This window comes from Homarus americanus, unplaced genomic scaffold (assembly GCF_018991925.1).
Source record: "Homarus americanus isolate GMGI-L3 unplaced genomic scaffold, GMGI_Hamer_2.0 scaffold11022, whole genome shotgun sequence".
In the NCBI taxonomy this organism is placed as follows: Eukaryota; Metazoa; Arthropoda; class Malacostraca; order Decapoda; family Nephropidae; genus Homarus; species Homarus americanus.
Window position 1 is genome coordinate 17983597 of NW_024737068.1, and position 72089 is coordinate 18055685.

The 72089-nt window shown below is 39.8% G+C and overlaps 2 protein-coding genes across 4 annotated transcripts; one reads left to right on the forward strand and one right to left on the reverse strand.

Annotated features, from left to right (window-relative positions):
• Positions 1-10217: 10217 nt before the first annotated feature.
• On the reverse strand, positions 10218-37434 carry LOC121873033 (nuclear factor NF-kappa-B p110 subunit-like). 2 transcript variants are annotated; one of them, XM_042376336.1, is made up of 15 exons: positions 37332-37434; positions 22799-23508; positions 22413-22511; positions 21948-22054; positions 21024-21081; positions 20338-20464; positions 19498-19596; positions 18872-18962; positions 16838-16995; positions 15817-16182; positions 15193-15255; positions 14108-14260; positions 12911-13080; positions 12620-12718; positions 10218-12151 (listed from the first exon to the last, which is right to left on the reverse strand). In XM_042376336.1, exons 2-15 carry the CDS (start codon positions 23501-23503, stop codon positions 11552-11554), a joined length of 2895 nt encoding a protein of 964 aa, XP_042232270.1. In that variant the 5' UTR covers positions 23504-23508; positions 37332-37434; the 3' UTR covers positions 10218-11551. The 2 variants fall into 2 exon arrangements, with proteins under 2 accessions (XP_042232270.1, XP_042232271.1); XM_042376337.1 differs by lacking the exon at positions 37332-37434 and adding an exon at positions 29888-30015.
• Positions 37435-41903: 4469 nt separating this feature from the next.
• LOC121873035 (WD repeat domain phosphoinositide-interacting protein 4-like) lies at positions 41904-56422 on the forward strand. 2 transcript variants are annotated; one of them, XM_042376338.1, is made up of 9 exons: positions 41904-42078; positions 44883-44957; positions 46271-46463; positions 46657-46837; positions 47503-47711; positions 49356-49457; positions 49866-49984; positions 54323-54437; positions 55982-56422. In XM_042376338.1, exons 1-8 carry the CDS (start codon positions 42012-42014, stop codon positions 54430-54432), a joined length of 1056 nt encoding a protein of 351 aa, XP_042232272.1. In that variant the 5' UTR covers positions 41904-42011; the 3' UTR covers positions 54433-54437; positions 55982-56422. The 2 variants fall into 2 exon arrangements, with proteins under 2 accessions (XP_042232272.1, XP_042232273.1); XM_042376339.1 differs by lacking the exons at positions 41904-42078; positions 44883-44957 and adding an exon at positions 45459-45572.
• The last annotated feature ends 15667 nt before the right edge of the window (positions 56423-72089 follow it).

A 72089-nucleotide genomic window follows, 5' to 3' on the forward strand; every position in this document is an offset into this window, starting at 1 on the left:
TATACAGTTAATTAAAAATTTCTCAATGTTCTAATTTCCTCAATATAACTGCATTTGGCTTCAAAATTCTCCAAAGAAGTGTTCAAATTTCAAAATTTTCCCGAGGGGCTTACAGCGCCCCCCGGAATTCCCAGATGTTTAGGTTCGCCTCACTCGCCAACCCACCCTCTTGGGTAGTTATAATGAGGGGGGCCTCCACAAAGAGGCTGCCCATGGGCCTCCACAGGTCTAAATCCGGCACTGGTCTTAAAAAAAACTTTACTTTACATAACCTTTGTTCTTTTACCCACTAATCGTCATATAATCACGTTCCATATTCTAGAGTAACTAAACAGCACAGAAGATTGTATTTTATGATAAGGAGGTTAAATATTGCAAGGGTCTGCAACGATTTCAAACATAAATTACAGTAACACTTACATACTGGAGCTCCCATGTGACCACGGTATCTTCTGCTTTCCTCAGAAACTGCTGAATGAAGAATCTGAAACAAGGGGTAAACATAAGTAAATATGTAGGATAAAAAATAAAGAAATTTCACCCAGCGGTCTACACTACAGTAAAATACTTGGAGATATGACCGAGTTTGAGACCACAAAGAAACTATACAGGTCACAAAAACGTGTTTACAAGATTTTGATAAAGTGTTCACAAAATAAATTTTCTTCACCTCTCATTACTTCAGCTCCATAGGGCACTCAATATACTAGACTCCCTTATTTAAGAAAACTAATCGATTGTATTAGAAGTAATTCCGAAATATTGAGGGAATTACTTACACACCATCGGCGCAATTTAAAACTTTTTTAAACACTTGAGTTTTAGTTACTTTTTGATCTGAGATTCTATGTTGTATATTCATACATATACAGTACTTACTGAAGCTACACTGATCGAGTACGTGTGTACCACTTCACGTAACCTTAATTTCTGTATTTTAAAAAATAAGAGTCTTTTCGCATCCTTAGTAGTCCATCTCCGTCGGCAACTGGTGAGCACTTGCCAGCGATGGAGGGCGGAGTAGACGTAAACGCCCCAGAAGAGGTGTCCCCTCTCTCATGGATACAGACATTTCTGATATGGATAGTCATAGTGCATCCCACACCCTGCAAGAGTCAGACCTCAGTGATAGTGACAGTAATGTTTCTATGGGAAACACTTGCTGGAGTGGCAACACCAATGCCAAGGGCAGCGACACCAATGCCAAGGGCAGCGAGCTTCCCCTCGCCACCTGCCCCTCTGCCAACCAACCGAGTTAGCTGAATCTGCACTTCCCTAAGGGCTCACTGAAAACCGTCGAGGAACGGTTTAATTGGATGATGCAGTACTGCAGACAACACGGTCTCAACCTTCAATTCCGAAAAAGTAGGAACCGTAACTTTATCAAGTGTCAGACTCCTGAGGTCTATGAAACACTTAGTACTGTTGGCTTTGACGGGGTTGTCCTCGTGCCGCCACCCGCTGACGCGGCGGAATGTTGCCACATCCTAGTTAAACAATTCCCCCTATACGCTGAAGTCGAAGATGCTCGTGAATTTAATCCACGTATACTCAGTATACGTCGACACTACCGGGGGAAGACCCCACAAGCAGCTGTCATAGTTAAATGGAAGGGGAGGGAGTGCCCAACCACTGTTGAGGCTCACCCAGTCCTCCCCCCACTGTATGCAGAACCCTATCACCTCGGGCCTGTTTTTTGTGTCATCTGCTCCCATTGAGGTCACACCTTCACAGCCTGCTGCCGACGTGATCGTCCCAGATGTCGCTTCTGTTCATGTAACCATCACTCCTCCGTCTGTGCCCAAAAAATCAAAGACCACCTCAATGGGGGTGGTGTGGGCTATGTTGTTGACCCCCGGTGTTGTAATTGTGGTTGCTGGCACAATGCTGACTCACGGCAATCCCCCAAACTCCACCTGTCCCAGGAGAAAAGCCTCCCCGAAAGCTGCGTCAATCTCAACCACCCCCACCCCAGCCTACCGGGCCACCTCCCCCTCCTGTCTCAAGCAACGCCTCCTTCTTCAACAACACCTGCCTGGCGTCACCTGGCTGCAACACAACAGTCCTGGCCGTCTCTTAACTCAACTACTACTGGGCCTCCTCCCCGTCTCTATTCTGACGCTGTCAGGCCTTGTGCTCCCACCGGTGCCCCCCCCCCCACAATCCCCCTCCAGTGACACGACACAGATCATATCCCACTTCCACGAATTTACCAACGGTGTTGAAAGACTCTTTGATACACTCTGTACCGCCATTTCCAACCTACAGAGACTACCCCTGCCTCCAGCTGCTACCCAGTCACCCCCCTCTTCTGGTTTGACACAAGCTGGTAGACCCCCCTGTGTGCTCCTCTTGCTCACGACCTACTCCAACGCCGCCTGGCATCACTGTTGGCGTGGCACCTACCGAGCCTGCCCCGGTGTGCCCTGCTGCCCCCGTGCCACGTCCTGCCCCATCACCACGACACGTGGTGCCTCATTCTGCCCACTCACCGCAAGCCGCGCCTGCTCATGTCTCTGAGCTGTTACCACCAGGGCCCCCTATTGGATCCGAGGACACCACCCCTGGCTCCTCGTCCCCCACCGGCATGCCGGCATCTGGGGCCCATCCACTCCAGTTCTCCGCATCGATGGACCACCATGACGACATGCACGTTGACTACGTGTCTACGCCAAGAAGGACGTCCCCTACCAACCTCTTGATGTCCCCTTGAAGCCGACATTGCCGACGTACACGCCATCACAATCACACTAAAAGGTATGACCCTCAATATTGTCAATGCCTATGTGCCTCCCTCCACCTCTACTGTACCTGTCCTACCACACCATATCACCTCCACCCCCACCCTCTTTGTGGGGAACCTCAATGCCCGACACCCCAGTCTCTGCTCCCAGGGGCCTTACCCAAACTCCCGGAGTAACTCCTGACTTTCTAACCTACAAACCACTGATGACCCTGTTACCAACACCTCTCCCCTCTCTGACCAGATATCCCTCCTCCTAGAGACAGGCCTGGCACTTGACATTATTAGGGACCTGCCACGCTTTGCCATAAACGGATAAATTGTACCGGGAATTTTACCCCCACGCTCTCATCATTCTGTCACTTTATGTAACTTGCTGACAAAACCCATGACCCTTCAGGCTTTTATGCCCTTAATGCACGAGTCATAAAGGCAAGCATGCTTCTCAGATGGGAGCTGTAAACGCTTTCGCGCTTCACCTTGCACAGGATGTAAGGGGGTGTCCCCTCAGGGGCAAATAAAAAAATATATATATCAAAAGGGGGGAGGGGGGGGTCCAAGAAGTTGTGGGTTATAGAACATGGCGAGCATAGCGAGCCCACTCAGCTGGGGGCCCATGTGCACTTGATATTAGGAAATATTCTGAGGTCAATTGAAATTACATTTTACTATACAAAAACGCCTGAGTACAATACAGCATTAAAGAAAAAGTATTGGAACTTTCTGATGAAAAGAGGTGGTCTGGACCCCTTGGACCCCCTCCCCCACTCGATCCGCCCTATTGTGGGTGGGGAAACATGGCGAGCAGTTAGACCACCCACCTGGGGGGTAGGGGGAGCTGTAACCCCCAGATTTTTTTTTTAAATCTAACCAATATCATGAGCATTTTTAGGCCATTTTAAAGCCATGGGCACTTGATATTAGGAGATATTATAATGTCAATAGTAATTACTTTTTCCTATACAAAAAACGTGTAAGTACAATACTGCAGTTAAGAAAAAATATCGTAATTTTCTGTTGAAAAGGGGGCCCGAACCCCCCTGGATCCGTCCTTGCAAGAGCACTGTGCTGTTTATCTGACAGCGGTTATCCATATTTCCTGGGCCTTTCCGCTCCGTGTTGTGAAGGTGAGCTCGTGGCACACCAACCACCAGCCAGCCCAGTGTGGCCAACACGCAGCGATTATAGCCTTCAAAACAAACCCCATAAACATCTGAGAATAATCATTTATATATCCCATTGATATTAACTTTACACTTTTATGTTCGTTTAGTCATATGTGAATTCTTTTAGTGTTGGTTAAAATTTTTTGTGCTTGAGGGAATTATTGGGGGTACTCAACATCTGGGTTGTGGCAACAGTGGGGCCATCCAGCCGATTTGGAAATGTTGGTAGCCCTGCCCGGTTGATCGGGATCCCAATCCAACATACGTTTTTGAATGACCTTTCCCTACGCGAGTATCGGGTTCCCAATAGTCGGGCTCACCATCGGGCAAGATGACTGTGAATACGACCCAATATCATGTAAGGTGCATATACATAGGCCAAAGTTTGGATGTAGATGTACACTTTACTTTCTCAAAATCATGCATTAATATTTCAGTTCCTGCAATGGATCTTTCGTTCTTTGGAAAAATGACTGCATATTTCCTACATCTTTTTCTATGGATTCATGTAAGCTTGTTAGTTCATTTGAAAGCAAAGACAAAAACTCAAACTCTCTTGGTTCATATTTATTTTTATGATATTGTATTTCTCAGCTGAGATCACAGCACACCCCTATAGTTTACTCAGGTAGTGAAATGAATTCTGTATTAAACATTCCTTCTGGAGAATATATTTTTCAACACATTTATTAAACCCATTACCACCCAACATCATGAACATAATAAATACATTTGCAAATATGCTATAAAATAAGAACCTAGAAACAAGATTATACATAAAGCACTTTTTTTCTTTTTAGTTATGTTCCACCATCTCATTCGGGGATTTGGGCATTTGCAAACTATAGATCTGATAATTCTATGACTCTTGTCTTCTATGACACTTACCTCGTAAATGTCAAATAACGGATATATTGGATGTTTTATTCTCTTGTTATTATCATATACGGGAGCACCTATCATCACACTTTCGCAAGATTTGTCGGTTCGTCTACACCTCGCATGCGCCGTGTAGGGGCTAGGGGAGGGGGTGGGGCGGTGTAGCAGTTAAAAGTGAAGTCTAGGTAAAAATGAAGTATTTGTCCAACATATCGTACGGCACTTCCGTCTCCCGGCAGAACGCTCTGAGATTCCGTGGTGAGCATAGCTGGTGAGTGGCGACTGATAGTAGCATTATATTCGACTTCCATGCGTTTGGATGTATAATAATTCAATTAATTAATTGAGTTGTTGGAAGTGAAAATGCAGTGAAGCCAGAAATATTATAAAATATAGATAATAAAGGGAAATAAATACCAGTCCTGTGCATAAGTGGTATAATAGGCTAGTAAACTCTGATAATACAATTGATTAATTTAGTTTTTAAAATTTAATTTAATGGTAAACATAAAAGTCCACCAGTTTTGTTTAGTGAAAGTTAAATCGTAAATTCGACGGTGTGCAGAATGAACCTGGTAGAGGTGTGGTTATATTAGTGAGGAATTCTCTTATTTCTCTTGTAGACAATATAAATTTCTTGAATGCTCATTTGTATGATAAAGCGGTATGGTGCGAGATCATCATGAAAAGGAAAAATTGACTAATTGGTGTTGTGTAATAGGGCTCCTATTACAAGTCTCGAAAAAATCTTTTAGTGAATTACCTAACCAAGTTGTTTCCTTTCCTCGTGGATGTAATGTTAAATCTCCTTGTATTGCTTTACTAAGATACTATTCCTATTGTAAATGTGTCTTCTCGTGGACATTTGAACAATCCAAACGTATTCTGCTACATTTTGCTTTGTTGTGCAAAAGCAACGGCAAGAAATAATCGCATCCATGAAAAAAGCATATTTTGCCTATTTTGGAGTAAAAATAGGTGATTTGGATAAACCATGGGCGCCACATAAAGTATGTCGCACTTGTGTTGAAGGTTTAAGACTATGGAAATGTGGTAAGAAAAAAGTTATGCCTTTTGGAGTCCCTATGGTATGGCGGAACCTAAAATCACGATGACTGCTTTTTTGCTCGGTGATGATAGAGGGATATAATGCAAAAAAATAAACACGGAATCATTTATCCTAATATTCCAACTGCCATGAGACCAGTGCCACGTGGTCCTGAGGTTCCAGTCCTCATTCCGCCAGATGTGTTGCAGTCCGTGTCATCAGATTCTGACCGTGATTTATCGTCAGGTAATGGAAGTGATGTTTATCAACCTGAAGATATTAGTGATGTATCGGAGGTGTTTACCCAGAGTGAACTTATCGCTCTGGTTAGGGATTTTAATTTACCAAAGGAGTCTGCTGAACTTTTAGGATCTAGGTTGAAATCAAAGAAAATATTGACCAAAGGGACATATTTTTCATGGTATAGGCAACGTGAACAAGAACAATTTAGTTCGATTTTTTCAGAGGAAGGCTCCTTGGTTTATTGTAATAATGTGTCCGTTTTAATTAACTATTTTGGCATTACCTATACAGCTACTGAATGGAGGTTGTTCATTGATTTTTAAAAAACAAGTCTCAAAGGAGTTTTCTTCATAATGGAAATTTATTTTCAACAATTCATGTGGCTCGCTCTGTTCACCTTAATGAAACGTATGAAAATTTGCAGATACTTCTAGAGAAAGTTCATTATAAAGATCATGGTTGGTTGGTTTGTGGAGATTTCAAAGTCAATGCTTTGTTGCTTGGTCAACAGAGTGGATTCACGAAAATGTCACGTTTTTTGTGAGAGTAGGGCAGCAGAGCAAGACGTGAACATTGGGACAAAAAACACTGGCCACCTGGACAAGCTCTTGTGCCAGGTTCAAAAAATATTCTACATGCACTATTGATTGACCCTAAGAAAGTGCTGTTGCCTCCTCTGCATCTTAAATTAAGTTCATGAAACAATTTGTAAAAGCCCTAGAAAAGGAGAGTGATTGTTTCAGGTACATATGCAGGGAATTTCCATCAGTCACCTATGAAAATACTCAAAGCTGGCATTTTCGTGGGCTCTCAAATCTGAAAGTTAAAGTTGAACCACCAATTTGAAGAATAGATGAACCAGTGTGAGAAAGAAGCATGAAATAGTTTCAAGAATGCTGTGTATAGTTTTTTAGGCAATAGAAAAGATCTTAACTATCAAAACATTGTTGAAGGTATGATGGATAACTTTAAAAACATGGGTTGCAATATGAGTGTAAAAGTGCGTTTCTTACATTCTCATCTTGAGTATTTTCCTGAAAATTTAGGTAGTTTAGGTGAAGCGCAAGGTGAAAGATTTCACCAGGACATTAAGGAAATGGAAGAGGTATCAAGGAAGGTGGAATGTGAACATGATGGCAGCAGACTACTGCTGGATGCTGAAGAGAGATTGTGACAGTGAAAAGATTGCAGGAAAATCGAAAAAAAAAGTTTCACCCATCCTAGAAGCCTAATATTATGTTCATACATATTCATATACTGTACATCATTTATTTCTGTATTTCCAGACAAATAGCCTTAATCACAATAATCTTTCGGTTTAGTTAACTTTAAAGCCTACTGAATTGTCATATTTGGATTATCTTGTCATATTTGTATCTTGTATTTGTATATGCACAGTATAAGTTATATTATCTTGTCTTATTGGCAATAACGTGTGACGTGCTAGAGCAAAACAAAGTGTATTTTTTTTTAAATCCTTGATAAAAAACGAATCAGAATCACGTCTCAGTTTTAAGACATCCAACTTTTCTTAAAATGCAGACCGGTGGAAAATCAATCATACACTTGGCCCATACATTATAAATAAACACACCCACACCTTCCTTCCAGCCTGGTATATATGGGGTTCAAAATGCTCAGCATAGGGAGATTTAAATGTTTCACTGAGTCCCAAGGGGTTGTTTACCACTGATAACATCTCAGACGAAGACTTAAAACTACGTAAAATCAATTAAATTCAATTGTTTCGCTATTTTCCATTTCCGCCTATTATATATATAGGGGATCAAAATGCTCAGAATAAGGAGATCTAAATGTTTATAACTTTTGGGCGCGCTATGTCCTAAAGTAATATATATATATATATATATATATATATATATATATATATATATATATATATATATATATATATATATATATATATACTGTATGTGTGTGTGTGTGTGTGCAAGTAAATCACTATAGGTACGCGTGATCCAGGTATATGCTGATAACCACGAGGAAAAAGAAAACACGAAGTTATTTTTCCTTGTGGTGGTTATCAGCATATACAGATATATACAGGTACTGTATATATATATATATATATATATATATATATATATATATATATATATATATATATATATATATATATATATATATATATATATATATATATATATATATATATATATATATATATATATATATATATATATATATATATATATATATATATATATATATATATATATAAGGGTAACACTCACTAAATTGTATTAATATCATCCACACAACATCCTGACCTTAGGGTAAGGCTGACTACGGAGCAACGCCAACCGACCGATGTTCGCCGCTGTCCCAATGAGTCGTACGTCTGGCACTTCATTTTTACCTAACGCTTCACTTTTAACTGCTACAGCGGCGTGACGTGACAGTGGCATATTAGCCCCTGCCCCTGCCAAATTCCATGGTTGTACGAAACTAATATTTTACCGATTATTTTCACCTTTCAATTGATGTCTTCATAATTAACATACATTAAATATTAAGGAAGTTATAACATTTTATGTAACCCCTTCCCATATATCGGCGTAAACAGAACGGTCGCAAAGACATTCAGAGTTTTTAACTAAAACATTTAGGTTAGATTAAGCTAGGCCTACCGGGGGTCCGGGGGCTGAGCCCCCGACTAGGGGTTCGGTTAGATGACTCGTTTTCGTTTTCTTCCCCACCCAAAAACCCCGAATTCCCAGGCTCCCCCCCATTATTATTGTTGGGGTGGGGAGGGGGGGGGGGCAAAAACGAGCAATTTCCGCCAAAGGTTTAGGTCAGATTCGCTTAAAACACACCAAAATAAACTGGAAAAACAATATTGGTCAATCCCTAGGGACTCGTGTCCTAAAGTAAAAATTTACCCAATTCCGAAACTGGCTTGTGCTCGTTATGAGAATCTTTGTCATTAAATTAATCCTGTACTAAATTATTTCCACCGCTAGTTTATTCTCTTGTCATTAAATTAATCCTGTACCAAATTATTTCCACCGCGTTTATTCTCTGCTTAATTCCAAATATGAATTCGTATAGTCTGCCCACCACGTATGCGTATTAGGCTGCCTTATCAATAGTCATTGACGTTTCGCATACGGCTGCCCTACTTTTTTTTTTATGAGGATTAGCCCACCCGGGCACAGCTCACTGACCCACATCGGGGCCCGGGGGGCAAAAATGTAATGATAATAATAATTCATAGTAAATAAAATTTATAATAAAAAGTAAAATATAATATTAATGGTAATAATAATAATGACAACACTATGATGATAATAATAATAATATAATAATAATAATAATAATAATAATAATAATAATAATAATAATAATAATAATAATAACACTATGATAATAATAATATTAAATACAAAGAAATACAAAAATGAAAAAAATTAACAGTGAGAAACGCTATATGTATGTTGTGTTGTCATGCAAGATAAACAATTGAAACCCTGCAATTGTGTGTAAATGAGGCAGAAAGACAGATCAGCAATCTGGGACTTGGTCACAATTTTCGTGATGCCATATGGCAGCAGGGTCTACCATCAGACAACACATTATGCTTCCAATATCTTCCCAGGCGGTAGTACCTCCCTGTTTGGTAGCTGCCTACTACCTACTGTATTATCCAGTGCCTTAAAATTAACAATGATTACTCACGTAATTTGCTCTGGAATCTTCTTGATAGTAATATTGTAAGTGTATCTCACGAACTCAGTAATTGTCTATTGATGTAATTCACTGTAACATAGCACTAACAGTCACTGGGTTGGGAGTATGTTCTAGCGAAGAGATTTAACCCAGAGCTTTAAACCAGGAGTAAACAAACCCATTTTCATTGACTGTACAGTAGTTTGCTCTTCCCCTAGTATCTTTGAAGAACAAAACTTATTCGGCGCACCTTTATAGAGCAATCTATGGTTACGACAATTGATCACAGTTAAACAGAAAATTTCACAAATGTTAGACTGGTCGCGGCCACAAGAGCGTCCTCACGAGTAGACTTCAACAGTTCAACTGATGGACACAAGAACCATAGTACCAGTTTATACAAAAATATATATATATATTTTCTACTTTTTAGTAAGAAAATACAAAATGTGCATATTTTCTTTATTAACACGAGAATAATTTCAGTTCACGGATTAATATATAATTAAGTAATAAAATGCATAAATATTCGACACCAAAGTCAACATCTACAAAAACAAGAGTAATGATTATTGTGAAATGCGTTTTTCTCGCAAAAAAAAATATTAACACGTCCTAAATGCAATTAAGGAGCAGCAAAGTTCGATGATAATTATTAGACCTATTATAATATATTTTAGTCTCTGTAACTTGTCACCAAAAAAAATACAATTAATGGCATCGAATTAAAATATTAACCTCGGGATTAATACTAAATCAAAGGCCCAGAAATGTAGTAAATTAATGAGTGGAAAAACTTACGGTTAATTAAAAAGATTTGCCGAAGTGTATAAAAGACTACTAAAAAAAAAAAAAAAGTAAATTAAGGTTTAATATTGTACGATTACTGTGCTATCGAAAACGGTGCATCAATTTACTATACACATTGGATATTACTCTTATTAAATTTTCTTCAAATTGCTATTAATGTTTTCTAAAATTAAATTAATTACTCTATTATTTCGGACTGTTATCATATATGTCTGTTGCAGTGGCACCATCCTTGTCAGCATTGGGAGGTTGCATTACTGTTTAAACTTGACTCATTGTCACATAATTCGACAACAGTTATTTATTCAGGGAATGACATTGTCTGATTCGCTGATAAGTGGCTAACGAGTCTAGTCAGATTAAAATATGTATATATATATATATATATATATATATATATATATATATATATATATATATATATATATATATATATTCTACCCAACATGAGTCTTGTAGGTGTGGGGTGGCCTTGGCAGTATCATAACCTCAATCCGCCATATTTCAGTGTGTGTGATAATCGTCCGATTAAGCTTTAAAACGAAATTAATTTTTTTTATTGCTACAAATAAAGATAAATTACCCCATATATGGTAAAATGTTTTATGGTTAGATTACATCGTCGCTCACTATTATAGCATAACCAAACTACACCTACAGTATATTAGATTAGGTTATCAGAATAGCAATGGCGTTATTTACAGTTTGTATTATGATCATCTGTATAATCATCCTAACAGACAAGTAGAAAAACACAGAAACTCTCTCTATTATGCAGTTATCCCGATCTAGCCAGATATAATTACATGTACGTGTATATGAATATACATAAGCGAACCAATGCACAGATTGAGAGAGATTTTGGTATGTACAATTCTCACCTCCCATCTCTCTTCTCCCTTGTTTCTTACAGTACATTCGTGATTTAAAACACCAATAAAGTCACTAAATCACGTTGTCACGATGAAACAGTTACCAGACATACTGTAGAGACGAAAGAAACAGGAGATAAGTGCACATTATCAACACTGGGACGACAGCTATGGCCCACAAGTTTACGTTAGGAGACAAGTGTTGGGCTCCGTCGTCAGAACGTGCGTCAAGGGTACTACCTGTAGTGCGTGAGGACCTTTCTACCTGCTGGTATAAAGAGGAGGCTCGTTCTTGAAGTTTATTATCACCGTCTGCTGGAGATGTAGAAACATGTGTGTCCTCATCCTTCTCCTCTGGGTGGATTGAATGTGGCATGTGGGGATAGTGGTCATTTGTTGGAGCTGTCTGACCCCGTGTGTCGTCACTCATCTCAGGTCCCGGGTAATGGTGGTTGCCACCCGTAGGTGCAGTCTCCTTCTGGGCAGTTGTCTTTCCCTCACAGAGAGGGTGAAGCAGGTGGGAATAAGGGCAGCCTGCAAGTGTATCTTCTTTCTCCCCATCTTGAGTGTCATCTAGAGGGACAGTAGATGGCACCCTCGGGTGACCAATACACGGAATGGAATCATCCTCATCGTCGTCATCGTCATCGCTGCTCCCTAACTCCTCATCGTATGCCGGTACCTCCACCTCCCTCGTCCTCTGCAACAAACGAATTATGGTTCCGACACAGCTCGAAAATACACTTGGAGGGTGATCATAATAGATAATTTTTGTTTACGTGAGACTTAAAATATTACAACTCACGAATGAGCAACTTATTTTATTTTAAGACTTTGTATAACTGTCCCACCTCACTTAGTTGGTTACCGTGGAAGAATAATATATTTATCTATAAATAAATGAATCACGAAACAAAGCACTGACAATTATCCTTGGGTCACTGTCTGCAATTATTTATATTTTGACTACCATACTGGATTGTGCAGATGACTCTCTGAACTCAAGTTAATCTCAGTACAAAGATAAAAACCAGAAACGAAATATGGACCATATAACTAAATTTCCATGAGTATTGTCAACTAGTGAAGAAATGTTGAATCGTTTCTATCTTTCTCCCTCCTTGCAGATAACTAGTGAACTTGACCTTACAAAGTACAGGTGACCTACCGGATGGAATCGGATGACTTCTGAAGCAGAAGAACCAGGTTGTATCACATGAAGGAAGGTGTGGCAATCGTCATTGCAGATGAAGAGATCAATGTCATCCTGGCAAAACAAGATCAAGTGAGTCAGTTTCTGGGTCAGACAAGATCACCTGAGTTGATGTAAAAATGATGGTGACCTACGGAAGACTTTGGTGTTCTAACTGTGACTATACTAAGATCATTAGTGTATCCGAGCACCTTATACTTCCAGGATCACAGTTACACAGAACTTCCTACACCTCCTACCACTCACCTCATCCAGCAGAAGGCGCAGAAGGTGTGTGAAGTTGTGCCTGGCGGTTATGTGGAGAGCCGTATCACCTCGCTTCTTGCACTGCAGGTTTACCTGGGCTCCAGCAGCCAACAATTCCCTCACTGCCTCCTCGTCCCCCTCTCTCACTGCCTGGTGGAGGGCTGTGTAGCCTGAAAGAATCCAATGCGAGATTGAGTTCAAGGTGTGTGTGTGTGTGTGTTAGTTTTCATCAGAGTTAGATAATTTCAAAACCATTTTTTTCTCTTCGCAAGTGAGTTTACTTTTAAACATCAGTAGACCTGGCGGCCAGGCTATCACTACACGTGACCACCTGATGGCCAGGCTATCACTACACGGGGCCACCTGGCAGTCAGGTTACCACCACACGAGGCCACCTGACGGCCAGGCTACCATCACACGGGGCCGCGTGACGACCAGGTTACCACCACACAGGGCCACCTGACGACCAGGTTACCACCACACGAGGCCACCTGACGACCAGGTTACCACCACACGGGGCCACCTGACGACCAGGTTACCACCACACGGGGCCACCTGACGACCAGGTTACCACCACACAGGGCCACCTGACGACCAGGTTACCACCACACGGGGCCACCTGACGACCAGGTTACTATCACACTGGGCCACCTGACAGCCAGGTTACCACCACACGGGGCCACCTGACGGCCAGGTTACCACACTGGGCCACCTGACAGCCAGGTTACCACCACACACGGGGCCACCTGACCAGGTTACCACCACACTGGGCCACCTGACAGCCAGGTTACCACCACACTGGGCCACCTGACAGCCAGGTTACCACCACACGGGGCCACCTGACGACCAGGTTACCACCACACTGGGCCACCTGACAGCCAGGTTACCACCACACTGGGCCACCTGACAGCCAGGTTACCACCACACTGGGCCACCTGACAGCCAGGTTACCACCACACTGGGCCACCTGACAGCCAGGTTACCACCACACGGGGCCACCTCCAACAAGTCGTAGTTATGGAGAGCAACAATGTCAGCTTATCCTGATCCCTAAACTCGTCTGAGATCTTGTGACATATCTACACACTAACTCTTAGTTTAAATCCACTGATGTGTGTTGGAGTTATTGCAGGACACGAGGGGGGTGAACGGGAGACAATTTTGGAGTATTTTACTAAGAGAGTGTCAGGTACTTACCATCATTATCATAATCATTCATTCCCAGTTCTCCAACAACTTCACTATCTTTATCCTCATTTTCCACTTCCTCTTCCTCCATCATCCCCTGAAAGCGCTCGATCGTCCCGGCATACTTATAGTAGTTACTAGAGTTTTCATCAACAAAACCCACTGGAATGAAAACACAATATCATTTTCAATATTCATGTCGGTGGAGCCACAGGACATCAAGATATATATGTTCTAGGAAATCTGTGTAACTCAGGATGTCACGTCATTTGTAAAATGTTTTAAGGATTTAGTGTAATCGCTGCAATCGTTACCTTTTGCATGAAATCCCTGAAATTTCAGGAATTTTGTGATATCTTCGATTTTTAGGGTATCTTGGCAACGGAATTTCCTAACTGCTTATTACCGAAAAGGTGACAATGGTGAAGAACTGTAACTAAATTATCAAAGAAAATGGTTAATGACTAGGTTAGGTTTGATTAGCTGACAGCCACAGCGATTACATGAAACCGTTTGCTACAAAGATTCCTTGTATTCACTTACTAAAAATAGGAGAAAAAAAGCAAATCACAGTAAGATATGAGAATGTGTTTGTGGATGTATATCAGAGACAGACAATTTGATGGGGGGAAAGGATCCTGAACGTTCCTGTCTTAAGCAAAACATAGCTGAAGGGGCAGAGAACAGGTGAGCTGGGGTCACGTGAAGGGCGTATAGTGAGGAGTGTGTGAGGGAATAGGAGGGGACAGTGGTGTTGACTGATGTATGTACTGTAGGAGCTGTGTGACAGATTATGAGGGTCTGTTCTAATATATTATGAATCATATTAAAAGCGGAAGAGAGATAGAGAGAAATGTTGGTTAGTAGTGACAACATAAGTCCCAGGAAATACGAAGATAAAGAACAAAAATAAAAGTACTGGGAAGAGAAAATACTACGTGTTCCATGATAAGCGTCGCCACGGATGTTTAATATTTTCACTGGTTGGGAAGTAAATAAGATAACAGTAACAACAAGAGTGATGGAGAGAGGTGAAGGGAGATGCATAATAATCTAGTACACCGGAGAAATAATGACAGGTGTAGATCACTCACCGGGAGAGTCGTATGTGAGGATACTGTCGAGGTCCAGGGGGTAGTGGAGGAACTGGCTGTAATCTGAGGGAGAGAAGTGGAGTATGTAGGTTAGGGGGATGAAGAGGCTGCTGAGGGTGTGGCTAGTGGAAAAAACCACTAGCCACATCCTCACTAGCCACATCCTCAGCAGCCTCTTCATCCCCCTAACCTACATACTCCACTTCGTCTCTCCCTCAGTTAGTAAGGAAGGGTGTAACTCCGGACACCTTGCACAAAAGGCTTGAAAGAATAAAATATAAGTAATAATAATAAATATATTCACTGGTCCTGTCATTACTTCTACAAGATTCAAGCGAGAATATAGAGATAATTTGAACAGTAAAGTAATATGGATCAAATTAGGCCACCTTTATCAACACAATACTGTACATACAATATTTTTTGATGACCTGAATAAAATATTCTCCAAGTCTTATGGCGGCCATGACCAATTCTTGGTCATCCGTTTTTTTTTTAATTAGTTAAGCATTTGGTCTTAATAAAAATTGTCTGGTACAAAACAATCACCGCTGCACCAGCTGTGAAGATCAGTAAAGGCATTTCACTGACATTAGAATTTACGATAATAAGAATGATACATACCAAAGTTGTCAACTTCAGACGTTGTGTCGCTCCCTGATGGTTGTAATTGAACAAAGGTCATGTCGGGTGTATATTCGACGATATGTGATGGTAGTGAGGAAGTAGAGGGACAACTAACTGGTGCTGGTGTTTGTGATGTCGTAGGGTTGTGATTATGCTGGACATATGGCGTGGAACTGAGTACGTTGGTGTGGTTGTGCGGTTGTTGCAGTTGAGAAGAGGAGACATTGGTGTGGCTGTGTGGTTGTTGCAGTGGATAAGAGGAGACGTTGGTGTGGTTGTGTGGTTGATATTGGGGTAAAGATAGACAGTTCTGGTCGTCCTCGGTCACTGACATGGACGAGATATATTTTCTTTTCTTGGACTCTGGAAGGAGAGGGTATTCGATTAACTAGTTTAACATTAAGAATAAACTGGCACCTTCTCGACTGCTAAGACTTTACCACGTGGTGCAAAGGCCATGATTTTCACCTGCTCACTTGTGTTGATCTTTATCATGCCCACATGTATACTTTAGGGAACTACAAGGTCACCCTTTTTTAAACTCACACTCACTATTCACATGCTGGGTTTGAGGTTCAAGTTTCCTTAGTCTCCCTCACCAATACACAGACATACATATACAGTACATTTGCTCTATCTTCTCCATCAGCTCCGATCTACAGTGATGACTCTGGCTCCGTTACTGGCCCCAACCCTTCCACCCTCAAGTTTCGGATCCAAGACTAATTGGGATCTCTCTCTCTCTCTCTCTCTCTCTCTCTCTCTCTCTCTCTCTCTCTCTCTCTCTCTCTCTCTCTCTCTCTCTCTCTCTCTCTCTCTCTCCATGGCCACAATCAGGTACCATCTGCCAGTGTCATGTCGGCTTGTAAACTAAAAATAAGTCCAATGAAGAGGGCACGAGGTAATGAGAATATGACGTAGATCTGAAAACACATGAAAATTAAAAATAAAATAAAATAGATTTCACGTTATATGTTAAGGCTTGTGTTCACTAAAACAGTCCCAGCGACAAACTCACGGGGAGAGGCAGCAGTACACTGAGGGGCGGTAGTGATACATGGGTCGGGGAGGTACTTGAACTCATAAGGCTGGCTGCACTGGCTGTCTGACCGCCGGAACAGATACACCTTTACCAACTTCGGCTTCGCGAGGTTAAGTGTCCGGTAAGGCGGTATCCTAAGGAAGGAAAAAGTCGAGGTATTTTATCTAACATTGCCGGACACACACACACACACACACACATACACACGCACACACACACACACACACATCCCTCAGTGACCTCCACCACCAAGGGCTGGAAAGGTTTGGCAGTGGACTACTGCACCACCCTTGCCATCGCCACCTCCTGCAGCCCCCCACCCAACTCGTGCAGTCCGCCACTACAACAAAATACAGCCCACAAGAGCCCGCACCGATAGATATAAGAACAGCACCATCCCATCTATTGTTAAAATAATAAACAACTCCTGATTTATGTACTGTACAGCCCTGTAAATGTATTCAATGCATATTATATCATTATGTCTAAATCAAACGTAAGTCTGTATATTTTCAGCCACCGGCTGCAATTCTATGAATAAACCGTTTATTATTATTATTATTACACACACACACAATATACCAATGAGCATCATTAAGAAAGTAGCCCACTTATTACTACAAGTACCTGTTCTCCTACACATTTGTAACTCCTCCTTCACTAGTGGTGTCTTTCCGGATAAGCTGAAAATTGCTGAAGTTCACCCAGCATATAAAAAATCTTGGGATAAAGATCTTTTCAAGAATTACCGCCCCATATCAGTCCTCCCAGCCTTAAGTACGATATTGGAGAAGTTAGCTTGTAGTAGACTAAATTCCTTCTGCAGTGTCAATAACATCTTTACACGCTCTCGGTTTGGATTTAGAGCTAAAAGGTCAACGAGAGTGCTCTGCTATCCTTTGCTAATGACATCTTAAACTCCTTTGATGACAGTCAGTTCACAGTCGGTATATTCATGGACCTCTCTAAGGCCTTTGATACTGTCGACCATACCATCCTCCTTTCAAAGCTTGAACATTATCCCACGAATGGTTTACCTCATATCTGTCTAACAGGAAGCAGTATGTCTGCTATAATAATCATCAATCTGACTCCTTACCAATTTTGTATGGCGTTCCTCACAGCTCCATTCTCGGTCCAATACTGTTTTTGTTGTACATTAACGATATAGTCCATTCCAGCACCCTCATAAAATACAACTTATTTGCAGACGATAGAAATCACTATGCCATCAACTCAGACCTCCATTCCTTGCTAAGAACTATGAACACTGAATTGACTAAAGTCAGGACCTGGGTAATACGTAATAAACTGACCTTAAACCTCAAGAAAAAAAAACACTACACGATCTTTCACAAAAGGAAAACCCCCAGATTTGGACCCCCTGTACCTTGTTAAAACCGTTTATTATTATTATTATTATTACACAAATATTCAGTAAAATTGTCATGCAAATTCACAGTGCTTCAGCTTGAGTAAGTACAGTGAAGAGAGAGTACTAGTAGTGACTCACCAACAGACGACTGTGTGCTGGTAGTGACTCACCAACAGACGACTGTGTGCTGGTAGTGACTCACCTACAGACGACTGTGTGCTGGTAGTGACTCACCAACAGACGACTGTGTGCTGGTAGTGACTCACCAACAGACGACTGTGTGCTGGTAGTGACTCACCTACAGACGACTGTGTGCTGGTAGTGACTCACCAACAGACGACTGTGTGCTGGTAGACTGACCACCAACAGACGACTGTGTGCTGGTAGTGACTCACCTACAGACGACTGTGTGCTGGTAGTGACTCACCTACAGACGACTGTGTGCTGGTAGTGACTCACAGACGACTGTGTGCTGACTCAGACGACTGTGTGCTGGTAGTGACTCACCTACAGACGACTGTGTGCTGGTAGTGACTCACCTACAGACGACTGTGTGCTGGTAGTGACTCACCTACAGACGACTGTGTGCTGGTAGTGACTCACCTACAGACGACTGTGTGCTGGTAGTGACTCACCTACAGACGACTGTGTGCTGGTAGTGGACCTCCAGTTGAGAGCAGTTAACACTCCAGCCATCGTCGTCCTCCACCTTCACGTCGATGTCATCTATAACCAGAGTTGTTAAAATGTCAACACCTTTATGATAAACCGGAATTCACGAAATACATCAGTTAAATTACTCAAACTCTTATCCCAGCGTAAAAAGTGCATCACCCAGTCTACTTCCCCTTTTGTTTAACCACCCTAACGCTAACCTAACCTAACCTAACGCTAACCTAACCAAGAACACCTAGCCTAACAAAACCTAATCTAACAAATCCTTACCTAACAGATTCTTCTCTAACATAACAAAACCTAATCTAATCGAACCTAACCTAACCTAACCAAGAACACCTAACCTTACCTAACAAACCACAACCAAATCTGTTCTAACCTAACAAAACAAATCCTAACATAATCTAACGCTAACATAACCAAGAACACTTAATCTAACAAAACAAATCCTAACCTAACCTAACCCCCCCCCCCAGGTAGCGTTAGGCTGATTCATCATCAGGTGAAATAAACGAGAGAGTCTAATCATCAGGTGATCTGTTCCTCTCAATGACCACTATCTTATATTAACCAACTGGTCACTGACCTTGCTTAACCTCGCTTGTGATGAGCCACATTTCCTGACCTCCGCTGACAGAAGAAGTGAAGTCTGAGCGTCGATGGATGCGTAGACGTTCCGCTCTTCCTGGTAGGTGAGTGTTAGGTTAGGTTAGGTTATGTTAGGGTATTGAAGGGTAGGTTGGGTTAGGTTACGTTACGTTACGTCGAACTTTGTTTGAGTCACAATACAAGAGAAACGTCCAGTGTAGAAAGAAGGAAAATGTCACAGGATGAAGAGACGACGTATAAAAGGTCAGATGACTTCCGGAAACTCTCCCTACGCTGCCAAATACTGTTGGAACTCAAGACAAAGCAGCTGGGTGCAGTATTAACACGTTAAACACTGAAGCATTACGCGATAAATGTATTTATACATAAAACAAAAAACAAAACAAAAAAGTTTTCTAATATTATGATCCTCCTCCGTTTGTTTGTTTGTTTGTCTGTGAGATCTATAAAGCGTCGTAGACATAATGAACTACAGTATATCATTATCTTTTCTGCGCACACCCCACCCCCCCTGTTTCTCGTTCATTGTCTTCTTTTTCTCTTTCTTTCATTATGTCTTCTATTTTCTCTCTTTCATTGTCTTTTTTCACACTCTCATTCTTTTTTCTCTTTCATTCTACCTTTTTCTCTCTCTCTTTCATTGTCTTGTTCTCTTATATTGTCTTCTTTTTTTCTCTCTCTCTCTCTCTCTCTCTCTCTCTCTCTCTCTCTCTCAAAAGAAAATACCTGAGGTTGGGTTCCCACTGCCTACAATACCACCATAACAGCTGTCTCTAACATAACACACAACACCAACACAATAGGTACAGTAACTCACTAAGGTTGGTGATCTCGCTGGAGAAAATGGGACCCGCTACTAGGCTGTTATCTTGGTAGGCCGTCACCCGCAGGCACACACTCAGCTTGTTGTATTCCCTGCACAATATATCTGCTTCCTCCGAGGTCTTTGGGCACCGACGTCAACACCGCAGGTTATTTCGGGAGAGAGAGAGAGAGAGAGAGAGTAAATTATGGGACTCGGTAGTTTCGGCCGAACTTAATTTAACCTGATCTAACATGACAATAATCTAACAGTTCTATTCTAGCATAACGTAACCTAACCAAAACTAACATGACTATAGTCTAACCCAGGGGTGGGCAATTATTTTTGATGGAGGGCCACTTCATGAATGGTGGCACACTTCGCGGGCCACCCACTTAATGTAGATGCAAATGTGTTATATTAACACAAAGTAAAGCCTTGTATTTGTAAATACAAATGCAGTGGCGGGCCACAAAAATAATTTGGCGGGCCAAATGTGGCCCGCGGGCCGTACTTTGCCCACCCTCTAACCTAACCTAATCATAAACTTATTGAATCTAACCTAACCTATCCTGACTATAATCTGACAGTTCTAACCGAACCTAACCTAACTTAACCTAATAATAATCTAACCTTACTTAAACCATTACTCTCACCATCAACCATTACTCTCACTATCAAAAGAGGCACCAGTAACTCACCTTGCCCAAAGACCTAAGGTTATCTTTAGTAAGCTTGAAGATGCTGAAATCACGCAACCTGGAAGAGAGCAAATAAATGAAAACTTGAGGTCGTTTACACTTCTCTCGAGAGACTGTATACAGAAAAATATAACAGGAATTAGTATAGTATCACATGAAGATTAGCCTTCCTCCTTCCCGCCACCTGATGATATGAACACCCTAATGCTGCCTGGGGATTGTGTTAAGTTATATTAGGTTAATGTTAGGGCGTTTAATCAGACAAAATAGGTTAGGTTAGGTTAGATAAACTAAGCTGGGGGTGCCTATCTTTATATGATCTTAAGTACAGGATACATATTGGTCATTTCTATTAGTAATGAGTTGCAGATGTTAAGTTCATATAAGCGCTTTCTATAAGGCGCGGCAGGCCAACGCAGTACGAGTGCATGGGAAAACCTAGAAAATTATGCTTACTCACTCGAACATGAAGTCATCTGAGTGGCTAGCACTGACACATTGCGCAAGCAGTGCCTTCGACACGCAGGACGACTCACAGTGCGAGCCATACAAAATGGCATGTTTCTCCCTGTAAGAAGCGCTGGTAGTACACTGGTACTGTACATCCGAGTGTTATGTGACCAACGCAAGTAACACGTGTTGTGGAAAGGGGAGGAGACTAACTATTGAATGTTTATGAAGGCGGAGGAAAACCAGGAATCACAAGGAGGGGAGGAAGGTAATACTTAATAAGGAGAATATCAATAATGTGCTTGTTACAACCAAGGGCACCTGATCGTCCGATCAACGAAGTTAAGTAACAATAATCGGGTTAGTAACTGAAATGATTATCTAATGGCTTCGTCAGCTGTCCCAAGTCAAATCTACTAATTACCAGTTGTTAATATTATTATCCGAGAGAGAAAGAGAGAGGAGGGGACCTACTCGCAGTTGTGGTGGATATTCTCAGGGACGTGCAACACCCACTCCTCTGCCAGGTCATTCAGCTGGTCCTTCTCCTCATAGCCACTCCTGCCGCGGCCCTTCGTCCTCTGGGTTAAGAGATGCAGGAGGGTTTAAAATTTAGATGGTGGTAAATCTTAATCTGAGGTAAAGAGAGAATGGAAGATGTAGGAGAGAAGAGGAATGAGGGTGAACCGGAGGCTGGTTGTGAGGGGGAAGGAAGGTGTGGCTGGGAGATTATTAGCAGCGATAGAGGTGGGAAGGGGGGAGGGGGTGAGGTATGGCAGGGAGAGAAGAAAGAAGGTGAGGGGATGTAACTGGGAATAAAATGAATTTAGAAGTGTGTGTGTGTATGCGTTGGGTGTGATACAAGACGTGAGCGGTTTCTATGGTACGTGTGGGTTAGGCGTGGGTGTTGCTGAGTGAGATATGGGGGTGTGGGCGTACCTGGAGACGGACAACACTGTTTGGGCGTCGTTGGGCGGGGTCGGGGTCCCAGGCGTAGAGCTGCACACGCACCTCAACATTCCCGGAGAAGTTCTTGAGCTGCAGAAAGACGCAAGAATTAGCACGTCATAAAACCCACGTCACACGTGACGAATCACTAGAGCTATACGGACTCTATGTCCCTCTGTTTGTTCTCACACGTACCGCACTGTACATGCTTACCTAATGTAGTTATCTATCTATCTCTGGTTTCTATAAGTGGATGCGCGTGTATATGGATATAAATGCGTGTTGGCGCCACTTATGGATTAAATGGGTATTTAATAATGCTCTTTTCACACGCAGAATATGGTGAAGCGAAAGAGAGAGAGGAAAGGGGTGCCCACCTGGATGGCTGGGTAGCGGAAGGCACTGGTGGCAGCCTTTACATGTCCATGAGAACCTTGGTCTTTCAGGTAGCGGAAGTGGAATTTGGCCGCCGGCTGAGACACGAAACACACCTCTGGTCTCCGAGAAAGATGTTCTTGTTCCAAAGAAATTAAGTCCTCAAACAGCATCGATTCCATTCCAAACATGTTTGAAGATTGACTCGATGTTTGGGCAAATTCCCCATATATATTTGGAGACAGACTTCGTGTTTGATCAAGGCCTCTGTTTGTGTTTGGAGACAAACTCGGTGTTTGACCAAGGCCTCCGCTTGTGTTTGGAGACAGACTCGGTGTTTGATCAAGGCCTCTGTTTGTGTTTGGATGCAAACTCGGTGTTTGACCAAGGCCTCCGCTTGTGTTTGGAGACAGACTCGGTGTTTGACCAAGGCCTGCATCTGTACTTGGTTGGAGGCCCCAGATTTCACCAGAGCCATCAATAGCGTTTGAAGTGTACTGGCAGTTCTGACTCGTGTTTGGAGAAAAATTACACACCGACGTCTGTAGGTGTTCCCCCGGGCTGGGGTCGAGGGTCTTGACCTGGTGGAAGCTCTCCAACAGGATGGTTGACTGGGCCATAATGACGGGCGTGTTGACGGTGGCGGCGGGGTTCACTGCCTGGGGGTGCGACACCACCCTCTGTCTCAAGCTACTGCCCAGCCTCATCCTCCCTGTTAAAATAAGGTAACCAAGCGTTTTACAACTCACTAGTATTTTGGCTGATTAAAGACTTTTAGTGTATTTAACAAGATGGGTGAAGGGTTCCCATTTACCTTTAGCTATTGAACTATTTCTACTTATACATTTAACCCGAATATTTTTTTTATTTCACAATTATAAATAAATCTGGTGATAAAGTGACTTATGTGGCTCATGTTGGCACCTGCTAACTCTGGCACCTCTTAAGCTGTCAGTCATTGTGTTTTTGTAATGTAGTTGTTTTAATGAGTTTTCAAGTAATCATTTTTCACACACTCGCTCTGAATCACAGTAGACTACAGTTAAGAGCATGAATGGTTGTCACTCGTGTTGCCATGTCTGTTAACAATGTTGTAGTGAAAAATTAAAAGTGAAATGAGCGATATTACACCCCATGAATAATTTATCAAATCTGTCTGCATGTCTGAACACCTATAAGGTATGTCCTCAGTGTACTGTGAGCGTGGCCAGAGATACGGTTTACATATCACTGTATAGTCATGATCACCCAGGCTGGTCGGTGAACTGTTTCAGTATGAGCGCCACATACTCTAGGCTACTTCCCTGCTGGGCTCTGTATAGGCTAGCTAATGTTAACCGATTAGACGAAGTGACATAAATATTTAAGATATAAAGTACATGATTGTAACCTTCACAGTGCAGTACTGCCAAAAGATTAATACTGTCCCTAGTAACGTACAGTGTAAAGGAGATACAGTACATCAGATATTAACAATACTGTACATCAGCCACGCGTACACACTATCAACTTAACCAAGAAATTACCCAAAACTAATAACCTTCTTGTAATGTTCACTCTCACGGGAACTTTGGTGAACAAACTTGGTTCAGGTTAACTTGTGTGAGGTGTGGCCAAGACACTACACAAACCCGGCCATGAGCACACCTTGACAGGCCATTGCTGCTGTGTCAAGAGGGCCACAGTGAGTGATTCAGTGAACAGTGTTGGTAAGACTAATCAGCCGTATAAATTCAACTGCTCATCCGTGTAAATACAACCAGTCATCCGTGTATTTTTTTTTTGGGGGTCGTTTGTTTACGGGGATTGGCCCACCCGGGCACAGGTCACTGACCCACGTCGGGGCCCGGGGGGAGAAAATGAAATGATAATAATAATAATAATAATAATAATAATAATAATAATAATAATAATAATAATAATAATAATAATAATAATAATAATAATTATAATAATAATAATAATAATAATAATAATAATAATAATAATAATAATAATAATAAAGAACCATAAAGATAAGATATACAAAAATGAAAAAAAAAGTTCAAGAGTGAGAAACAATATATGTATGTTGTGTTGTCAATGGTAACAGAAACAACTGAGACCCTGCAATTGTGTGTAAATGAGGCAGAAAGTCAGATCAGCAACCTGGGACTTGGTCACAATTTTTGTGGTACCATTTGGCAGCAGGGTCTACCATTAGACAATATATTAAAATAGATTCAATCATCCGTGTAAATTCAATCGATCATTCGTGTAAATACAACTAATCATCCGTGTAAATTCAACCAATCAACCATGTAAATACAACCAATGAACCATGTAAATACAACCAATCAACCGCATAAATACAACCATTCAACAACAATAATAAAAATAATAATAGTAATAATAATAATAATAATAATAATAATAATAATAATAATAATAATAATAATAATAATAGAAAATATCCCATCACTACTATTATTGTTCTGGTATATATTACAACATCAGTACTTCTATTCATTATCAACATCGTAATACAAATAAATTCAGATATATAGACAGGTATAACTTCTTGTACCCTCACACGTGGTTGTAGGCCATCTCCCTGCTGGTGTTGTAGGGGAACACATGGTTGTAAGCCGTATTGCTTGCTCCCTCTTGCTTTCAGCTACAGCCGCTGGCTAGCCCTCGTGGAGAACAGGGAAGCAACTTGCAAAAGTCTTCCGCTATCAGTACACAGCCTCTTCACCATCAAAACTCCTGCTGTGCCTCCTCGTGGCCAACACACGGTAACTAGGTGCCTCGTGGGCCCAGGCTAGACCAGCAGGGGATCTCGCAGTAGCAGTGGGCTCCAGAGGGACGGCGCATAGGCCCACTGGCATGTAGACACGTCCTGGCGCCTACCAACCATTGCCCCGCTGCCTTGCGGATTAACCTTGGTAGGTATAAGGCTATGGGAGTAAACCCCAAACGAAAAATCTGCGGTGGAGCCCCGCATCAGGCAGACACGCTTACAGAGCTCCAACAAGACCCCAACGGCAGTATAGGCAGGAAAGGTGACCACCGTGGGAACCCAACAATTACACCGGCGGATGAAGGCAGTGCATGATGGACAGGCTACTAAGGCGAAACCCAACAAACTGGGCTATTGGCAGTCCACTGCAACTCTCCCTCTCCCCAGTCGTTGCAAAGCTTGCACCACTGGATCAGGAAAAGGGAGAGACAAGATGTGCTGCACTCCTGCCTCACCACATAAATCAACTCATGTGCAATCATCACCCAGCTCATCATACCTCTCATCATCATCAAAACCCCTATACCCCCAAAAGTCCTATGGCGACGGACGAGTGGCGACTGGGACAGGCAGAGATGACTGCCGGGAGTCTCTAATCACAAATCTGCACATGGGCGGCACAGATAAGATCTTCGTTTATGCACTGGGATCTAGGCAGCAGTGCAATTCGGTCCTGTCTGTGCGACTGAGCAGCCCTTTCGAGGAGCCACTCTGCTCACCCCACATGGGGAGGGGGCTACAAAAGCTGCCCTAAACAAAGCCTGTCTAAAAAAAAAAATGATTGGACAAGCGCACCCAGTAAGGTCATCCTTATGCGATCGAAAACACAATCAATATCCCAGATCCAAACAAAAACAAACTCTACAACCTCTTATGGTCCCTGCATGGAATGTAAAGACACCTGGATACTGGCACAAATGAGCGTCCTGAAAAAAGAGCTGCCCTTGTGGCAAAAGAGCTGGCTAGGTATAATATCGACACAGCAGCCATTAGTGAGTCCCTGCTTCCAGACGAGGGTCAACTCCCAGAACGGGGGTCTGGCTATACCTTCTTCTGGAAGGGAAAGCCTGCTGCGAAAAGAAACTGCATTTATGGAGTTGGCTTTGTCATCCACCAAAGCATCCTACACAGGCTAACTGAAATGCCTACTGGGATCAACTAGCGTCTCATGACGCTCCGAGTCTCACTGAATCACTCACGTCATGCCTTTTTCATCAGTGCATATGCCTCAACACTGGATGCAGAGGATGACATCAAGGAGGCCTTTTATGCCGACCTCGACAGAGTGCTAACCTCTATCCCCAGAGAGGATAAGGTTGTGCTCCTTGGTGACTTCAATGCCAGAGTTACCAGAGATGCTGACATTTGGCAAGGAACCATAGGGAGAAATGGACTAAGCAAGTGTAATCCCAACGGCCTACTCCTGTTCAGCAAGTGTGCTGCACACAACCTCACTGTCACCAATACCTTGTTTAGGCAGGTTGACAAGTTCAAGGGTTCTTGGCAACACCCACGATCCATACACTGGCATCTCATTCATTACATCATTGTCAGAGAAAAAGCTCGCCGAGGTGTCCCCATCACCCTTGCCATGCGTGGCTCAGACCAGTGCGACACTGATCATCGGCTCGCCAGAGCCAAGGTCTCACTTCACATCACCCCAAAACGGCAAAGCCAGCAAGCCTCTAGAAGAGTTTTTAACAATGAGCTTCTGGAGGATCCAGCGGTAGCACATACTTTCAGAGAGCAGCTTGAACATGGGCTGATAAACAACCCGACAACAAACAACCAAAATCCCAGTGCCGAATGGGATATTCTCAACATGGTCATGACAAAACTCTGCAGAGAGACCCTCGGCCAGATAGATAGGAATACACCAGGACTGGTTTGATGAAAATGACCTAACATTTCTTACTCGTGCCAGTGCCAATTTAGCTGCCGGGGTGGACATCAAGTACTGGATGAAGGGTCTTTTCAACACAAGATGACTCCAGGAAAGAACAAAGGTGTCGACAGCCTCCATTACTGAACTTCAGTATGCAGACAACCTCACTCTTGTTGCTCACAGGAGATCCTGAACAAGTACGCAGATGCATATGCACACTTCGGCCTTGAGGTGAATTTACGTAAGACTCAGATTCTCTTTCAACCTGCCCCTGGTTCAGACATACCTCGACCATCCATCCATCTTAACAGTACTACCCTCTCTAATGTTACCCACTTTCGGTATCTCGGCTCCCACCTGTCCACTACCGCGGACATCGATGAAGAGATTCATCCCCGGATCAGGGGTACATCTCAAGCCTTTGGCAGACTCCGAAATTGTGTCAAGGCACTTGAAAACTTCCACCAACGTAGTCTACGTTCCATCCTCCAAATTCGTTGGGAAGACAAGAGAACAAATGCCAGTATTCTTGCTGACACCAACTGCAGGAGCATCGAGGCTACCATTATCCATGAACAACTATGCTAGACTGACCATGTTACCTACATGGACGACAGTAGACTGCCAGAGCAACTACTTTACAGTCACCTAACGAATAGTAAACGAAACGCCAGCGGGCAACTGAAAAGGTATAAGGATAGTCTTAAAACAAATCTGAAAAGTGCCAAATCAACCCCCTCACCTGGGAGACGATTACTCCACATCGTAACGCTTGGAGGAGCACCACACGAGAAGGTGTCAATACTTTCGAGTTAGCACAACTGCCAACCGAGGCAGACAAGCGCCAACGCCGGAAAGACGCTGACACCGCCCCTCCCACACTAGATGTAGCCCTCCACATGTGCAACATCTGTGAACAACTCTGCTGGTCCCATATCGGCCTCTTTAGTCACCTCAAAACTCACCAATGAAGGTGACATCCCTCATAACTCATATCATAGTATCATAGCTGGATGATCGTCATACTCGATTCCGAGTGACAACAAATTAGTAGTAGTAGGTGTTGTCGGGGAACATATGGCTGTAGGCCGTCTCCCTGCTGGTGTTGCAGGGGAGCATACGGCTATAGGCCGCCTCCCTGCTGGTGTTGTAGGGGACACGTGGTTGTAAGTCGTCTCCCTGCTGGTGTTGTAGGGGAACACGTGGTTGTAGGCCGTCTCCCCGCTGGTGTTGTAGAACACGTGGTTGTAGGCCGTCTCCCTGCTGGTGTTGTAGGGGAACACGTGGTTGTAGGCCGTCTCCCTGCTGGTGTTGTAGGGGAACACGTGGTTGTAGGCCGTCTCCCTGCTGGTGTTGTAGGGGAACACGTGGTTGTAGGCCGTCTCCCTGCTGGTGTTGTAGGGGAACACGTGGTTGTAGGCCGTCTCACTGGCTGTTTATTTACGATAGGTAGGGCAGCTATCTCCCCTCTGGTCTCTGGTGTCGGAAACAATGACTTGATAACAGCCATACTCACTGTCTCACACCATGTTTAATCACTGTTATTGTTTTTCATTGTTTTTCGTGTTTCTTAGTGGGGGGAAGGGCTGTGTGTGTGTGTGTGTGTGTGTGTGTGTGTGTGTGTGTGTGTGTGTGTGTGTGTGTCCATTTTTACGGTAATAACATGAAACACTCTACTTTAATGACACTGGCAGGACACCGTGGACAGGCGAGGTGCTGTAGAGACAAGTCAGTTCATAACTGATAGTGATAACACCCCGCCGACATAAACACTGATAAATCTATAAGATAAAAAATATATAATTATAATTAAGTGACTCATGTTATGCAGCAGCAAAATGATAGAAGTTAGATCACCCTAAAATTAGGTACCCCAGCTTATTGTACCTGTTGATTAAACACCCTAACGTTACCAGGAGGTAGGTTAGGTTATCGTTTCATTTTTTTCAATTTCAATATTTATTCCTTGGTAGAGGAATCGGGATCCTAGTGCTGTCACTAGGTACCCCTGTACAATAACACCAGAAGCATCTGGCAAGTGTCACAAGTATATATAAATATTATAAAGGTGCCTAAGGGAGAGAGGATATTCCTTCAACACATCATCAGATTATCGTTCGGGTGTTTATTCATCCACGAGACCAAGAGAACCCAGGGAGCGTGTGTGTACACCTCTGCACCTAAATCTGCTAAAGTGGTTGATCATATCCTATAAAGTCTTAAGACGCTATATACTATACATACATGGTCATCTAAAAACACAGCCCAGATCTAAATACCCATCCATTTCAAATACGGACATTATTTATCGGTGATCTTTGTACTGTGACTTTCCTCCCCCACAACCCAGGTCGTCACACGTCGAGGTACAGTAACCAAGCGGGACTTAACCTAGCTGACAGTAGAGATCAAGCGGTACTTAACCTAGCTGACAGTAGAGACCAAATCGGTGTTATCGGAGTCACGGTCGAGTTATACACTACAGTACTCCACGTCTGGTACAGTGACCGTTTCCTCCTTGGATAAACAAGGTGTTGCCGTCGCCTACCTTGATAATCAACAAGGCCATGCTATCACCAATCTAACCTAGTAATTAACCCCCCACAATTACCCCCAAGATAACAGGTACGAGGACGCCCTGAACAACGGGTTGCGTTATCGTTGCTATGTGATAACGTGATAGGTATTTCCTGGCAGATAGCCTCAAGCATCTAAATTCCAATATGCATTTATACTTGGCAAATGTTCTAAATTTCTTAACTTACCTATGAAATCCAAAGGTAACTTCAACTTCCATGTTATATGTCAATTTAAACTTGCAAATTCTCCTAAACTTTTGAACCCATTATACGTTGGCACAAAAAATAAATAAAAAATACATAAATATAAAATAAATCCTACTAACTTACTTTATAGTGAGATAACAGTCAACCAATCTGAAGTGAAAGGCGAGGAAGGACTGTTAACACACTCATCCCATCTGATCATAGTATACAACTGTTACAACATAATGTTAATCTTTTCGTTCTTTATCTAAAATAATGATAGTAAAAACTGTCACAAATCGCAAACATTGATATATACTATACACACACACAAACACACACACACACACACACACACACGTCGATACACACACTTCATAACATGCGCTTACAAACACACACAAACATACACAACCGGACTGACAAATATTAATAAAATAACGACCAAAGTGAGAAAGGGAATAAAAAATTAATTCTAAAAATCTTCTGACTGACCAGACATTTATGTGGATAATTATAATACACAGAAATAAACACCTTGATACAAAACCTAACTTAACCTAACCTAATCCTGCCCAACCTAACCTAACCTACTTTGGTTGGTTCAACAAATGAGAGCTCAAGATGGAGAGCTTTATTTGATTTTCCATATCTTTTATTGACCGTAATTGCTTGCTTTAAATCAGGTAGGCGATAGGGGAATTATAAAGGGATTTAACTGAATGCATTTTTAACGTATTGTAGAATATAGTATGAAGGAGGAATTTGCCACCAATGTTCCATGATGGCGTCCAGATTATATATATATATATATATATATATATATATATATATATATATATATATATATATATATATATATATATATATATATATATATATATATATATATGTGTGTGTGTGTGTGTGTGTGTGTGTGTGTGTGTGTGTGTGGTAATTATTTACGACTTCACAGCCGCTGATTTTTCATAGAAAACGAATTTGAAAACGCTGCATTTCACTGTGTTTTATAGTAGACAATGCCGTAGTTATGGTTAATGTGTTAAAGTGTTTATTTAAAGGTTCAGGTTAAGTTAGCCTAAACTAAACTATGCTTGACCTAACCTAACCTAGCATAACTTAACACCTGCCATGGGCGAACTTACTGTACAGTATGATGTCGTAACCTTAAACATTACTTCTGTCATCCTGCAACCTCCACCCAGGATGTTGTTCATAGATAATGAGTTGGTAATCTACAGTATACGTTTTCTAAGTTAATGCTTATACTAAACAGCTAAAACTTTGTGTGTGTGTGTGTGTGTGTGAGTGCTATCATCAGGTTTTATCAAATCACTTTTGAATGAGTCTCTCTACTATCTTACGCCTTGAATCTTCACTGTCCATTGAACACCTTCACATATAAGACTGCATCTCCGACACCGACTCACAAAAATAGAAGCTGCTAACACATCACTCGGGAAAATCACATAGTCACCGACATTACCGGAAATGGATGCTTTGTCACGTCCCGAGTTTGGACGATATTTTAACAGAAAGAACGTTTATGAGACCAACTTATTGCTGCCAGACTCTCTGGGTTGCGTTAAACTGCTCTCCTCTAATAAAAGTTATGGAAAGTTCTAAGTCTCGTACTTAATATTGGAAGAACAAATACTGATAATGTATACAGCCTTAACAACATCAACCTAGAGAAGTCGACTTGTGAAAGAGACCTAGGGGTACTTGTAAGCCCGGACCTAAGGCCTAGAAAACAGTGCGTTAATGTTCGAAATAAGGCAAACAGAGTATTGGGTTTTATATCTTGAAGTGTAAGTAACAAGAGTGCAGAGGTCTTATTGCAACTATATCTTGCGCTAGTTAGGCCGCATCTCGATTATGCGGTTCAGTTCTGGTGCCCTTATTATAGAATGGATATCAATTCACTAGAGTCGGTGCAGCGAAGAATGACAAAAATGATTCCGGGACTTAGAAACCTTCCATATCAAGATAGGTTAAAGAAACTTAACTTGCATTCCCTAGAAAGACAAAGAGTGCGGGGAGATATGATAGAAGTACTTAAGTGGGTGAAAAGAATCAATAAAGGCGATATAGATAAAGTTCTTATAATATCCCAGCAGGATAGGACTCGGAGCAACGGATTTAAGTTGGATAAGTTTATGTTTAGGAGGGAGACAGGAAGGAACTGGTTCACAAATAAGGTGGTGGATGAGTGTAACAAGCTTAGCAACCTTGTAGTAAGTGCTGGAATGCTGGAAAGTTTCAAAAGGAGGCTAGATAGATTCATGAATGATAGAGAGTGGTAGTAACTCTCGACAGGAGCTGTCATGCACAGGCCAACCGGCCTATTGCAGACTTCTTATTTTCTTACGTTCTTATGTTTATGTTCGAGGAGATTCCTAATGTTCGTAAAATGTGACCAACCGACCTTCTCTCGTTCTGCTCAAATAGTTCACACTGTACATTCTTTGTACAAATCCAACCCTTAAACTATCGCTCAATTTTCCAAACTGTAACAACAATTAAGACTTAGTTGATCATCAGTAGACTTCCCTGGTGGGCTTTCTACTCAGAGTACCGTGATCATATCTGAGGGTTGGCGACCACGGTCCTCCATTTATTATTCCTCGTACAATCAATCTTGTAATCACCAACTTGCACTGGAAAACCTGTGCAACAGTTTGTGAATTTAAAAAAAAAACAGTTCGGTAGCACTCCTTACTTATCTACAATGCCCTTCTTTATTCTCTCTAATTGTTTCTTTTCTTCAGGATCGTCAAGTGCACATACAGTATTTTATTTCCACACTAATATTAATAATTTCGGACTTCTGTAAAACTGTAAACAGTTTCTTACCACACATCAATGATTCTCTCTCAGCGACACAAGCTAGTGAGTTCACTCTTTCATATATATATATATATATATATATATATATATATATATATATATATATATATATATATATATATATATATATATATATATATATATATATATATATACAAATACAGTGTTAGGACAGGCCAGGAATCCAATGCTCTGTTTGTTCATTTGACGGATAACAAGCATTGCATTGACTGGGATAATGCCTCCTCAATATTACCTTGTAATTCAATTGATAGTAGGAACATTATAGAATCTAGTCTTATTAAACATACGGAAGCATTCAACATGAATTTGAGTAATGGCATGTGCAAACTGGACAATTTTGTAATTAGGAAGATTTGTAACCAGGTGAGAAGGTCGGGTCACCTTACTATCTGACCTGACCACCAACCGTTGTGTGCTATTTAAAGATTAGTAGGGTCATTACCTAATACCTGACCAATGTGGACCTGGTCTCACCCTCCTCTGTATATATACACCTTGGTTTGTAGAGAGGGGTCGGGGAAAGTGGGAGTCAAAAAACATGCAGGTCCTGGGAAGTAAAATTAGTTGCTCAGGACAAGGGGTAAAACAGGACCAGGGAAGAGTAGGTTTAAATGTATACTATACAAACAGTCGGGGCAGTTCAAAAGATATCGAAGTCTTTAAACTGCTAAGGGAACATATGGGCACGGGGGTGGAGGAGACTGCAGTGGGAGCGGGTAAACAAAGTGAAAGACTACAGGGAAATAGTGTTAGGAATGATGACAAAACTAAATTAGACAGGGAGTTTAAAACTAAACGCGGTAAGGGGAGGACTCAGAACACGACTAACTTAAATGTATACTACACGAACAGTAGAAGTATGAGAAACAAAATGGATGATATTAGGGCCTTGGTATGTACCGAAAAAATCGATATAATTGCATTCACTGAAACATGGATCAACCTAGACACACGTGAGTTACCAGTCGAATACCAAATTGCGGGTTACAAACTGTTCCATACCGATAGGCAGACCAGGAAAGGAGGCGGAGTAGCAATCTATGTTAGGGATAATCTGAAGTGTGAAATAAATAAGGAAATAAAAACTGAGAGGAATACAGAAACAATTTGGATAGAATTAAGCGACGGTCGGGAAAAATTAATCACAGGAGTAATATATAGACCCCCCAATCTTGATAGCGTCAATGAGCGACTTATCTGGGATGAAATGCCCAGGGCTTCCATACACAACAAAGTCTGTATAGTAGGCGACTTTAACCTTGGCCAAATAGATTGGACTGACCTTACAGGTAACTCAGAATCACAAGATTTTCTCGAGATGATCCAGGACTGTTTCCTAAGTCAACATATAACCGAACCCACACGGGGTAATAATATACTGGACTTAGTTCTGTCGAACAGAGAAAACCTAATTAGCAATGTCGAGGTAGGGAACGAACTTGCAAACAGCGATCACAAAGAAATTCGATTCCAGTTAGATTTTCAGGGCAGACGTAAGGAAAATTCCACTAAAGTACCAGATTTCAGAAGGGCAAACTTTGACAGTTTAAAGAGGCAGCTGAGAGAGGGGGTGTCGCGCTTGGCTGTGAACCTAACTGATGACACGGACCTGATAACGAGATCTGAGATTGCCGAGTTCCACGACAATTTAAATAGTGAGTTACTTAATGCACAAAGGCAGAACATACCATACAAAAAACTCAGATCAGACAACAATGACCCTAAATGGATAAATAATTATTTAAAGAGCATCATTGGCCAAAGGAAGGCTATAAGTAGAAGGATAAATCGTGGCGAAATTCACCTCCGTGACTATTATAGGGTATTGGGGAGTAGGGTTAAAACCGAGATAAGGAAAGCAAAGAGGAATAATGAGGTAAGGATAGCAAGGGAGGCGAAGACAAACCCCAAAGGATTCTACCAAATGTATCAAACTAAAACACGAGAAAAGATTGGACCAATACGGTCAGACTTCGGCGAGCTCACTGATAACGACGGAGAAATGAGCAATAATTTGAATAAACATTTTTCAACAGTTTTCACCACCGAAAATTTAAACATGATACCCGAGGCACCGACTCTATTCAGAGATAGTGAAGAAAACAAATTAAGTGAGAGATAGTAGTGACTAGTAGAACGGTATGTTATAAGCAAATAGACAAACTGAAGCTTAATAAGTCACCTGGTCCCGATGAGATATTTGCCAGAGTATTAAAGGAATGTAAGGAAGAGCTTAGTATGCCCCTAGCAAAGTTGTTTAACATGTCATTAAAAACAGGTGAAGTACCAGAATCCTGGAGGATAGCGAATGTAATACCGATTTTCAAGAAGGGGGATAGATCACTATCCTCAAACTACCGTCCAATCAGTCTAACATCAATTGTATCTCAAACTCTATTCGAAATCACCTGGAGAAGCACAGATTGATCAATGATTCCCAACATGGCTTCACAAGCGGACGCTCTTGCCTAACTAATCTATTAACATTCTTTTCATCAGTTTTCGAATCGGTGGACGAGGGGCACAATTATGATGTGGTATATCTCGACTTTAGCAAAGCCTTCGACAGAGTCCCCACGAAAGACTAATGGTAGAAGCTCATATCAAAGGTGACATCCTTAAATGAATAGGCGTGGTTACAGACAGAAACGGTATGGTGAGCATCGCGGCACTAGAGATCCCATTAGACAGCGTCTGAAGTGGAGTTCCCCAGGCTCAGTACTTGGACCATTATTATTTATTATACATAAGCAACATAGATATCGGCATTGACAGCAACATAAGTAAATTTGCTGATGACACTAAAATAGAGACGTGTTATCAAATCCCGGCAGACTCGGCAAAACTACAGGAAAGATCTAAAAAAATTTTCCGAATGGTCTGAAAAATGGCAGATGAAGTCGTAATGAGCAAATGTAAAGAGGTACTCTCAGTATAGGAGATGTAAACAGGGGAAACCAGATACCAGATGAACAACATTATAGAAATCCGACTGGAGATTTAGGAGTAATGATGAGTAGGAACCTTAAGCCAAGTAAACAATGTGTTTTTATCGTAACAAGGCTAATAAAGTGCCGGGTTCATACAAAGTGTTAGTTACAAGACTAGCCAGTTAATCCTAAACTGCTATCTTGCTCTTATGAGACCACACCTGGATTACGCCAGTTCAGTTCTGGTCACCGTATTTACAGAATGGATATAGAATCATGGAAAGAATTCAGAGAGAATGACAAGACTAATCCCGGGCATTAGGAACCTTGAGTAGAGACAGGTTAAAGCATCTTAATTTGCACTCTAGCGAGAGACGTAGAGCGAGGGCGACGCTGATGAAATTTATTATAAGTGGAAGGCAGGGAGGCTAAACAAAGGACATTACAAAAGGTACTCAAACTATCCAACCGGGAGCGAACTCGTAACAATAATGGTTTTTCATTCAAAACAAATTTAGATTTAGGCGTAGAAATAGTAAACACTGGTTTGAAACATAGTGGATGAATGGAACAAGTTACCGAATAATATCATTGCACTCGAATACGCTGAATTACTTCAAACATAGGTTGGATGTTCATATGAACAATAGAGTTTGGGTGTAAACAGGACTGCCCAGTATTATAGATAATAGGCCCGTTGCAGTTCTATGTTCTTATGTTCTTTAGTCATAGCCTCACCCTGAAGATATGAATGCGTCTGTACTCACCCCTGAAGATGTGAATTACACGAAAGCGCTTGGGAACTTCGTGTTTTCTTCTTTCCTTGTGGTTATCAGCATATACCTAGATCACGCGCACCTACAGTGATTTACTTGCATATATATATATATATATATATATATATATATATATATATATATATATATATATATATATATATATATATATATATATATATATATATATATATATATATATATATATATATATATATATATATATATATATATATATATATCCAATGCTGCTATAATATTGTACCAGATAAGGCGGATTATATTTGTACAGACACGATCGTGTCATTATACTTCAATAAACTTAGCATTATCGGCTAGTCCATTAATTAACAAGATGAGGTTAGACCTCCTAGCAGATGCTGAAATTGAATTGACACTAACTCCACCTGCTATGTTAAAATATAATAATCTTCAGAATTATTCAGTCAATGCTATTTAATGTGTAAACTACGAGGGCTGTCACCGATATTGAACATTTCCTATTTATTTTAAATATACTCACGTATTTCTACTTCAGCAAGAACTGTTTCAGCACTTTTCACGTTAAATCAACGGCACCGTGAGCGACCGTAACCCTACTGGGGCTACTGTAATACTGCCACCGTGGCGGTAAGTGGCGCTGTCACTGACTGACTCATTGAGCTTCATTTTATCATTTCCCGTGGGCCGGCGGGATATATATATATATATATATATATAAGAGAGGATCGAAATAAGAGTGTAGGATTTTAGCAGTACCTGTGGTGTAATGGTCAGCATCTTCGTCTCGCAAGCGAGCGGACCCGGGTACGATTCTCGGGCAGGGTGAAACTATGGGTAAGTTTCTTTACGCCATTTGCCTTTGTCTACCCAGCAGTAATTGGGAACCTGGATGTTAATCGATTTGCGGGTATTATTCCGGGGTAATGGTTAGCCAGTGCAGTTGGCGAGCTGTCCAGTCTTCTCGGCTATTCCGTGACACTGGGTCATGCAGCTCGTTAACTTAGGGTGTGGTTGTTGTGCTGCCGACAGCTTCTACACCTTAACAAATTCACGCCTAGGAGGCCCTTGGGCCGGCCATCCTCGATTTCGAGGGGCTTCCATTATATTTTTTTTTTATGGTAGACTCGGGAAAATATTGAAAGACCCAGAACAAATTGCAGTAGTATTTATTTTAACGTTATTCAACTTGAACACATGACTCAAATAAAATAATAAAAGTATTACTGAATAAAAAATGGGAACACTGTCTAAAATGCATAAATTAAAAATGGCCATCAAATAACCGGGTTATACCTGGTGGAGGCTGATTTTATCAACATATTTGTTTTGTGCTGAAAGGTTGACACGTTTTTATTTTCAGATATATTATAAGAATGATATATCATAGGACTCACCATTTCTCGTAGGCATATCATTGACGGTTATTGACAACAGAACATCTCTTTTTACAGATTGAGTCATGATGGATGAAGAAGAGCTCACGTGTGTATTGTGCCAGAAAGCCATATCATCAGACCAGCTAAGATCTAAACTAACACAAAGGGTTGCGATGGCATTAACAAAGCAAGTGAGGCAGGGCATGATGACATTTGTGCTATTCCTGGACAATATGTTCACCAAGACTGTCGCAGAGTTTACATTAACCCTCATTGTATAGAAAAATCCAATCGCAAGAGGGCTTATGATTCTTCAACTTCAACTAGTGAGAAACCAACCCTGAGATCATCATTGGGAACATTTGAATATGCTACACAGTGCCTCTTTTGTGGACACAGATCCTCGACAAGGCAAGAATCCAGAACTAAAACTTATTCCAATTAATAAGGTCTATCTGCAAGTTTACTCAGTCATAAAAAATATTTGTACCATAAATGTGGACAATACAAATCTTATATTTTAGTACATATTACTTGAAAAGTTGCAAGAAGAAAAAATATGCGTCTCTTCCATGCCATGACAAATTTAAACACATTCAAGCCTCTTCTTATCGTAGAAAAAAAGTTAACTAAAAAGAAAAACATTTTCTTACATTTGTTTACACCGAGAACACCGGCACAAGCAACAACATTGCCGAGATACTCAGCACAGTGGACAATAAACCAGCTTTGGTGGTCTTCCTCGGCTTGGAGAAGGCCTTCGAACTAGCAAATCCACTGGCCATTATAACGACGCTCGCCGAAAAAGGCGTCAAAGGAAGATTGCTGGGGTGGATCCAGAACTACCGTACACAGAGAGAAGCAAGAGTACGCTTTCAGGGGGCAACGTCAAGCTACAGGGTCCACGAAAACGGAACCCCACAAGGAGGCATCCTCAGTCCAACGTTGTTCAATGTCCTGATGGAAAATCTAGTCAGACTTTCTCAGACAAACACCCAAGCTCCTCTGCTATGCAGACGACTTACAGTAAGAGGAGCAAACAAACTAGTTAACACGCAACACGCACTCCAACTTATAGAAGAAGAGTGCAACAGACTTGGACTCAAGATAAATCCAGCCAAGTCGAAAGCGATGGCCATCTGCACAGACACACCAGACATGATGCCCTCCATACAAAACACGCCGGTAGTCTGGACCAACACCCACCAGTGTCTTGGAATCTGGTTCGACCAGAAACTCACTTTCAAGTTGCAACTCGAGTATCGCAGGCACAGGACGAAGAGCAAACACAACATAATGAGGTCGCTCACCAGCACAACCGCAGGAGCGAACATACACGTGCTCAAAGCCTACTACACAGCCGCCATCAGATCGCCGGTAGATTACAGTGCTGAGAGAAGACCAGATAGCTAAGCTAGAAGTTATCCAAAATAATGCTCTCAGGACCATGCTCGGAGCTCCCATGTGGACCAGAATTTGCAATTTGCAAATGGAAACTGAACTGCCACCCCTGGCAGTACGATTCAAGTAGGTGACAGCCGGTCTCCTCGCCAAAATCTGTAGATCAGATAAGCCCACAGCTGCCAAAACGCGAATCAGTGCCTCCCTCCACATCGACCACAGAGTGCGAGGGGCCACCTGGTTGCACGAGGCAAGCGAGGTCATCGGGCACCTGCAAGCAGAAACACTCGTCAAGAACAACCAGGACACACGAGACAAGGATTATGTAGTTCCACCACCATGGAGTCCTCCACCAGCCACACTCAAAATCACCGAACTAGGTGATAGCAAAGCCAACCTCCAGAAGGACCTCAATAGAATAACTAGAAGCTATAGCCACCGAGACACCGGCTGATGCAGCATCATACTTCACAGACGACTCGGTGGACCTAAAACATCATGGATCCGGAGTGGCCTTCTACACCCAAGGTCAGACCCTCCTATGGAAACTTTGTAATGACTGCTCCACCCTACAAACAGAATTGGTAGCAATCTCAAAGGCCCTACAACACGATGCAACACAACACAACAAATCCATCACAATTCACATGGAATCGAAAACGGCCATGCCGGCGCTGCAACACAGTCAGCCAAGAGACAACGTCCACAGTATATCCTCGATCCTCGCACAGCTACAGGACTTCCAAAGACAAAATCGCCCAGTCGTCTTACATTGGATTCCCAGTCATGTAGGGATTGGGGGAAACGACATGGCAGACAAAGCAGCTAAGGCAGCCACACGTTCTAGAAGTGTACACATTCAAGTTCCAGCAAGCGTGCAACAGATCAAGTACCACCTCAGAAAGACTAGTAGGTTGCCAACTCGGATTTTCAAATGTCGCTAGGCTGGTACCTAAAAGTAGCTAAATGTCGCTAAATCTTCCATGAAAAGTCGCTAGCTATTATTCCCCCCCTTCAGTAATTTGATGCAAATAATATTTTCATAATGCCGACTATAATGGACGGAGTATAAATAAAATGCATTATGTAAAAATAAAAATATTATTTTTTTTAAAGTTTAATGTGCACACTTACCTATTATTCAATAGTAATTGCATCCCAGTCCTCTTCGTAGTCGTCGGCAGTGTGAACAACTGTAGAGCTGGAAGCATGTGAAGTGCTTGGTTCAGGTTCTCGTGCAGATATCTTGTAATTGTATGCCTCCACAGTCCCTATCTTTCTTAAAATATCACTAGGAAGTTCATAACTTGCACAACAGGTGTTCTGTCTTCTTAACCCATACTTTATTGTAAGAATTGCCTTTAATGTCGAGTTTCATTTTGTTGCGCAACTTTGATTTCACAAAGTTCATATTACTAAATGTGCGCTCTACATCTGCGTTTGAATGAGGAAGAGATAAGGCAGCGAGTGCAATTTCAGCCAGATCATGGTAAGGGTTTTCACCTGTCGCATCTCTGTAATTTGCCACTTCTGACCACAATTTTAGGGTGTTAGATGCATGGACGGGCTGACATCAAGTGATCAGGAAATAGACGTGTCCCTCCTGTACCACGACCCGTTCAAGTGTATTAAACTTTTCTTATTATTTATTGTCCCTGTAACCCCGTTGCTATATATTATGGCTCGAAATTAGGAAAACTGAGTTTTCATGGACAGTCCAAAAGTATCCAGAAAGTCGCTAGATTTTGTGGATATCTCTAGATTTGCGACAAGTCGCAAATCGCTCTAAAATGTCGCTAGAAAAAAGCAAAAAGCTCTAGATCTAGCTACAAAGTCGCTAAGTTGGCCAGCTCCACATTCCAAAGAGCTTCCTTCACGCATTCAACGCTGGTTCCCAATCAGCCTTCATCTGGCAACACTGGTAGAAGTAAAGGTAGCCGTTCAAGCAATTTGTATTTGTTAGCTTCAGTTTGGTATTGTTTATAATTTTGATTAAACTCTTCGCTGTTCTTCTGTAGATCTCCAAAATTTCAAACTGTGGTTTAGTCATTTATAACCTTAGGATGATTTGAAGTATTTTTCGCGCACTTACGAACGTTATGTTTGTTTTGATAACACAGCTGATTTTGTCCACTTGTCCGATTTTCCTAGTAACGTATCGTTTTTAACTATAATAGGAGGGAAATTATGTTTATAATGATAATATATGGTTGAAAATATACTAAAAACATAAATTGTATGTTTTAATGAAGTTAAAAAATTGTATCTTCAAGTAAAAATAATAAATAATTATGGACGAAGTATAACTTGACATAATCGAAGACAGGTTTTCATTCATACCCTTCACCAACGCGAGTTACGACGCAGTCCTGGAAACAAAGGTGAAATTTTATACAAAGAGGAGTCTTTATGTGCGTGATCCCATGCAGCTGAAAAATAGTATGGCAATGAGAGAAAAGGTCCATAGCCTACGTTTCAACCAAGACCATGGTATGTATTGAAATGTTTATCTTAGATTGGTTAGAAATAATTGTGTACTAATATGCTTAACACATTTGGTAAAGGTATAGAAGAGGGTAGCCACCAGAACGAAAAGTCCCAATTGGTTGAAAATTTTTCTACACACTAATATCATGATATTAAATACATAAATGGGTAAATTTTTACTTTAGGACATGAGTCCCTAGGGGTTGACCAATATGTTTTTCCAATGTAGTTTGGTGTGTTTTAAACGAATCTGACCTTCATTTTTGGCGGAAATTGCTCGTTCTCCCCCCCCCCCCCTGGGAAATCGGGGTTTTTGTGTGGGGGAGAAAACGAAAACGAGTCATTTGACCTGACAAAACCTAACCTAACTCCTAGCCGGACCCCCGGTAGGCCTAGCTTAAACTAACCTAAATGTTTTAGTAGTTAAAAAACTTTGGGATTCAAGTTGGATAAGTTTAGGTTTAGGAAGGAGAGAGGAAGGAACTTTTTTACAAATAGGGTGGTGGACGAGTGGAACAAGCTTAGCAACCTTGTAGTAAGTGCTGGAACGCTGGAAAGTTTCAAAGGGAGGCTAGATAGATTCATGGATGATAGAGAGTGGTAGTAACTCTCGACAGGAGATGCCATTCACAGGCCAACCGGCCTATTGCAGACTCTTTATGTTCTTATGTTCTTATGTCCGAAAGTAAAATACCTTAGTTAAAAGTGGAAGTGACCGGTGATACTTGAGAATTTAATGGAATGATCGTCTTTCTTGTAAAACTCGGCAATAAACTTAAAATAATCGTAGGAGAACAACTGACAACTAACCTCCACCACGGTCATTGTGAGACTGGTCACAGAAATTACCCAGACTGCTTCCTTTGGAAAAAAAAAATTATTATATAGGACTACTGTAACACGCCAGGGCTGCATAGCACTGATGCGGCCGTATCATCTCATGTCCAGAAAATACCTCAAATTTCATCATATCATAGTATGTTCTTTCTGTTTAATATACCGGGGAAGTTAGGGGAGGTTTGTTTGGTTTGGTTGTTTAGGTCTTTTCTTCTTAGCCACAAATGTTAAGTATCATTTATTTAAAAAATATAAATTTTTAAACATATTTCCACAAACTACAACAGTGTCCATTATAATATAACAATGAAAATCCGACGTTTTTATAATTGTTTTCAATCAATTTCACTCGCGGGTTAGCTCTACATAATTACCAAAAAAATCAAATGTGATTGGTCGAAAAAAATTTGCATGATGATATCGACACCACATTGGTCACGACTGGATGATGTCAGTCAACATTGTGCATGCGTGATGCGCAGATAACATCACCTCACAGACGAAGACTGAAAACTACTTAAAATCAATTAAATTAAATTGTGTTGCTATCATCCATATCTGCCAAAATGCTCAGAATAGTGAGATCTAAATGTTTCAGTAGTTTATAACTTTCGGGAGCGCTATGACCGAAAGTAAAATAATACCCAAAAATGGAAATGACAATGCATAGAACCTAATTGAACCTGACCTAACATACCCAACCTATATGTTTGTTAAGTCAGGTTCTATGCCTTATCGTGCTAATTTATGTGTTAAACAACTTACCTTAATATTGAGGTTGATATACAGCAGCAATGGCGAGAGGAATACGTGAAAGCGTTCACCATCATTTAGGAAACGTCTCTTGAAAAGGGATTCAGTGATAACCAATGAAAATGGAGCTGGGAGGAGAATTGTGAAGCAGGATAGAGTTAATAAAAAGATTATCAGGTTATATTAGGTTCTATGCATTCTCGTTTCCATTTCTGTGTTTAATATCATGTTATTAGCATTATATAAAAAAATAAATACAAAATAATGCATAGAACCTAATAAACCCATAGGTTGGGTATGTTAGGTCAGGTTCAATTAGGTTCTATGCATTGTCGTTTTTTTTGTGTTTAATATCATGATATTAGTGTGTAGAAAATTTTTCAACGAATTTGGACAATTCCTTCTTGTGGTCACCCTCTTCTACACCTTTACCTTACATTTCAATATTACTGTAATTATTGATGACTAACACGCAGCCGAAATTCATAGATAACGATTTTAAAAACTCCGCAATTTCACTGGGTTTTTTTAATAGTGGACACAGTTGTAGTTTGTGCAAATGTGCCACATTTATGATAAATATAGTGAAGAGCACCAAAACTTTGGATCTACATTCAAGAAAAAAGTCTCATATATAGAGTACTGTACAGTTACTTGCAGTTTTACATTTCTGTTACCAGTTAAATACTTTTTACATTTACTCTTGGACAGGACGTGGGGTAAATACACATGTCTCGTACACAACAGACTCGGGGCAAACGAGCAGTTCCCCCTGCCCCCACTCCTCTTAAACTATAAAGTTGTATCAAGTAATTACATATTTTCATTAATTTTACCCTTACAAAGACTCCCAAATGATTCACAGTTTTCTAATAGCCCTTGTGGGCTCCATAATATGGTTTCGTGGGCACCATGGTACCCACGAACTACAGGTTGGGGACCACTGCTCTAGTGTGTAATTGTCTGATAGTGAGTAAACATGTTAAGGCTCTATTTATTATGATGCAAGCATTTCTCTTGAAGCATTTTCACGAGCAGCTCTACCTTAATTTTTTCAGAATGATTTGCTACCTCTTAAGAATGGGTTGTATGTTCTTCACTGTGGCATCAACACAGTAATTACAGTTAGGTTTTCTTTAAAATGGTTTGGCAATTTTGTAATTGCCATTATTTCTAGTTTAAATTGTGGAAATAATTATACAAATTTCATGTTTCAGGTTGTTTCATATGTTGTATGGACTCGGGTGTTCGAATATATAATGTGGAACCTCTCGCAGAGAAGACACATTTACGTAAGTTTCAGTAATTATTTTACACAATATTCATGAAGTCAGTTTTTTATTAGTTTATAATATGCTTGCTGTCACTGTTGTTCTGTTCCTTCATCCTCTTTAAATTTGGTAAAGAAATAATGCTGTGAAATGACACTCTAATTTAAATTTTAACTAACTGGAATTACTGATAATTTGTACAATTTTGATTGTTCAAATAATTTGGTTAGGTCAAGAGCAGTCAATCAAGATACTGCATTCTAAAAATGTTCAAAAGATACTACAGTACAGCATGCCCTTCAAATTCGCGGGGGTTCGGTTTTCAAAATGGCTGCGAATTGCCAAATCTGCGAATAACATTTGCTGACGTGGGGGGGGGGGAGTACATTTTGACTTGTGTACAAAGAAATGTATATTCCCTTTATTTGTTTGCTCTTAGGACAAATATTTATTTTACCTGTATTGTATATACAGTACGTACAGGTAAAGGAAATTACTGGCTCTAAAACAAATGGCTCTCTGTCCCAGCCGCAAAAATGACGGCAACTTTAAAACTACCTGCAGACATTCTTGGGTTCATCCAGGGTGTCATCCGCGAATAAGAGAGGACCGCGAATTATCCAGGCGTACTGTACAGTATGTATAACCAGCCAATTCAAAGCTTTTTGTATTGTTTTCATGTCAGTATTCCCTTTGTTTTATCTAGTAAAATTCTGTTTGTAGACGCTCATATTTACATTTTTCATTAATACTGTACAGTACTTTTACTATATATGGAAAGTCATCCTCAATTACAGGTACTTCATTATTAAAGAGTTACAGTACTGTACTCAATTATTGAGTGGCTGTATGCTGCTGTGAAACATTTGAAAGTGGCTAACTTTGACTTTGCTATTTTTATTTACAGTACTGTATATCCTCTTTCAGAGGTTGATTTATAATTCTAAATTTTGCAAGTTTTATTGCCCCTTTCCACCCAAATAATTCGTAGTAATGAAGTCTCATTATATATTTTTGCTACTGAGAATTTTGTGAAGTGAAATATTCTGCTTGGGTGTGCATCATTGCCCTCTACACTCAGTCTCAAGTTATGCTTTTGTCACCTTACTTTGCAGTTTAGTCAGTGCTTCCTGTCTGTCACAGTTTTAATGGTGTATTTTTTTATACCAGTGCCTGTACTTTATTCTTAACCACTTGTGATTTTAATATACATAGCATACTGTATTCTGTAATTACTCCTATAAGTATAAGATGGCCGGCAAGTTATTGTGTGTCATACCATTAATGATCTTCCAACCCCTAATGGGTGATTGTATCTTTTATTTTTATACCAGGAGAGAGCTTAGTTGGCAGTGTTGGTCATGGGGAGATGTTGCATAGAACTAACTTATTGGCAATGGTAGGAGGAGGAGCCGTTCCAAAATATGCAGACAATACTGCTCTTATTTATGACGATCGTACATCAAAATTGGTGCTTGAGTTTACTTTCTCTGCACCAGTACTGGCTGTCAGGTTAAGAAAAGATAGGTAAGAAAAAAAGTTGGTGTACCTTTACTTGTAATATTACTAATGGTACATTAGTTATTGCAATGAATTGTACGAGTTATTCAAATATGTTTCATTTATATATTTCCAAGTTGGATACATACAGCTTATATATTGAGAGAGAGAAAGAGTGGGGGTATTAATTGTAATTTTTCTTTTTAATTCACATGTTCAGATTAGTGGTAGTTTGTCGACGGCAGATACATGTCTTCTCCTTCCCTCACGCTCCTCAGCGTCTTTTCACTTGTGAGACTCGGGACAATCCTCTGGGGCTGTGTGAGGTGTCCCCCCTCCCCTCAGCCGACAGACACATATTGTGTTTTCCTGCCCACAAACTTGGTGCTGTTCAGTTAGTGGTGAGTATAGTACAAATATTATGAAGAGATTATTACATAGATATACACTTCCTGTCAGAGTTGGAAACACAGGTACTGTATTCACAGTTCTTGAGCCATAATTTTGTATGTGCTTATGTTTAATGCTACCTGTATTTAGAAAGTTTTGAATTTTAGTAACTCGATAAGTTTCAAAATCATTAGCCATCCATTTATGATTAATATTGGAAAACCTTAAATTTACCATTTAGTTTGTTGATTCCCATCCTCTAAGATTTGGAACTTTTTTGTGATAGGAAACTAACTACTGTACTGTAATTCATAAATTAGTCCCAGTTTATAATGTCTCAGATTTTCACTCAGGACTCCTGATTCTAATTCATGATCAATACCTCACTTCTTTGTGATTATTTACATATTTTTTTAGCAGTGACAGTCATAAGATACAGGGAAATAGAATGTGCTTATACTGTACACACACAATATTTTTTTTAGAATATTCACTGTGAACATTTGAGCAAATTAGCATTTCAGTATAATTTACACACAGGCAAAGAAATTTTGGTTGTCACCTGATGTTGGTACAGAAAAATGCTGAATTGTGGCACATGGCATAGGAAGTATGAACTCAATAAAGCCATGATATTATTGGCACTGTATCTACATATCTGTTTATTGCTATTCAGGATCTTCTGACAACAGAATCAACTGTCTCTCAAGCCCCACTTACTGTCCAAGCACATAAGAGTGAGCTCGCTTGCCTCAGTGTGAACCGTGAGGGCACGTTGTTAGCTACAGCATCACTCAAAGGCACATTGATTAGGGTATGGGACACTGCTCGGAGAGTGTTACTGGCTGAGCTGAGGAGAGGCTCTGACCCGGCCACACTCTACTGGTGAGTACAGAGGAAATTTGTATTGTTCTCTTATGGTGTTTCATCCCTTTCTTATTAAAGTGCTTATTAAAGTGTTCCTGCAAACTATTTTCATTTCATCTGGATATTTCAAGATCCATGTAATATGTATTTTGTATGTGAATCATTTCTCTTTTCCTGACTTGCTTCTTCCTATTATAAATTTATTATGCATTATGGAAAATATATCCTAAGATAGTGGTGCAGTAGTATTTCTGACTTCCGGTATGGTATACAGGTACCTCTATGTGCACAATTTGTACAGTAGTTCATAATAGAGGTAACTTGTACATTTTATTAATCTCATTTTGTTAAAAAAAATTATATTAAAGAAATTATACAGACCTGTTTTTTGTCTATTTTATTGATATTATTGAGGGTTGCCGATTTTTATAATACAGGTTGACTACCCTTTATCCGAAATTCCGAAAACCGAAAAGCTCTAAAAAGCGAAAGTTTTTTGGTGGGGGGGCTTTTTTTTTTTTTTTATGGAATTATTAGCCCACCCAGGCACAGTTCAATGACCCACATAGGGGCCTGGGGGGCGAAAATGTAATAGTATTAATAATAATTATTCATAGTAAATAAAATTTTTAATAAAAATACACCAAAATAAAATAATAATGATTACAATAATAATAATAAAATAAAATAATAAAAATAATAATAATAATAATAATAATAATAATAAAATATAATAATAAAATATAATTATAATAATAATAAAATATAATTATAATAATAATAAAATATAATTATAATAATAATAATAATAATAATACAGTAATAATAATATTAATAATAAAATATAATAATAAAATTAATAATAATAATAAAATATAATAATAAAATTAATAATAATAATAAAATATAATAATAAAATTAATAATAATAATAATAATAATAATAATAAAATATAATAATAAAATTAATAATAATAATAATAATGTAATAATAAAATAATAATAATACAGTAAAGAAATACAAGAAAGAAAAAAGATCAAAAGTGAGAAACACGACCTAGACCTATGAATTATTATTATTATTATTTTAATTTTTATTATATTTTCGACCCCCAGGCCCTGATGTGGGTCAGTGATCTATGCCTGGGTGATCTAATACACATAAAAAAAAAAAACTTTACCATTCTGAAAACTGAAAAATTCCGAAAACCGAAATGCCTCTGGCCCCAAGGATTTCGGATAAAGGATTGTCAACCTGTATTACAAAATATTTGTTACACCATTTTCTTACATTTTTTGTCCAAAGGGAGTAACAAAATGTTAAATTAAAATGCCAAAATAAAAGAGACTGCTGTTGTTCATGGGTGTTGAGAACAGAAACTTAAGGTAGATGTGGTCCTGTAATTTTGCTATCCAGTACAGTACTGTATATCATTGTGGGGGCTGGCACAGATTTTTTTTCACTTACTGTACTTTACTTAAATTCCCTTAAATCAGCTCAGCAAATTAGACCTCAAGTACAGTTAGTTCTAAGTCAAACTGGGCATAAGTATTGATCCAGTCAGTGCCTCAGTTACTGTACTACACTGAAACTGTTTGTAGTCCCTCATTTACTCTCCTTATCAGTAAGAAGAGATTAATTATTTATTTTAATGTCTTACAGTATCAACTTCAGTGGTGATAGTGAATTCCTGTGCTGCTCAAGTGACAAAGGGACTATCCACATTTTCGCCCTTAAAGACACACGGCTAAATCGCCGTTCAACGTAGGTATTTTGTTTTATTGTACCGTACAGTAGTTTAGAAATTTTCTGTCTACATTATGTCTTGAAATACTTCATTTCTTGATACAGTACATTGTTCTTTTTAAATTCACTTCGTCAGGCATTTTCAGATTTTGCATATCAAAATAAAAATGTAGTCTTGCATTCTTCTCAAACTTTCTATTAAATTGTGTGGATTTTTTTTTAGGAAATTTTGATACCAAATGTTCTGCTTGTTCTTAAGTTGTGTGAATAATGTCATTGGAAGCTGAGATTATGTGATACATTGTAGTTGGAGATTGACATTCGTTGCCAAACTGTACAGTACTGTATTTAGAGATTGACATGGGGGTACAAAACTGTAGATCTACAGTATGTATACTACCTCTTCATATAAATCATAATCCTCAGGTTCTCAAGAATGGGATTCTTAGGAGGGTACATGGAGTCACAGTGGGCCTTAGCAAACTTCACTGTTCCTCCTGAGTGTGCCTGTGTATGTGCCTTTGGAGCCAACTCTACTGTGTATGGTGAGAACTTATACATGTACTGTAATTAAAACTTTAGTAAGATTATTTATCAGATACCTCACAGATACTTCGGTATACAGTATGTGGCAGATAAATTGTTCTAGATTGTTTCTTGCTCGCCCTATATTTTATAAAACCTGTAGATCCATTCTTGGGGTAAGCTAAATTGGCATATAATAAGAACAGAAGTATGTAGGGTTATTTTTTACAGTTTTGTGAAAATTGGATAATAATGAAAATAAAAACACAAAACTTTGTAGTGATCACCTGGTAAGAAAATTGTTTAGATGAACTAATTTTGTAAATAAATTTTTAACGTTATAAACACAGTAATATAAAAAAAAAAGATATATACTGTATATGACAGATTTAATTTTTATTGCAGTTCTTTTCTCAGAAAATCATTTGTATGAATTGATTTCATTTATTTTTTACGGGGAATAGCCCACCCGGGCACAGGTCACTGACCCACAACGGGGCGAAAAAATAATGGTAAAAAGAAATTAAAAATAGAAAAGAAAAAGATTATATTAATCTACACCACGAAGATGTTGGAAAACCAGCTTTTTAAAGTGAGACAGAATGTATAAGTATGGAAACACAGAAGAAGGCAGAGCATTCATCAGTTTGACTGTGTGAGGAAAGAAGGATGTACTATAACAGGTTATTCTAGTGTGACCGACATCCACAGAGAAACGGTGGGCATCGCGAGCAAGACGAGTGTTACGAGCCCCCGGCCCTGCCGGGTACACACAGGATGCCAAATCCACCGAACATTGACCATTAAAGTACTTATAAAAGAGAGAGAGTGAAGCAACATTGCAGCAAAGAACGATTATAAACTAAAGGAGGAGAGTTAATAAGACGAAATGCCCTTGATTCCACCCTATCTAACAGTTGGACAGAAGAAGAGCCACCCCAGATACAAGGGCAGTACTCCTAGTTAGGTCAGACACCAGATAAAAAACTTCATTACAAGATTTTTTTTCACCTCTGTTGTAAGTTATGGGTATTCTGATCTCCAGCTCTTAGTAGAGTTTTTATTCTATTTTATTTATTTTTTAACTCAAGATGGTTTCTGCCCAATATCTGAGTACAGGGGGTCCCCAGGTTATGAACGAGTTCCGTTCCTTTTATGCATCTCGAATCACTTAATTTAAGAGAAAAGAAGAAATTGAATGATAAAATACAATAGAAGAAAGTAAAAGTTTAACACTTACATTGAAACCTTGGAGCTGTCAGATCTTCTACCCATATCACTAACAATCTTTTCCATTTCAATTAACATTCCACTTCTTTGTTTTGTTACCACAGTTGAGTGCATTGGTGTAGATCCTTTTACATGTTCAAGAATTTTGTGTTTGTCTTTCAAAATTATTCCGATCGTTGACCGACTGAAGCCCAACGCTTTACCAATTACTGCTGGTGTTTCACCTTTTTCAGAACGTTTAATTTCACCAACTTTCACTTCCATTGCAATTGTTTTCCTTTTCTTGGATGTACTACTATCACTTACATCAGGTTTGCATTTGGGAGCCATGATGAAGGCAGAAAAATAGAGTTAATGAGAAACAATAATAGTTTGCACTTGACCACACATTACTGAGGTGAGGCATACTGACGCTCCCTCAAGGTGCGTGGCTGGGTGATGCATTACTCCCCACCCCCTGCTCTGCCTTGCCACTATGCCATGCAAACTAGTTCTTGTATGTTAATACTACGAACCAGTTGTACCTATGTCGGATTCTTAAAATAATTGATCTTATGGGATCGTGTTCGTAACTCGGGAACCCCCTGTACAGGTGAGCCTCTATTTGCAATGGAGTTAGGGTCCTGAACACCCCTATTGCAGATCTAAATATTGTAAATCAGGTTCATTATAATATGGGGTTCAATATGATAGGTTCCTGGCCAGTCGGACACCCATATGTATCACTGAAAAAAAAAATCTAGAATACTACTAGCACTACAACACAATTAAACAACACTCACCACATCATTATGAACAAGTCTGGTCATCATCACATGTCTACTTCAAGGCAAAGGGGACTCTTGAAGGTGGAGTGGAGACATCAATCCGAGTCTGAAGAGGCTAGAGACACAGTGTGGACTGGAGGTGTAGCCTTTGTCCAGGCCTTAAAGATGGTGAAGTGCAAAAACACTTAAAGTCACTAGAGCAGGGATAGCATTTCACAGTCTGTGCAAAAATACTTCAGTCACTAAAACAGGGATAACACTTCACAGTCACTAAAGCAGGGATAGCACTTCACAGTCTGTGCAAAAACACTTCACAGTCACTAAAGCAAAAAAGCACTTCACTGTCAGAGCAAAAGCACTTAACAGAAAAAACACTTCACAGCCAATAAAACTGAGTACTGTATGTGTACTGTACACTGTAAAACTTTGTAATTTCCTGCAACTGTAAGGGAAAAAATTATATAAAATTTATGATACTGGTTGCCGCTGCTCACCTCGTGTTCACAACAACAGAGGCAAAGCATTTTTCAGTCACAAAAAACATAGCAAAAAAACACTTAACGGTCACCAAAACAGAGTTCTATATGAACGTTAGTGATGTCCTCTCAACCTAAGGTAAGAAAGAAAAAAAACCCTTGATGCTAAATAACAACACCGATGATAAAAGAAAACATTGAGCTCCATATCCAACATACGTGTACCGGTAAACAGGAAGAAACAATGACTGGACTGAAGTTCACCAGTGTGCCATGAGGAAGCATTCGGGTAGATAACACCTCAGCTGACAAATGATGTGAGTGATGTGTTCAATATTCTAAGTTGGCAGGATGATGAATATCATAAATGTGAGTTTGTTTACATTGCAAATCGGGGAGGGGTCTTAATATATCAGCATCGTTAACGGTTTTAGTATACAGTGGTCCCTCGGTTAACGAGCACAATTCGTTTCAGAAGGTCGCTCGTTAACCGAAAAATTCGTTAACCGAAACCATTGTTTCAATGGGTTTTTGGGTAATTGGTTCCAGGTCACCGAAAATTACATACAAACTAAAAATAAATGCAGTAAAGTACACTTACTTTGAGGTGTGCATGTAGAAGGCTTCTGGTTGATGATGATGATGATGGGAATTAGAATGGGGGTGGAGGAGAAGGGAGAAGAGAAGGAAGTGGGGGTGGAAGAGAAGTCACCCCATGCTGCCATTTCACCCATAAAATTTTAGTTCACTTGGTATAATTCAAGATTATTTTCTTTAAATCAACACTGCACTGCGCTATATATTGTCAATATGTAAAATATATTTCAAAATGGTCAATAATTTGACTGGAAACACAGAAAAAAAGCATTAATGTTGAAGAGTCTCAAACAAAATGTTCCTTCCTCTGAACTGGTAAACAAACTGACGCCAAGCTTGGTGTGTTGAATGGCTGTTTGGCTCGCTAAAAACTAGTTTTCTGTACTTCAATTATGTTCAATAATTGTTAAAATGACTAAAAAATTTAATATAAAACTTTTAAAATTATTGAATAGTACAACCTTCTTGATGTTTACTAAAATGGTAAGGAATTTAAGCCCTAAAACCGATGACTGTATTGGCGGACTAATACTACAGCTGGTGGGCAGCCAAATGCAGGCGAAAACATGTTGGGAAAAATTCGTAAGGAATTCGTTAACCAAGGGTTTGCTCGTTAACCGAAGTGAAGAATCTTATGGAAGGTAATTCGTTAATCGAAATTTCGTTAACCGAGGGATCACTGTATCAGCATCGTTAACATGAATTATCGTAGAGGTTTACCTGTACTGTAGTACGGATACAGTGATACCTCTGTTAGGTGGAACAATTGGTGCAGAAATCTTTTAGGGATGAGAGATTTCTAAGTAATGAGACAACTTTCTGAAAACCAGAAAAAATCTCACATTCCCGGAATTTTTTTGGGTACTTACTAGGAAAAGTTCCCGAGACTCTAAATTACACTATCACATCATCCCCAGAATGATTCTGGGTGCTGGGGAAGGTTTTCTTAGTCTAAACATGGACAAAAGCCCTCGCATTACATTTAGACTGCGGGCACGAGCAAAAATATTTATGGCTAGCAATAAAGTGTACTGTATACAGTAATATCTCCATTAGCCGGAATCCCTCAAACCCGGAAATCTCCGATAGCAGGAATTGAAATTTGTTCAGAAAATCATTAGACAATACAATATGCTTCCAATATTTTCCCAGGCGGTAGTACCTCCGTGTTTGGTAGCTGCCTATTACCTACTTGTCGTGCACTCATTTTATGTGCAAGCATTGAGAAAATATTTATAATAAGTGTTGTAGTTTATGGAATACATGTGGATGTATTTTTTTTTTTCAGCAATCTGTGTGGATGGGACCTTCCATAAATATGTGTTTAAAGCAGACGGCTGCTGCAACCGAGAGTCATTTGATGTTTACCTGGATCTAGTTGCTGATGAGGAGTTCTGAGTAAAGTAGGTGGTAGCATGAATTCAGAATAAAAGAACTTGTGCAGCTGTTTGGAGCTGCTAAAAATGGTTGTACAGAACTAAACAACAGCATTATACTGTTCATCAAATGAGTTCATGTCATACAAATTGCCTAAAATATTATTTTAGTCCAGTATATTGAAGTTTCCTCGGAATTTTGAGTTGCTTGAAATGTAATATTTTTTTTTATTCTGAGTATTTTGAGAGTACAGTATATCTGATTTCTTAAGTTTAATATAAAATAAATTATAAATTTCCATTAAATAGTTGTGTGTTTTGCAAAATAATATTGTATGTAATTGTGTGGAACCAAAATATAATATTTTTTACAGTACAGTAGAACGTCGATATAACACGAGATACGTTCCAAGAGAGGTCGCTTTAAACCGAATTCGCACTAAATCGAAGTGTTGTTTCAATGGAATAATTTAGTTTGGTACTTGAGAGAAACACAAACTACTAAAAAGACTGAGAGTCTACCCAGATGCACCTCATCCCATCTCCTAGAAAAAACAAAACATTGTTTTTTGTAGTATTATGTTAAGACAAACACTAATAAATCAACACAGCTAAAATTATTGGACGTGAAATGGTCTGTTTACTAGGGATCAGCCGACGGGAAGATGGAGGGGTGGGGGAGAGGTGAGGTGATATGTTTGACAGTTGATGCCAAGGTCTAGTGCTTATTTATTTATCTGTCCTTAAGAGTGACTAAGTTTTTCTCTTATAAAATGTCACTGAACTGACATGTTCTAATTAATTTTATTACAAAGGGCTAAAATTTTTATCTCTTGAGCAAAATATATGACGTTTCTATTAAAATTATTCGCTGTCTTGCAAGGATTCTAGCAATGCAAATTATATTCTCCTAACTTAAGTATGTGATATTATATAAGATAAAAACTTTAAGCCTATAACCACCAAACCCTGGCTGGGGGGTAGGGGAGGTGACAGTGACATGTTTGACAGTTGGCGCCTAAGGTCTAGTGAAGTATTTATTTCTTTATTTATGTTCTTTAGATTGAGTTTTTGTTTTTTGTTTCTAAAATGTCACAGAGTGACCTGGGAGAATATAATTTACATTGCTGGAATTCTTATAAGATAGTGATTAATTTGAATATAATCATGGTATAGTTTGCACAAGACAAAAATTTTAGTAATCATTTAGTACATTATTTTCAGTATATGTACAGTACAGTCTAGTGTGCCCAGAGAAACATTAGGCGCGAATTTTAAAATATGATGCACCAGATTGACTCGCTCAAAATAGGAGATTCGCTTTATATTAAAACATTGTCCTTAATTGTGGGTGTCGCTTTAAATTGACGTTCTGCTGTAGTGTACTATGTAGTTCCAATATCTTAATGCAAAAATAAAGCATATAAATATAAATACTGAATTGGGAGAGATGATATAGGAGCACGAGGTGGATATACCTGTATCATCCCATCTGGGTGGCAGCTTGAGCACTACTGTGTAGTCTTTATCATTTCTATCTATATCATGCACTCCTGTTATTTTCATTTCAGAGGGGCGTACGACCAGAGTGAACAAAGCGCCACTATGGTCAGTATCAAAATTTATTCACAAAAGGATGGGGAAACCACCTATCCCGAGCGAGACTCGGTTACTCAGAATGGAAGTGGCAGTATTGTCGATTTTGTTAATTAAAACTACCCAAGTGTCACTACGTACAGGGCTGGTGGCAGCAGATCACAGGGAAGAAAGCGCCTGAAGTGTCTGATCACCTCATGTCTCTCGTACTGTGTAGGCCTTTACTTTGGTTTCATATTTTACATTATTGTCAGATGTCATTAAGCACTGTACTGTATTACTAAACACTTTTATTTACATGGCTCATTAACCCTTTCACGTACGAGATAAGTTTTCCAGTTCCAAGATCACATTTCTGAGGCCCCAAGGCAAGCGAGACAGTGCACGGTGAATATTTTTTTTGCTTTATCAATTCCCCCCCAAAAATAAAACTTGTTTTTATTGGCATAACCATATATCTTTGGCTTCATAACTGATTGTTCTGTAACATAAGCTTTCATCACTTATAATAAATATGAGAAAAAAATACACACCAATACGTTCACAACCTCCTGGCTCAAAATTGCCCCCCCGTTCTTAGCACAAGTGAATGAATTGAAAGAGGCTTTAGTGCTGAAAGAGCGAGATACAGGTTACAGGTTTCACAGTTAAGCTTCTTATTCATTTTGGATACAACAAACCCATAATAAGTTAGTTTTGTGCATTGGATTATAGGTAATGTATGCAGAGTGCTTATGTCATGAAAAGCAGTGTATGATCCTGTTATTTCATAAATTGTGTATAATTTAGTATTTAATATAAGGTGTCTCATTAAAAATATAATTGTATTACAAAACTGACTCCATTTTATTTGCCAGTAACAAAGGTGAAGAATTAAAGATAAGTTGCTTGTACTGGCTCTCGCACCCTACCCTCTACCAATATGGAGGCCACCAGCCTGCGTTGGCTTCACTCCCCGCTGGGTGATTGACACCTCCGCCAATATTAAACCTCCTCGAGTAGCAGTAAGATCAGGAGATCTAGAAATATATGGGTTTTGAAGACCTCTAGGAGGAGAAGAGAAGGAGAGGGATTCCAATGTATCATAGCTGATAAGTGGAGTGTGGGAGGTGGAAGGTGCTTGGTGACTGTGGGAGGCATGTAGTGGACCACCTGGGTAGTGAGGAAATGGGGTCGCGGGTGGTATGAGGCTTGCATAATGCAGGAGATATGAAGGAGATATTTGGGATGTGGAAGGTTGTGGTGAAGATGAGTGAGGGTGGTATGTTGTTGGTGCGGGTGTGGTGGTAGAGAGTCTCTGGTGGCAAGGCGCATGATAACGTGGATGCAACCAACACAATTTCTCCCTCAGTTTCATAACTTTCATTGTTGTTATCACAATCATTTTCACTCACTGTCCCTAAACAGGAGTTCTAGAAAATCATCCTCTTTCAGAGACTTTTTTCGAGACATTGTCACTATAATGAGGGTTTATAGCCTGATACGGTAACAGCTTTTGAAAACTAAACACTTTCCCTGTAAATATGAACAAAATATATTACATTACACAACCATCACTTCACTTCTCTAACACTAAAAAGAAATTATTTCAGGAAGGAGTCGAGGCAGCTCGCACTGAGTTATGGAAATTTCAATGAATGCAGCTCAAACTCACGGTTTGACTGCTGAGGATAACACTGCACATTTATCATTCTGTTTTTCCCTTCTTATGGGCCTCGAAAGTTGCCAATTAATTTATTTTATAGAACTTACTTGCTACTATGATGCATCAAAATTTGATGCAATTCTGTTGATTTTGGGCAAATTTTTTTAAGTTTATTGATTTGATTTGCGTCACCGTGAAGTTGGTCTTATGAATATGACGCAAATCGTGTCATCATGCGTGACAGGGTTAATGAACACATTAGTGTGGTGCCTTTTTCAACTATTCAGAGGAAAGAATACACAATGTGTCACTTCCTTCTGTGCTTCAGTTTCTAAATGATGGTTAACCAGGCCTATTGTTTACCGCTGGTTTTTTGTTTGTATTTTCGTGTTTGTTATTGTTGATCAATACCAATCATATCACAACAGAATAATATTAAGATTATTGTTTTTACTTGTGATTTATGGGGTTAAAGATAAACAATGCTTGTTTGCATCATTTAAAGACTACAACTGTCTTTTAAACTTACTATGCTCCACAAACCCCCAAAAAAGGTGAGAAAAATTACAAATAATGTGAAAAATAAAAACAAGAGAAAGGTGATTTCGGTTAATAAATTGTAAAAAAGACGATTTTTTCCTAAAAACCAGTTTTTGTGATAAAGGCCAGAATGCGATGTCTAGCTTTGTACCTGCATATGTATTTGCCCTGCACTAACTCGCCAGGCCTACATACAGGCAATTAAAATATCTACTAATTACTAAAATACCCGGTAGGTAATATTAGGACACGTCGTTACCTGGCATTTAATTGCAATTCTCAAAGCCCCCCTCCCGAACCACTGCTTTCATCTCTTGCCCCAGCGCGAGCAGTAAACAAATTTCAACTCTTGAGAGGTAGATGGGTGGGTTGTCGACGTCACATTCTGGCCTTTATCTCAAAAAATGGTTTAAAAAAAAAAAAAAGGCTTTTTGTTCAATCCAGAATGCGACGTCTAGCTTTGATTACCCAAGCAAAAGGTAGAAAGGGAGGTGACATTGCATATAAGGCTCCGCTAACTTAGGTCCAGATTATATAATTATAAACCTCTTTGGAATATTTTCCTTGGAGGCAAACATTTACCAGAAGGTAAAATTATAAGCTACGTATCCCATGTCAGGATTCTCACTTTATTCTGATGAGGAGGAAGAAGGTCCTGGTTGTGGAGATGGACGAGGTGGAGGAGGGGACCCCAGTACCACCTCATATGGAGCATCTTAAAAAGATAGATGAAGATAGCCGTTTTCAAAGGTTTTTGAAGATTTCCAAAAGCCCAGTTCCTTGATCTGACTGAGGCTCATATGCCGCAGAAAGGCCACATACCCTGCATACTTCTTGGTGTCATGTGCCAGAAATTTCTTGCCAGGGTCTGCTTGACTCACTAACTGAGATAAATATTTTGTCATTTGACTAGGAGACAATTTCTTACCATCCTGTGATGAGAATACATAGGGGCCTCGATTAGGGAATCTGGTTAACCATTCTTGAAGATTCTTAACTGGGCACAATATATGAGGAACCCTTGTCTCATCCATTAGCCATTTTATCCTACTAGGTTGAGCTTGAAAATCCTCCCTTTCATTTTTTCTTAGAATATCCGCAGGAAAAAGGGTGACATCTTCCTCAGAAAATACCAATGATGATGGAAATTGAAATCCGCTCACTGCTTCTCATACCTGTTGCTATTGTTAGAAGGAAGCTTGCCTTCTGGAGCAATCTGTCCTTGTTCAGATTTATATTGAAATTAGGCCCCATAAGAAATTTAGTAACTTTATCTAGAGACCAAGGTGGGATTCTCTTTGGCCGAAGGGGTCTCTGAATGAAAAAGTACGATCTGAGCAATTGATAAATTCTTGTGTTCAAAGTAATATTAAAACCCCACGCCAGAGGGTCAACCAATGCTGATTTATAAGATGCAATTGTAGATCCTTGAAGGTCTAACTCTGAACAGAAAATCTAAAAATTCTAACACCACTGTTTCCAACAATGTGATTGGACTCTATGGCCTGCTATCACTTGGTTAACTGTATTGGAATTACCCAACAATCTATTTAACATCTTTTGAGAAACTCCAAGCGTGAAATGTCAAGGATATCTCGAACTGAGGGTGCAGTACCTGGTCTAGACATCCTTGTTGCAAATGTAGTGGATGCTGGCACCAGTTCAACAGATCCAGGCACCAAGGTTGTAGGATCCAATATGGTGCAATTAAGAGCACCTGTCCCTGGAAGGATTTGAGTTTATGAACCACTTTGGGCAACATTTTCACAGGTGGGAACAGATAGATTGAATTCCAACGGTTCCAATCTATGAGTAGAGCATTTCCTAAAAGATTCGGTCGTTCCAGAGATGCATAAGTTGGCATCTTGTGATTGTTTTGTGAGGCAAAGAGATCTATTTGTGGAGTCCCAAACCTCCTCAGTAGACTCTTGAACTTCGATATCTTTAGGGACCATTCTGTTTTCGTCGATAGTGGCCTGAGACGGGACGACGCATCTGCCCAATTGTTTTGTACTCCCGGTATGTGTGTTGCTTTGAGGTTAAGTGTTTGTGTTACACAAACTTTGAAAAAATTTTCTGACAGTGTGAGAAGGGGCCAAGATCTGGTTGACCCTTGATGTTGAGACAAAACACTGCCGCTCTGTTGTCCATGGCAAACAGAAATGTCATGTTTTTTAAATTTGGGTTTGCCAACAAAAAAATAGGACTACTGCTAATTTTTTTTTGTTTATGTGTTTGTCCCAAAGGGAGTTGCTCCACTTCCCTTGACGGAACTCGCCTTTTGAGGAATGGTATCCCCATCCTATCTTGAATGCGTCCATACAAACGACCAAGTCTGTTTGAGGGGGAACCCAGGGAGATGAACCAATTAGATTGTCCAAATTTGTCCACCATGACAGATGAATCTTATCTGAATAAGGAGAGAGGAAGCAATATTTTTGTTTTTGTGAAGCAACTTCGACCCCAGATGAGTTAGTTGCTTCTTCCTTAACGTGCCCAAAGGTACTACTATGGTGGCAAAATCCAACATTCCTATCTGAGGGAATGAATGTTAAGTCTTTCAATATATTAGCCCAGACTTCATCTATTTCAGAGAACATTTTGGGGCAAATATCAGGCCAAGAAATTGTAGTATCACCTTCTAAATATAATGAATGATAACCCACAGTTGCTTGGCCTTCCCGTCTCTTTGTAAGTGCTGATAGATCAGGAAATTTAAAAACATTTTCATAAAATACCTTGAATAAGGAATCCACAGACTGATGTGGTTGAAAACAAAGAAGACTTAGATCTTACCAATGTTACCCAAGGCCTGTTTGGATCATCCTTACACTCAATGTTCTCCATCAGCTGCGTGGGAGTCGACAGCAGTCTGTTTCCACTCATAGTAACCAACACTTTTGCCCAGGGTGGAAGTGGTTGCCAAAATGGGGACAGGATGAAGTCAGTCTCAACAGGATCTTCCTGCTCTATTGACTGAACACTACTGTTAGAGCCAACTTCCTCATCCTGATCCTGGAATCCACTAAAATCAGACTGACTAGGTAGAGGTTCTTGCAACTTTCCTACTGCCTCATTATCTTCGATGTCCAATAACCTGCTTTTCTTAGCAGAAGCAGGTTGGTCTAACTCAGTGGTTCCCAACCTTTTTGTGCTTGCGACCCCTTTCTCAAAACCCCGAAACACACACGACCTCCCTGCCATCAGCCATTTCCGTTTTAAAAATTTTTCTGAGAAGGAAAGGGGAAGAAAGAGAAAACAATCATTAATTCATCAATGTTGTGCCTACTCCACCAGCACAACATTATGTTGTGTGTTCTAGGTTACTGGCGTATCAGCGAAATGAAAGTGTTGGTTATGTTCCTGCTGATGTACTAAGCTCTTCTCCCAAAGCTACCAAGTTCTCCCAAGGTTTCTCGACCCCCCAGCCAACTCTCCACGACCCCCTGGGGGGTCACGACCCACAAGTTGGGATCCCCTGGTCTAACTGGTGATTAAGTCTCTTACCTATCACCCATAATTCTAACTCTCTGCCAACTTGGGATCTTTCCAGTGTTTTACATTTAGAAATTTACTCTTTAAGGCCTTATTCCCTCAATTTTTAATTTGGATCTTTGATAATTCCTTCTTATCTCCTGCAGCTGGATTAATTTACAAAAATTCATCATAACAAACTGCACAATCTAATGGTGAAACAGGTGTCTTAAACACAGCTGCTATGAATTATTCAAGTCAAATGAGGATCTAACTTGGTAATCCAAGTGGCTCTACATCCTAGATAATTACATGTAGTATGGTCCCCTTGGGTCATAGGTGAAACTACTACTACTGAATTCACATCCTCTACTGATGGACACTTCCTTGTATGTAGTGTATGAGCTGAGCTCTCCATTCCTTGCAGCTCCTCACTCAACACTAGTTCCCCAGGGACAGTTCCATGGTCTCCTCCATCATCCTGCAGTTCAGACAACTGTCCTTCATCCTCCAGTTGCACATCACTCATCTAAACTAGGAGGAACACCATGAGTCACATTGTATCATCATAATAATACAAGGGAGATGACATTTTCTCCCAAACATAATCAATATGATTCGTAACTGTGATATTTCAGTAATTTATTTAATTATTATATCTTATCGTTATATAAGTCACCAGTGTGACAATCATAAACAATAACTCACTATATCATTCACCTCTCCCTTCTCTTATCTCAAATGTCCCTCAGCTCAATGAACTTTGTTTCTTAATCAAACTAACTTCATTTTAGAGCACTTATATTTTGAGGGATCACCAAATTCTCTATTTGTTGCCAATCAGGGTGCACAGACATCACCGCTTCAATTAATCATGCTTGAGTGATGATGCCTGGATGAGCATCAAGTCACCCGGAAGGGTTGACAGTGCTGAGCTGCTCCCATAGCACTCCATTGGCTAACATCGTTCACCATTACTCTAGTAAGATGTATTGGGCCGAGAATGCCACCCTGAATGGTTCTCATTTAACCCAAACTGAATATAGAAGATTCATCCCACCATAACTCTAGATTGCTAGTAAGACCGGAAGGATCACTAAGACTAGCAGCCTCGCTAAAGTTCGCCTGAAAGAGCTGAACCCCCTATTAAGGACATGAATAAAATAGAGTTATGAAGAGAAAACTTAACTCTGGCCTGCATGCTGAGAGTAATTAGAAAACCCAGGGAGGAAGCATGAAGAGTTTTGTGAACGAACATAGATGTAATGGCCCCTGTCTCATCAACAGAAAGTATTATATAAATGGGTTCTTTACATTTGATTTATATTCAAATTCACCCCCTGTAAATTTCCACTAACTATGAGGAGGACATGAATTGATCACGTGAGCGGTAGCTTCCCCAAGAGGGTGAAGCCCATTTGACCATAGGTCAGCAATTATCTAAGCGTGCACCATTGGATGCCCTTAGTCAGTCTCACTCACAAACTAATATCGAAAGGACGTTGATTCATGTCTAGTTACATAGACGCTGTCCCTTTCTCACCACACTCATAAATAGTGGAACTTACGGTTGATCTACACTCAGGAATTATACAAATAATACTTTTTAATAAAAGAAGAAACTTCAATTGGGTTTCGTTACTAAAGCCCAATATAATATACAGGTATGTGTACCAACCTGGTTAACTTGGCATTAACCAGCCGGTTCATATAAAGAGGGAGAAGGATGGCCACATATATCATACTTTTACTTAGTACTTTTATCCTCTTCACCACTGATTGGCTCGTTAGTCGCTTGGGCGATCGGTCACGTCCCTGTTACTTTTCCTTTTCTTTTATCCTCTTCACCAAATGATCGACTCGTTAACTGCTTGGGTGAACGGTCACGTCTCTGTTACACACTGTTGGCAAGTACTGGGCATGCACCGGCTCCTGAATGTACCTGAACCTGTTCCAGTGTTGGTCAAGTCTTGTCTTGAGAGAGCTCACACTCGGTGCCGTCACAACACTTTCTGGTAGATTGTACCAAGAGTTCACAACTCTCACACCGAAAAGGTTTGCCCTCACAGTTTTTTGGACTTGTGGCTTCTTCAATCTTGAGCTGTGACCCCTTGTGGGACAAGCGTCCTCCAGCTCCAAGTAAGGACACTCAACTGGGTAGTGCCCCTTGAGATGCTCATACACCTAAATTAGGTCACCCCTTGCCTGTCTGTAGTATAAGCTAGGCAAGTTCAGACGCTCCAATCTCTCAGGGTAGCTGAGGTGACGAAGTGCAGGCACCAGTCTGGTGGCCCTCCTTTGAACATTTTCAACCAACTGATAGTCCCTAGCATATCTCGGGGACCAGATGGGGAAGCACTTCACTCTTGAAGATCGTTACGAGGGACGGGCCACCTAGATATCTAACGACCTTCTTATAAGACCCAATAATTTATTTGCCTGATTAATCTTCTTCTCGCAATGGCCCGAGAACTTCAGCTCATTGTCAACATACACACCTAGGTTCTTCTCACATTCAGTCTCAAATAGTGCAGTTTCTTCATCCCGTTGGGACATATGATACGCCAACTTACCGTTGGTACGCCCCAGGTGCATCCTCTTACACTTCGTGACATTGAATCTCAGCAGCCATTTCTTCGACCATTCTTGGAGCCCACAGAGGTCTTTCTGCAGCTCTTCACAGTTTGCTTGGTTCTTGATTTCCCGAAATAACTTGGCATCATCGGCAAACATTTGTATGGAGGAGTGTACAACGTCAGGCATGTCATTTATGAAACAAACAAACAGCAGCAGTCCCAATACAATGCCCTGTGGTACCCCGCTTGTGAAGGTACGGATGATGATTTCGTGCCATTAATCACCACACACTGCTTGCGGTCATGTAGAAAGTCTTCTATCCACACTAGGACATTTCCCCGAATTCCGTACCCTTCCAGTTTGATTTTCAGCCTTTCGTGGGGTACACTGTCGAAAGCCTTGGCAAAATCTAGGTAAATATTGTTGATATTACCACCCTGTTCCAGAATATGGGTCCAAATATCCAATACCTTGAGCAATTGTGTTAAGCAGGAGCGCCCCGGCATAAAACCGTATTGGCAATCCTTTACAAGGTTGTTTCGTAGTAGATGTTCCATCGCGGCATCTCTGATAATACTCTCAAGTACTTTACATATTATGCTGGTCAGGCTCACCGATCTATAGTTGTTCGGGGAGTGACAAACGCCCTTCTTGAAGATAGGACTCACATAAGCCACTTTCCATTCACTGGGGACCTTTTGCTCTTCCAGGCATTTACAGAACAGGATCTTAAGAGGCTCATCAAGTTCATTGCACAACTCTCTTAGCACTCTGGGATGCACCATGTCCAGCCTGGGACTCTTATAAACCTTTAGCTTTGACAATTTATTTCTTATACCCTCTTCTGACTCTTGTTTATATGAATGATTTTTTTTTTTTTTTTTATTAAGGGGGAATAGCCCACCCGGGCACAGGCCATCAACCCACAACGGGGCCTGGGGGCAAAAAAATAAGAGTAAAAAGAAATTAAAAATAGAAAAGGATTATATTAATCTACACCACAAAGATGCCAAAAAACCATCATTTTGAAGTGAGACATTGTATAAGTATAGACACACAGAAGAATGCAGAGCATTCAACAGTTTGGCTGTGTGAGGAAAGAAGGATGTACTATACGTATAACGGGTTATTCTAATGTGACCGACATCGAGAAATGGTAGGCATCCCGGGCAAGACGAGTGTTATGAGCCCACGGCCTTGCCGGCTGTACACAGGATGCCAAATCCGCCGAACATGCCCGTTAAAGTACCTGTAAAAGGGAGAGAGTGAAGCAACAATAAGGCGAAGGGAAAGGGAAGAGAGATTATCAACTAAAGGAGGAGAGTTAATAAGATGAAATGCCTTTGATTCCACCCTTATCTAGCAGTTGCACAGAAGATGAGCCACCCCAGATATGAGAGCAGTACTCCAAGTTAGGACGAATGAATCCCTTATAAACTTCAAGGCTCAGGAGTGAAGTAGCTATGGCATCTGTACAGCATTCCCAGCTTTTGGGAAGCAGCTTTAGCAATGTTGTGGATGTGTGGCTTCCATGATATATTAGAGGAAATGGTGAGGCCTAACATATCTATTTTAGAAATTGGCAGAATGATAGTGTCCTTAAATGTGATTGGTGGGAGATCATCTAATTTGGAAAGTGTAATTGCTTTCTACCTCCCTATTCGGAGATGCTGCACAAATCCACATTGATAGATGAAATGATATCAGCTCTAGAAACAGATATAGTTTGAGAATTAGGGGGAAGGGAAAAATATGAAGAAGAGTGAAGAGTAGAATCATCAGTGTAAGAATGGATAGAATTAGTCGTAGTGTGAAGTAAATCATTGATAAAAGGGAGGAAGAGAGTAGGTGAAAGAACAGAACCCTGTGGGACACGACTATTGGTAGAGAAAGAGTGAGAGATCGATCCCTCGACAACAACTGCCATGAATCGGTTCTCAAGGAAGCTTGAAATTAGAGAACAAAGTGAGGGAGAGAAACCATAAGAGGGAAGTTTAGAAAGCAAAGACTTGTACCATACCCTGCCAAATGCTTTGGAGATGTCGAGGACCACGGCGAAAGTTTCCCCATAATCCCTAAGAGAGGATGACCAAATATGGGTGCAGTAGGAGAGCAGATTACCAGTAGATCTCACCTGGCGAAAGCCATACTTGTGGTCCGACAAAAGAGAAAGGTGTTCAAGGTGACAGAGAAAATGAGAGTTTAAGATAGTTTCGAAAATCTTAGTGGGATGAAGTAAGGGCAATGGGGCGATAGTTAGAATGGGAGTGAGGAGAAGGGGGTAGTAAAGATCAGTGAATATGATCAAACCACTTCATGATTGTGTATTAATTCATCCAAGAGGATAAACCACAAACACTACTTGTATTGGCTTGAGGGCTTTTGAAATCAATCTGAATGTGTTAAATACCCAATGAAATGTAAATTGTAGTAATGACTACTGTGCCATTACATTCATGTACTCTTAAGCTTACCTTTACTTCAATTTTCAACATTTGGAATCCTTCTCTTGTAAATAAAAGATCTTGGAAGTAGTAATTGTACCCAAAAGGGATGTTGGTGGTACAGTGGTGATTGTCTCTCTCACTACTATGTCTTGGGTTTGACACCAACTTAGCCTGTATACACATGAGAAGGGTATATCCAGTGTGACCCTACCAAACATTACAGGTTTTCTCCTGTACTGTACTAACACTGGACAGACCAATTGCCCTAATGGCCAATAAGCTGGTAGTGGCAAAATGTTATAAAATAAATATAAAAGTAATCCTTGAGTTACAAACAGGTTACAAACGTGGTTCCTGTTCGTGAGTCAGAACAGTGTTAATTCCATAGGTTAGGTTAAAGCACAACCCTGCCCATATAAAACAGCAGTAATATACCATACATAACAAATAATGTAAATACTGTGAATAAAGTGATGTTAAACAATATAAAACCATGTAAAAAAATAAATTTTAATTACAGATTTTTTTTTTTATATAAATATATAGTATTGGGATACTGTTCTTATCCTGGGGAGTGCCTGTATGTTGTTTCAGTTACTTCTGTTTAGATTATAATCAGGAAGTCTACAGACTGGAAATCCCAGCAATCCCAGGCTGCTGACACAACTGGAGTTAACCAAAAATTATTATACACTTTCCCTGCCATATCCAGATGTCTAAAAAGAAACTTGATGGATACAGCAGACACAGCTGAAGGCTAAAAGCAGTGGGCCACACCATAACTGGCATAAATGTAGTCTGTGACCCTCATTTGCTCAGCTACAAAGTGTTATTTCAAGGTTAACCAGTGAAGTTAGATTCACTCATTCCCTATAAGGAAGGAGGAAGGGAACCTGAGTTACCTGACCAAGGCTTGGTTATACAATACACAATATGGAATTTCATCATTAGTGCCTCACATATAAGCAACAATAAGCAGGCATATCCTCTTTATTTATAGGCCAGACCCTTCCTCTGGAATAAAACTATCCTAGGTCAAGCTTAGCCATTGTGTCATGGAGTGAGGACACTGCCATGCAACATCGGCCCCTTATACCGACCTCAAGCAGTGTCATTACACAATTGTAAAAAAAATTGCAATGTCATAAAAATACACTAATCATTATACATTATAAATAACAAAGACTGTATGTTAACAGTCAAACTCTGAGATAAGTGCCGAAAAATATTATGGAGACACCTTTAGCAGGTAACAAGCAGGACCTTGAAATGGGAATTTGTAGCAAACATGTAAGAATCTTGAACCATACTACTGCTTGTGTAATGACAAGTCACTACTTTCAGCCTGAAGTTATGGCTGCTGTATCCATCAAGTTTCTTTTTTAATACCCATATAAGACTAAAAAGTGTCAACTGATTTTTGGATAACTGTAGTTCCATTCAAGAGTTTGGGTCCCGGGAACCCTGGGTTTTCAATTCGTACATTTATTGACTTTCCATGAATCGTCAGAGCCAGGCACGAAATTAGAGAGAGAAGAGAAAAAATAAATAAAAATAAAAAATGAATTAAAATATTCATCAGCACTAAACATTATTATTAAAGGAAAAATTACTACCCCATACAGTATATATTTACATGTGGAAGTACAATATTTACACAATGATTGCACAGGTCAAACTTGCAGCTATATATTACAGTACATATACTGTACATGTATTACATACTAACAGTATCTACCAGTTCTACAGATGTTTACAAAATAAATTTAAGTTTTGTTTTTTAAAGGCTGCCTTTGAATTTGTTTGTCATGAACAGGGGATTAACAGACTACAATACTTTACAGTATTTTTTTATTTAAGACTATGAATTTCATATTTCATGATAATATAAAAGTAATACACAGTATGACTAGGGAATACACAATGCAATAAACAAGATGTCAAATATCTAAGAAATGATAACTATAGTGACGAAAACATGGAATGTGGTTAATACACAGCCTAATAATACCCAAGCACACTCTCCCTTCAATAAGTATATGACTACCTGTTACTTTCAGTTCAGGTGGATATCATAACTTTGTTTTGAAGTAACAGTACAAAATAATGAACACATTGCTATTTATTCAAGTACCGTATCTGTAATTCTGCCTTCAACACACACACACACACAACAATATAACCAAGATGCCATTTTTGTGTGTTATCATTTTGTAACAGTTAAATATGATAATTCATAAAATAGTATCTGTTCTCATTGTTTTCTTATGTTCATCCCTGAAAAAATTATGAAAATCTTTTGGTGGCAAACAAGTAGTAATCAATAGACATTCAATTACTGTACTGTACAGTCGGGGACAAAAGTTCGCTCCCCGTGGTGAAACTGAGTCGTGGTAATGAGTCTCTGACCTGACTTACCCTGACTGTTTCATCTCATTTGTGGTCAATGCTGCTTCATTTTGGGTGGGGGCAAACTTTTGACCCCGACTATACAATGCTGTGTTAATGCAGTACAGTATAAGAGAACTGAGATGCACTCTATAAAATCAGGGTATCACAAACACTAATAGGACTACATGAGGAAGCTTTGTGACCTATTTTAGAGTAAATGAAATAAATAATAACAGGATGTAAACAATAAAGTGTATCAGTGAAGAGGAATTCTAAGAATTGATAATAAATACAAGTACAGGTACTGTACTTTATCTGCACTGTACTATGATTTCGACAATACTGAACAGTACAAAGAGTAAATAAGCTTTCATGCACTTCAGTGTTGAATGAAAACTTAAAATATGATGAAAAGATGGTAATGCAAAAAAGACCATCTCAAAAATACTCTGTTGATGAAGTTTAGGGGATCAACAATAGTACAAAAAATGTTAAAGATGAAGGAAAACATGAATAAGACTCTTTACTCCTTGCTACTATGGAATAAAAAAAAAACACGCACGCATTCACATGCACGCACACACACACACAGTGGTCCCTCGATTAATCAACACAATTGGTTCCACAGAGTCGTTTGTTAACCGAAAATTTTGTTAACTGAATCTATTATTTCAATGGGATATTGGGTAATTGGTACATACAACGTAAAGCAAAAAAATGCATAAAGTCAGAAACACTCCTAAATATCCCCTAAATTGACCTTAAATCAATATATATATATATATGCACCAGAACTCTTAAATCATTACTGTAATGTGATACAGGTGATTAATTTTTATCTCTTGTGCAAAATATATGATGTTTATATTCAAATTATTCGCTGACTTGCAAGAATTCCAGCGATGCAAATTATATTCTCCTAACTTCAGTCTGTGATATTATACAAGATAAAAACTATAAGCCTAAAACCCTGGCTGGGCAGATGGGGGAGAGGGAGGAGCGGGAGGCGAGGTGACAAGGTTTGACAGTTGGCGCCAAAGGTCTAATGTGTGCTTATTTATCAGTCCTTACAAGTGACTAAGCTTTTCTCTTATAAAATGCCACTGAAATGACCTGGGAGAATATAATTTATATTGCTGGGATTCTTGTAAGATAGTGATTAATTTGAATAAAACAAGCTATAATTTGCACCAAACATACAAATTTTAGTGCTGTAATCATTTAGTACATGTACAGTACAGGTTTGCACTTAGGTCATTTATTTATTTTACGTTTCTTTTAGTATGGTGTGTACATGCAAATGAATAGAAATAAATGAAGAAATTTATGTAAATCTACCCACAAATACAGTTGAAAAACTTGTACATTATTAAAATGTACTAAACTAATGTACTAAAATGTTTATCTCTTGTGCAAAATATATGACGATTATATTCAAATTATTCACTGTCTTGCAAAGATTCCGGCAATGCAAATTATATTCTCCTAACTTTGTGGTATTATATAAGATAAAAACTTAAAGCCTACTGTATAACCACCAAACCCTGGCAGGGAGGGAGGAAGGGGAGGTGACAGTGACAGTTAGCGCCAAAGGTCTAATGAAGTATTTATTTGCTTATTTATGTCCTTTAGATTAAGTTTTTGTTTTTTGCTTATAAAATGTCATAGAAGTGACCGGGGAGAATATAATTTACATTGCTGGAATTCTTATAGGATTAATTTGAATATAAACATGCTATAGTTTGCACTAGACAAAAATCTTAGTAATAATTTTGTACATTATTTTGAGTACATATACAGTACAGATTTGCCCTTAGGACAGTGTCTGTATGTAAATGAGTAAAAATGAATGAATAAAGTTACATATATCGAGCCAAAAATATTAGTTGAAAAACTTTATGTAGACAGAGCTTGGATGGAAAAATTTTAGAATTACCAATAATTTTAATAAAAATAAATAAAAAATATTCAAGAACACAACTTTCTTGATATTTACTCCACTGGAAATGAATGTAAACATAGAACTGATAACTGTATTGGCGGACTAGCCGATCAGCTGATCGGATGATGAGCACAAGAAAGCCCGTTTCTCTTGAGGCTTTCATTAATCAAAGTTTTGTTCGTTAATGGAACTGAAACTCTTTATGGGAGCTAATTCGTTAACCGAAATTCCGTTAATTGAACCGTTCGTTAATCGAGGGACCACTTTATATGCGAAATATTCTGAATCTTTCCATTCTATTAGTACTACTGTACAGGTACACATAAATCCAACAAATCCAGCAAAAGGTTACATACAGTATTGTACTTGAGGAGAAAACACACAAACAGAAAAAATACATAAATTGTGTCGACTGTACAGTATAACAAAAATAACCTACCTACTGAAGGGGGTAAAATTATGACAAAAACTTTTCCTCCAATGAGTGGACTTATATACTATACAGGCAGTCCCCGACTTACAACGGCGTTAGGGACCCAAATCCAGGTCGTAAGTCGAATTGGTCATAAGAAAATCCGAAAATAATACATAGAAAATCTGAAATGGGTGTCTCTTTTTCTTCTCAGAACTACAAAACTCTCACTTTTAAGCATGCCAGCCATTTTAAAGGGAATTACAAACGAAAATTTTGTCAGTACACAGCGCAACCACTAACGTCGGGACTCGAAAATACATAATTTGAAAAATTTTTGGTCCGACTGGGGCGGTCGTATGTCCGGGTGTTCACAAATTGAGCAGGTCGTAAGTCGAAGAGTACCTGTAATGTATAACAAATACAGTAGCTACAAAATGAAGTGTGTCATAGTTGCAAATCCTCAGACCTGAGGTTGGCTCCTGGACAGAGTTATTTTTGCACATAAACAAACCCACACAGGCAAAGTTAATTAATGAGAACACCAATAAATTAATTTAATTTGTAATTGATACTATTTCCCACAAAATTAATGGCAAAATGAGGTAAGTAGACAGTGCATGCACACCCACAAAAAGTACAAAATAACTTAATC

Bases quoted from the DNA above. Each gene is read 5' to 3' on its own strand.
- LOC121873033 (XM_042376336.1), bottom strand. From the start codon at position 23,503: ATGAGGCTGGGCAGTAGCTTGAGACAGAGGGTGGTGTCGCACCCCCAG. The intron at 20,465-21,023 runs GTGAGTTACTGG...CGGTGCCCAAAG, and splicing joins ACCTTAGGTCTTTGGGCAAG to ACCTCGGAGGAAGCAGATAT. The intron at 15,256-15,816 runs GTATGTATCATT...TCTCTCCCTCAG, and splicing joins GTCTGAAGTTGACAACTTTG to ATTACAGCCAGTTCCTCCAC.
- LOC121873035 (XM_042376338.1), top strand. From the start codon at position 42,012: ATGCAGCTGAAAAATAGTATGGCAATGAGAGAAAAGGTCCATAGCCTA. The intron at 42,079-44,882 runs GTATGTATTGAA...TTCATGTTTCAG, and splicing joins ACGTTTCAACCAAGACCATG to GTTGTTTCATATGTTGTATG. The intron at 49,458-49,865 runs GTAGGTATTTTG...CATAATCCTCAG, and splicing joins CGGCTAAATCGCCGTTCAAC to GTTCTCAAGAATGGGATTCT.